We start from the raw sequence: 65650 nt of genomic DNA, 5'->3' as shown, positions 1-65650 counted from the left end.
ATAAATATATATACATATATATTTTATAATAGCGACTGCAACAAGGCTTGGTTTTTCCTTGTTGTGAAACTGACATCTCTGAAGACAACTTATTTTATAAAAGATCGACTATCCTGTTAAGAGCGTGTACAGTTTTTATGCTGTTTTATTTGATTTAAAGGCTGGAAGACAGAAACAAAGTGAGTTCAGGCAAATTCACTGTAGTGTAATTTATTTATAGTGCCTTTTTTCCTTGAAGGAAAATACCTACTTTAAGATGTATTTTAAGACTGAAATTTTGTTCTTCAGTATTTGTCATACAGTAGAATGGAACCATTGAGCTGGTTTTGTTTCTGATACCTGAAATGAAAATACTGTGTTCTAAAATTGTCACTTTTTTCAGCTTTATTATCTGTAGCTTATTATGTACATTGTATCCTTTAGCACTGTCTGTGTTATAGCAAAATATTATCACCTGCAATGTCTTTAACACTGATTAGAAGTGATGTTAAACATTGCAGAATTCATTTGCATGTTCTTACTGTGCACTAATAGATTGTTTTCATTTCAGTTGTGTCTAAAGTATCTTTATATTCTTAACTAGATTCTCAAAACGGAGGAAGGAAAAGGGTGACAGGTCTTTGTTTTGCTGTTTAATGAAAAGCGAGTTAAAAGAGCAATGTGAGCTACCTGTGTGGAAAGGCCACTAAAGGCATATGATCGTAATTTCTCAATTTTAAAAATTATGAGCTGATTCAGGAAATACATATGTGCTGATTGCAGAAAGCAGCTGCTTTGAGGAAGGGTGCTTAAACACGTGTTCATCCTGAAGGATGTATTTTGAGCTTACTGCATGCAAGTTCTGTTGAACAGTGCCACTTTCCAGGAGGAAGGTGTATAATTCTAGAAGATACAGCTCACTTGATTGCTAGTTGGACCAGCTACGAGTCAGTAAGAAATATTTTTACTTGAGACCATTTTAGTGAAACACTGTCACCCTAAATTCCCGAGAATGCCAGTTTTGTGTCCTTGCAACTTGCAAGTATGTAACAATACTTCTTTACTAAGCTACTATAATAGAGTGTCTCATATTTTTCTAATTATACGTTACCTACAAAGAGAGGTGCCCAACACAAGACTGATTCTGCAACTTGCTGGAATCTCCTAGAAGGAAGATCCCACTGTCTCTTCATTAAAATAAGGGTCGAATTGGTTCCAGATTTTTGTATGTCAGGAAATCAAAGCAGCAACAGCCAAAACCTGAATGGACTTATCAGAACCAACCAGAATATTTTCAAGTATTTTGTAAGTGTTCTTTGTGAGATTCAAGAACTTACACTCTCTACCTTGTCAAAGATCAGGAAAACCTGAAAGTGAAACTGAATTGCTTTTACTGATTTAAGCTGAGGAAAAAAGTAATGGGGAAAAAAGATGGTAAACCTAAATCATTAATCAATGAGGATGATTAACAAAGACCTTTAAGGTAGTATTCCCCATTTCCTAGTATGGCCTATATTCATTACAGGCATCAAGTGATTAGATCGTATAGCAATATATGTGAAATTAGAGTATATTTAGCATTTTTCAGGCTAACCATCCTCAAGTCTGTTTTTGCCAGTAAGCTTCAGTGGGTGTATATTGGGTTCCTTGGGCACAACTAGACATTCAGAAACTATGCAGATAAAAACCAAATCATGTAAGAAATTTATAGTGTTTGGCTAAAAGTCTAGGGACAGCAACCTTTTCAGTGCTCATTACTTGAAAAGAACAGTTGGTCAGAATTTCACATCTCATTTTCAGTGGAGGCCCCTACATAGTAGTGTTTATCAAAAGTTACCATGCAGGGACACTTGCAGAAGTAGTTGCTGTATACTGAGAACAGACACCATGTGTTCCTTTAGGGCGGTCAGATATTGGAAGAGGTTGCCCAGGGAGGTGGAGCTCTCTGTCCACGGAGGGGTTGAGGACTTCACTGGACACATGTCCTGGAGCATCCTGGTCACATTAGGCCCACTTTGAGCAAGGGTTAGGGCAAGGATCTCTCTCCCTTCCTAAATTAGTCTGTACCTGTATAATTGAGGGGCAGTATCTGGTGGCCTCTCTGGCAGGGGTTTCAGCAGGTGTGTTTAAATAGTGACCGCTGTGAGATGTTGTTGGTGTATCTCGTGGGTCTGTGATTCTGACTGCTGTAATGAGTTCTGTCTTGATGTGGTAATGAGTTATCATATTCAGTATTCATCTCTCTTGTTTTTGTCACAGTTCTGTATGATTGTGTCATTTTTGTATTATTTGAAAGTATTTCTTCTACAAAATAAAACAATTTGCCATAAGAGGAAATAGATTTTTGTTATCTGTCAAAGACATCTTTTGAATGGGTTATACTTGCCATATTCATGATGATGCTTTTGTAAAGAAATTTTGTATTTTGCATAATGCTGTCATGTAGGTTAATGTAATGAATTTTCAAATAAAAGAGAGGAAATAATGTGAAATCAGAGATCCTAGGCAGGCTACACTGAAGACCTGAAAGGAATGCAGAGAGTAAGGAATGGCAGGTATGTTCTCCCGCATGCTTATCGCTTGCGATAAACTGACAGCTGTATCAGAGGCTCAGAGTTGAATATTCCTGGAATTCACGGGTAGCTCCACTTACAACATGTTGAACTGCCTTTTTTACCTACCTGAAGTTTCTCGGTTTGTATTGGAAGTAAGTTGATGTTGTTGTTTCTGTAGTATCTTACCTACGACTAATTGCAAAGTGGAATCCACTCAGAAGAATACTCGTTAACTTTTTTAGGCTGAACTTTACTGCCACTGGAAACTTTAAACCTGCATAATTACAGAAAGGGCATTTCTCGGTTTCTCTGTGTGACCCTAAGCTGCAGGACCACAGGCAAAATTGCAGTACTGACATGTGACTCCTGCCTCTGCCCAGTATTTGCCTGGTGTTAAGGGTATGAGAGTTAAGGTTATTTTTAAATGGTCAGCTAGAAATAGTCGCTTGGAATACCAGGCCGTCCCTGTCTCGCTACCATCAGGATCAACAACAAAAGCTATAATGGGTACGTCGGTGGGGGTTTTCTGTTATAAGAATGAAGCCTTACATGTGTTTCTTGATGCAGTTCTTGTAAGCACTTTGCAAGACTTAAAGGTAAGTGCTGTATAAAAGGAGTATTTTTTTTTCTTTTTTTAATTAGATGAACTATGTGTTTTGTTTTCATTGGAAGCAAAACTGAAGTTGGAATTTTCAGGGAAGAGGGCACTTCACAGCTCATTTTGACTCCAGTCTCCTTTTTAATTATAGTCATACATCTTTGAGAGGAGGAAAAATGTATTTACAAAGAGACTTGAGAAACTACAGGCTAGCAAAAGCAAGAACAATCTTTTCCAAAAGATCATGTGGAGAGTATTCTCTTTGTCCTGCGACTGTGCAGCTGACTGAGTATCATTGGAAGAAAATACCAAATAGCAAAGTTGATATGGTTTGGAATCTCTGAATGTCAGTTAAGTGATTTGCTTGCACTTTGGAAAATTTCAGCATTCTTGGGATTCTTCATTCTTCTTAGGAGCTGTTTCTGGTTTCTTACGATTTCTAATAATGTCTTAGATTTTAACGTACATATCTAGGTTATAGAATTACATTTTCTGCAGAGAATTAGGTATTCTGTCCCTTTAGTTTGCAGTTAGACAGTCCAAGTGAAAATACACATTCAGCTGGAGACTGAATGAGGTCAGCCCTGGTAATAGACAAGGAAAAATTAGGAAATTAATTTAGGAAAGAGCAAGAGAAAAATGGAGGATCGAGACCCCTGCACTTTTTTGTTTACTGCACAAAATAGCTAGTCTGTGCCTGTGGCATGGTGTCTGTGTTAAATTGTGTGTCTTGTGGCACAGAAGTTCCAGGTTCAGGTGTTCATGTCTGACCAACTAAGTGCTGCTTGCTGTTTTCTGTATTTCCCTCTCGTAAAGTGATTAAGAAAAATTGCAGATACATTATCAAGAAAATAAAAACTAAGTAGTCAGTGGTGGTTTAACTTCTGTCCCAGAATTCAGTTGGCCTAATAATACTGATTTTAATGGGCATGAAGAACAGTCACTGGCAGGAAGTTAGGACTTCTCTCACTTTTCCACACTTCATGGTTATTATAATAGGCTGTTGGAGGTCCATGAGTGGTGAGGAACAGTCATCTCCAGATCAAACGTTTACTCTGAAAGCATGTTCCTCGCTCCAGAAAGGTGTGGGAACTCAGGTGAAGCAAGCTAAGTGTTCAGATGTCACAGTAAAATCCAATGTGTTGCTTCTGTACAGGGAGTCTTCAGCTTGTAGACTAGTTTTGGGCGAGCTGTGTAGCCCTTCTGAAAAAGGGTTCTGGACACCCTGAATCAACTGGTTTGCTTTGCTGGGCCAGGCTGCCTTCTTAGTGCATCCATAAATACCTGCTCAGACACACTTGGGCAAAAAGGTCTTCAGAACTGCATTCCTCAGCCTCTGAAGTGAGTGGAAGTCATGCGTGCACCTTCAGTCACCCAAGGATATCTTCATGGGTGCTTGTGCAAGGTCTCCCCCTGCCTAGCTATTGCATCTCCTTGGTAATACAAAGCACATCCCTGGATGCCCTTAAGGGTAAAACCAGACCACACAATATTCAAATATGGGAAAAATGAGCGGGAAGGTGAGTGTCCTGAAATAAAACACATTGCATAGGTATGAACATGTACATGATCTTCATAAAGAATAGTTACACCCTTTGCCTTGCGGAACACTATCCTAGTGGCTTGTACAAAATTTGTACATCAGAAGTTTAGAAATTAAGTTTCTTGTAGAACTCTGATACGTTGTAGAGTATAAAAAAATTCTTAACAAAACTGAAAACCTGCAAAATCCTCCAAAAATATGGTTCTGAGATGTAATATTCAGTTAACCGAAACAGGAAAGTCAGGGTAACTACCTTTTTTAAATTATTACAATATTTATTATTTTTTTTTTTATTTTAAAACATTTTGGGATGTTCTAGTTTTGAAATATTCGATGGGAAAACTGAAGCAGAAGTTTTGAAAAGGAAAAGTAGGCTGGCATACAGGAGAGGCTCTTTTAAGCAGTGACAGCTGTGTTGAAGAAAAGGCAGAAGGCTGCAAGTGGAGTGAGGGATGGACGGTGGAGTAAAAGAAGTGAAGGTAACAGGGATGAAACCTTTGAGGTAAGCTTGCAAAGCTTGACTCTGACACAGAAGATGGAGGGAAGTCAGTCTGGATAAGCTTGAAATGAAGCACCGGGAGAAGGAAAAACGCAAGGGATGGTGAAGTCATGGTTTGTATTGTTTCCAAGCTGCTGTGATTACATATTTCATAGAGCTGAAAGACAATCTGACGCCCGGGTGTTGCTGCAGTCAACAGGATAATTCGTGGACTGCACACTGCATACTTACTGTGCTTTATCCTTGTGAAAAACGTGATCGTTGTTGCCGTAGCAGAACAATCCACAAACCCTTTTAAAAATAACAAGCTCAGGTTAGGGGCGGAGGGGGAAAGCAGCCCGTGTTCTGGGGGTGACCGAATAGGGAGGGCAGGGTAAAGAGGCTTGCAGCTTAATCCTGCAGGATTACACACTGCCCCGGCTGCCTCTGGCCGCGTCTCCTATCAGATACCCTATAGAGGGAGGATGCAGTCACATGATGGTTACTGCTTCCTCCCCATGACATCACCGCTTCTGCAGCCATACCACCCAAGAAAGGATGCTATTAGAATCTTGGGGACTGGGCTAAATGATGTTGCATCGCAGGTAAGCGACACAATGCTGCGGAAAGCCTGATTTGCTGGTTGCTTTTCTCGTGCTGCCATCCTGGAGCCCCAGCTCCGTCGGGCAGGGTTTCTGCTGGAAGGAAACAGAGCAGCTCCCCTGCAAGCAGAGGGCTTGCAGGTGCAGGCACTGCTGCTGGGTCTGTGCTGAGCTCCCAGCTCACATCTCCAGCAGAAATGCTGCCAGATGGAGCTTTAAAGATGAAGAAGGCCCTTTGTCGCTGTTACTTTGCTATGGCCCCTTCGGGTGTCTGCCGAATTCTCGGATGTCAGCAGCCATCATCAGCCGGTCGTGCAGAGAGAGCGCAGCAATACTGTTCTGCTTGCATTCCCTGCCTTTTCTTTTTCCTGGATGCCTGAAGGAAGTTGTTATACAGATAGATGTGTCTAAACTCATAAAGGAATGAGGATTAACTTGTATTTGGGGAAAGAGGCTTTTCCTCCATTGTTAATTTTTGCTGACGCGGTTTGAAAGTACCTAGTCCGGCAGGTTTCCCGCATAATTTGCTGTAGTGAAAGGTACGTTTTGTTTGTTGTCCAATATAAGCATGAAATATTCTTTTCCAAAAGGAACATGCGAGATGAGAAGCACATTTTTACTTCTTACACAAAATGCCAGCTGCCAAAAGGCTGAAAATCCCAGGCTGAACTGCGTTTTTGAACTGTTGGTATTTATATAAGCAAAGGCCAGAGTCTCATCTCTTTTTCTGGTGTGGGTGTTTAATTATGTACTCTATACACATATATGAAGACATATATATTTGTGCAGAAAAAAATGGTGAATCTTCTGTGGTGGGTTTTTTTTTTTTCTGTATTTCTTTTTAAATGTATTTTACTACTTTTAAATTATTCTAATTACAAATATTAGATTATGTTGTGGTTTAACCCACGACAGAAGACAAGAAGCCAGATCAATTTTTGAGCTTATACTAGTCAGAAAAATAAAATAGTACCTTTTTTCCCTTCATTTTTAAGAATTCTGGTAAATAATTCTGTGCCTTTGCTACGGAACAGAGGATGACTCAGCTGCAGCTGCATCAGGCAGAGTCAGGTGACTTTTCACACCTAGCCTGCAGGAAGTTGGTTTTATTCTTGAAAATCCCATTCTTTGTTCAAATAAATTGTTCCCACTCTTGGAAAAATCTGTAAATTCGTCAGATCTAGGGTCATATTGAGCTCACCCATGCACTTGTGGGGGCAGATTTTGGATCTCCTGTGCTGAAGTAGGTTGTACATCCTAGTGAGAGATGAACTGACAGGCTGAGAGAGTTGGACTTGTTCAACCTGGAGAGGAGAAGGCTCCAGGGAGGCCTTACAGCAGCTTTCCATTACCTAAAGGGGCCTACAAGAAATCTGGAGAGGGACTTTCGACAAGGGCAAAGGGGAATGGCTTTAAACTGACAGAGGGGAGGTTTAGGTTAGATATTAAGAAGAAACTCTTTACTGTGAGGGTGCGGAGACACTGCCACAGGCTGCCCAGAGAAGCTGTGGCTGCCCCATCCCTGGCAGTGCTCAAGGCCAGGTTGGACACAGGGGCTTGGAGCAACCTGGTCTAGTGGAAGGTGTCCCTGCCTGTGGCAGGGGGTTGGAACTGGATGATCTTTAAGTCTCTCTTAACCCAAACCACTCTGATTCTGTGATATGAATTCCAGTTTCTAGAGTCAGGTATGCAGTAATGTCAGAACATAAGAGTGGGGGGAAAAAAAAGTATAATGAATTACTGAAATGAAGTAAGAAAGGACATCAGTTCTTCAAAACTGAAAAGAAAAAAAAATTTCTATTTTATTTTTCTCCAACAGAACCTCTGGGTGGTTGGTTTTTTGGGTTGTTTTTTTTTTGGGGCGGGGGGGGGGTGGGTTGTTTCCCATAAGTCTGAGCCTCAAAAGCGGTAGAAATACAAATGTATGAGATGTCAGGGGAGTTGCATCCTGATGGTGCCCATGCTGGGGTGTGTTCTCCTGACTCCCGCTGAAGTCACGGCTGGGTCAATTCTCTTCAGCACAGGGTGTGAGTAGAGCTGTCCTCTGGCTCACCAGGCACATGAGGCTTGGCTCCTTGCCCATGCAAAGCACACAGCAGGCATGCCACACGTGAGTTGACAGGCGCAATGTGCTTCCCCCTCCTCCAATCCCAGATCATATTTGAATGCCTTATGGAAATAAGTGCTGGGTGGGGGTTCTCCTGGTCTTCTGATTTGAGCCAGGCCTCTTTATGGAACAAAAGATATGGTGCAAGCCCAAAATGTATGCTGGGGCAATCAGAAATTAAGGACTAATGTCCTTTAAGCATTCTTTAGTATATTTAGTACTATTTATAAATTATATATTTAGTATTATTTAGAACCTGGAAACATCCCCAGCTGGAGGGCTCATTGCCCAGCAGCACTGGGGTGCCATGCCCTGGATCCAGTGTGTGGCCACCTGGGTGCTCAGCCCCTGTGCACACTGGGGTCTGCCTTGTAATGGTAGAACCATTTCAAAGGTAGTAGCTGGTGGCTTTTAAACGAGGGCTGGAAAGAGACAAGGGGATGGTGTTGGGGGAGAGCGTTTGCCCGGGGGTTGGGTCCTTCCCATCTTCCTGGAACAAATAGGGCTCTCTGGAGTGCTGTAACCTCCTAGGTCTGGGAGATGCTTCATTGTGAAGCCATTGTTGACTGGGCTGGAAGGAAAGGTGAGTGGGATCATGACTACAGGCCAGTGCTTGTGCAGGGGGCCATCAGGGCCATCTTGTGTGTATTGGTGGTCAGTGCTGCGTTGCATGAGCCTCCCTCAGGTCTGCTCTGAGCTCAGCATGGAGCACAACCCTCAAACAGCACATAGTGCGTATCGGTACCTGTCCTTTTCCAGTTTGCTTTTGGCATCAGGCTGCAGCTTGCAGAGTGCCCAAGAGGGAGGTGTGAGTGCATTTATTTTTCCATATAGTCAAATGGGATCAGGTTGTGGAGCAGGAGTCTAGATTGTGTGTGCATACATATACACCAGCCATCGGGGTTTCTCAGATTTCTTCATCTGTAGTCCAGCAGAACCAAAAAACCCCGCACACAATCATTAATGCCGAAAGAGAAGCTCTGTCAGGGTTACGGAGAGCTGCTGTTCCTAAACCGCTTTTAACATGTTGCTCACAAGCATCACCCTATGGAAAACGTTTCCCCATCCTGCAGGTGGGAGAGCTTCCTCTCAGTGGTATCAAGTAACTCCTCTGTAACTGCACAGCCCACCGGCATCAAATGCAGCGGTGAAAACCAGTGCCCTGTGAACTGGAAAACATCACCCTCCATCACTTCACACACTTCCATGTGTGAAAATGGCTTAATGTCTCCACTCAGATCATGAGAAGTGACATGGTAGAACAGATTAATGGCTTTTCTGCTACAGGTTTATCACCATGATTTCAAGCTGAAGGCTTAAAAAGGTTTTCAGCAAGAGGTGTGTTTAATGCCATTGAGCACCCCATTTAAGGGGAGAACTTTTTAGAGGTAACTGTATACCAGCCTGTTTCCCTTCTGACAGTGCAAGTCTGCTGTCTCTAGAGGTATTTGCCTTTTTTTGGAGTCCAAAAACTGTTTTTCCTGCTCTGTAACCCTATCATTTTCTGAGTGAGGAGACAAAAGAGCAGCACTGGAAACCCAAACCTGGTGCTGCAAAGCTCAGCTGTGTGTGGCATGAGGAGGAAAACTGTACAGCACCCCTGACCCTTCCTCCCTGGCTTGAACCTCTGTGGCAGTAAATCCAGCTGCTCCTGGAGAAATATGCCCTCTGTTTTTTTGTGCGGAAGGGGACTAGAGGGAAATCAAGAATAGAAACTGTGTGCTGCTACACTGGTACCATGATATCCAGTCTGTCCTGTCTTCTGAAGTTTAGTTTCTTACCCCAGATGCTGAGGGCTTTCTGAATTTCATCTAATCAAATCTTGTTTCATTCAAGAAGCAAGGGTGTGTGGGGTTGATGCAGGCCCAGGGGGCTCATCTGCCCAAGCTGGTGGGCTGTTAGCAGAGGGGCATCCTTTAACAGAGATGTTTCAGCTCAGTTGGAAAAACACACATGGAATGTGCCAGAGCCAGCAATGCTTCCCTCCTGCTTTTTCCATAGCCCCAACATCTACACTAACAACTAGATTTATTGGAGGGACCTTTAAGACTCACTGGAAACAGAGATGTGAATTTAACATTTTTTTATAAAGAGCCAATTTCGAGTTATGTGAGTGCAAAAATTCCACTTGGAGCTCGTGGGGAAGGAGCTCTGTTATTTTCCCCCCCCCTTCCCTTTCTGACATAAGTCAGCAGCTGAACTAATTTTGCTCAGACTTTCCAAGAAAACTCGAGCAGAGATCAGACACATGATATTTCATACCAAAAGAAATTGGTTTCTAAAGAGAGTCATCCTGGGAAGGAGCAGGGAACAGAATACCAGGGTGAGGGAGGAAGAGAAGTGTGGTGATCCAGGGGCTTCCCAGGAGAGAAGGAGACGAGGGAGTCAGGCTGTAGCCAAAGGGTTGGGAAGACCTGATGACAGGTTATCTGCTCCCAGGGCGCACTGGTGCTCTCCGTATCCCCCGTGCATGCTTGAGCTCCTGGCCAGCCCTGTTATCTCCTCTGTGCTTGCCCCACGAGCACATCTGGTGGTTGAGGAGGGCAGTTGAAGGCTGTGGTTTGGTCTGGAGGAGCCTTTTGTGCCTCAGTTTTCTGCCATTTATCCTGAATGTTCCCTCCCGCCTTCCTCCTCTCTCCCAGGCCCTCTCCCCTGTGATCTGTTGCCCTGTGATCTTGAGCTCTGTTGTGGCTTCATAATTTTTTCCATAGAGGTTACTGAGGGTAAGGCTGCACATCAAAGATGTGACTGTGTTTAGTTTGCCTGCACTATCAGGGCAGGAGACTCCTTAATGTGTAGCGGTGGGGCCATACAGTAAAATGCTGCAGTATTTTGCAGTAATGTTTCCGATACCTGCACTCGTGTGGCGGGAGGCTAAGGGTTTGCAGTGCTATGTCCTTGTGTATGGAGGCTGCGCAATTCATCCCCAAGCTGTAGGAAAGGCATTTGCCAATTTTAATGTCCCACCTTCCCCCTGTATTTTCCCAATTTAACTGTTCTTCACTTTTTATGTGCCTTAATATGTTTCCAAAAAAGGCCTGTAACTAGGTTCAGCATTTTCTTATTTTTATGGACTCTGAACCTTGTTCTGAACCGAGACCATTTTAACTCTTTTTTTTTTTTTTTTTTTAAGACAGAAGGTCAATAAATCAATCTGCTTTTTCAGACTGAGGCTTCTACGGTGAACAGTCTTAAATTGCCCACAGATGATTTTCACCCTGCAGAAAACTGTGCATTTAACTTGCTGGTGATTCCACCTGCTTGCTTTTGCTGAAGATACCTTCCTTGTAAAAGTATCACCCAACAGCATCTTACTTCTTGTTTAGAAGAATGCTTCATAGCCATTTACCTGCCTCCTCTATCCTGTAGGGCACAATGTCACATCACTGTTTCTACATCATCTTCTACGTTGCCACAGGTGGTGGAAGGGGAATTGCATCCACCCAACTCAGCCCTCCTGGCTTCAAGCTAAACAGACCTTGTTCTCCAACCCGTCCTCAAAACACATAGACCCCTAATCATCTCCCTGTAATTTTCAAACATATCTTTCAAGGTCACCCCATTAATAATCTTGCTTGCTGACGTCCTGATTTGTGAGGCCCATTTTCTCCAGCTGGGTGGTACTGAGGACCTGTGGCGTGACCATGCTCAGCTCTAAGAACTTTCTCCCTCAGCCTTATCCTCTTATGGCTCTTTCTGAACACTGACTTCTTCAGCTCACTGACCTCTTAATTGGCTGGATTTGAGGCTTGGGTAGGTCTAAATCCCTTTGGATCGGGGGTAGATGGATGCTGGCAGAGCACCCAGCTTTCAAGAGACGGTGCCTTTGCTCAACAGATCACGCTGTGCAGATAATGGCCATGAGGCTACAGCACCATGCGTGGCTGTTTTAAAAACACAATACTAGGAATGGTCAATACAAGTATTAAGGGCATAGAGAGTGGTCTTGTGATGATCATCAGTTGTAATGTAAACCAGCAAGATTGCATTGTTAATTAATGGGTACTATATGGAAAATAAATCCCAGGGATTTGTACAGGCCCCATGCTCCTGAGTTTGTGTAGTACCTGCTGTCATGTCGTGCCATATGAGCACAGCTAACCCGACCAACCATCCAGATCAGTGCCATGCTCAACGCTGATGGAGTCAGGATTGAAATGACCATGAATCACTTGAAAAGCATTGCTCTGTACTAGGATCTCCCTGTTTTATCACTGTATATATATTGGTACCAGAGCATAGAAAAGCCCCGAGATGCACTGTATTCTGCTTTTGTGTGTTGGCTACCTCACACCACATATGGAAGAGATGGAACAACTGATACTTTGGATGCCATGGAAAAGTCAGTCCAAACAAATGTGAATTGCAATTGACTTTTATGCTTCTGCTTTCTTTCTCCAGTCTCTTGCCAGGTTCACTACTTATGCTACAGCAGAAGGGTCAGTGCAGAGAGGTATGCTTTGCTGCCTTCAACCAGTATGTTTCACAGAGCAATCCCCTCCCTCCCCATATTCAAGGAAAGCAGCGTACACATGAAAGCATGTAGGTGAACGTTCATCTGCTAGAAGCATTGGAAGTGTTGAGGTAATTCAGTAACTGATCTGTTGAAAGAAACCTGAAACTTGCTGGAATTGTGTTAAAAACTCTACTGCCTGCCTTGGTGCAATGTGTCCAATTAAAACAGAAAACAGGATGAGGAGCGCATAGCATGGAACTAGCATGTCTAGTAGCAACAGACCAGGGCCAAAACTTTTCCTTTGATGACTGTTCAGCTAGTTGTTTCCCATCTGTATACTTTTCAGCTTCTTTGAACCAGGGGATGTTTTGGTCTGTGCTTGCCATGTCAAACACGTCAGATCCGATCAGTCAGTCAACATAATACCTAGAATGTCAGTTCACCAGCAGAGCTCTTCGAGCTGTGGCTTTTGCATTTGCTCATGCTGTAACAGTGCTGTAAAGCTGAGAGGTTGTCAGTATTTCCATTGTAAATGTAATTTATTGCTCTTCTATAAAACCTCGCTCCGAGCTGCAGTGTATCATACAGCTGGTCCCAATCACATGTTGAATTTACTCACTGTGAGACCTGCAGAAAAAACATATCCTTAAATATGAAGAACCTCTTGGTTCTTTAAAAAATAACACAAAGTGAGTAAATGTAACAGACCTGCAGTCCATGCAGTGCCTGCTGTGCTTGCTGGCATGCACCAGCCTGCCGGGCAGCTCACTGTGTTCACACCTCATTTTCTGTAGTTTATTTGCACTAACCTCTTCTTCACTTTCCGTACATAGGAGGCTTCAGTGATTACTTAATTAAAAATTATCTGGCTTTATACACTCATCAAGCTTCATGGGCTATAGACTGGCTCTTTTGACCCTTGCCTCCACCGAGCGCTGAGCATGGCTAGCTGGGAGATCAGGGACTGAACGTCAGGTTGACCTGAAACCTAAGGTTTCTGGATGATGTCTGAGGGTTATGTGTCATCCAGGGGAGTCTATCAAGAGGCACAATTGGCAGTCTGGTGCTGTGACCTGTCTCAGTTTGTAAATTGATCCTGGCCAAGACCTTGCTCCATCTACAGGCCTGGAGTAGTCTGGCGTAGGCCTAAATCCAGGGGAATCTGCTAGCCAGAACCCTCTGAATTGAGGACATAACAATAGTTCAGTCATATTTCTCTGTTTCCTGGTTCAGTTTCCAGCAAGAACCTGTTTACAATTGTTAAAGCAGAGTGTTGACAAAAATGTTCGGTTGTAGTTACGCTAGGCTAGTCAGTAAAAATGAGATCTCACTGTTAAGAGCTGAGGAAGGCTCTCTACTGTATTGCAGGGAATAAAATGGCAGATGTAGTTCAAAGTCTTTAAAGCAATGGGGAAAATGTCCCTAAGAGACCACAGAGTGATGGGCTCCAAACTGGCTGTTTCCTCTTACGGAGCATAGCCTGGAGTCACAGGAGACTGCTCAGTGGAAATGTTGGATGTCTGCCCAAGGAAAAGCTGATGGAATGCCAGGAATTATTAGGAAAAGAATAGGGGACTAAGCAGGAAATGTTTGCCCTTGCACAAACTGTGTTGCATCAGCATCTGGAAAAGTAGTGGAAAGGGCAGCAAGAACATCTAAGACATAGAGCAACGAGGGGACAAAATATGTATGTTAAGTGCTTACTCAGCAAGATTCAACACCCTTCTGTGTATATAAGGTCTGTCAATATCCAAATCTATTAGATATTCAGGTGTTAGGAGTAGCTATGAGTTGCATTTGTTACTTGTTCTGCATGTATTGCAATGTTTTCTTTCGAATTGGTAGTGTTGAACTCATTTGATGAGATGTGGATGTCTAACTCTGATACCTCTTTGTAATCAGTAAGCAGAAATTAGCACTTGTGGGAAACAACCTCTCATTCTAATGTAAATATCTAAAATACATCAGATAAATTCAATCTGAAGAAAGCTTATTTCCCCTCATCTGCTATGAAAGGAATCTAGATTTTAGCATCCAGTCAGATTTCTGAGGGTAGATGAGACAGTTTGCACCACAAATGCTCATACTTTTGGCACCATTGGAGTGGGTTGCTGAAGTACACCTGTTTGGATGAGATTAATTTGCCCTTAACCTATGTGTACTAAATTAAAGTATCTGCAATTGAGTTATTTGTGTAAAGGCTTCAGTTCTGCTGGCAGAACTGGAAACACCTCTGCAAGCATCTCTAAGAGGTCAAGTCAGTTTATCCTGAAATGAACTCGAGATTATTTCAGATGCTGAAGTAAGGGGAGATAAATGCAAAATAGAAAGAAAGTGATTTTTAAAGTACTTAGTGCTAGGATGTAGATAGGAACTCTGCAGTACTCAGTTCAAAAGTGCTGTACCTAGGTTTTGTTTACTGAAATTGTTTTTTGCATAATCTGATATCACATCAGTGCTTTCAGAAGCGTGGTACCTGAAGTAAACTTCAAGGCTGATAACCATCCAGCTAGCTGCAGTTTCCATGTATTGGTGTGCTACCTAGAGTTCAAAGTGTGTTTGTTTTCTCAGTCTTCCATGGCCCTGTGGTCTCTAGCACGTTTTTCTCTCCCTGGACATGTTGTATAGCACGTATTTTTGGGGTAGATTCAAGCTGAGATTATAATTACCCTACGTACTTGTGGTCTGGCCTGGTATTATCCATCACAATACTGTCATGTGCTGGGCATCGACAACATACTTAAAAAGCTATTTTTTATGTGATATAACTCGCATGTTGGGTAATTTTCTTGTACTATTAAGGAAAACTTGCCAACACTTTCAGTGCAAGAGTTCCCAGAGGTTTGTTTCTGTAGCAGGAGGACTGCATGGTGCAGGCAAGCAGTCTGAACTGCGTGTTCTTTAGAGGTCCTTCTTTGCTGCATAGCGGTATGAAGTAAATGATCTGCAAAATGTCACAGTGTTACAAAATAATAGCATGGTCTAATCCTTTCACCTCATTTCAGCTTCCCATTCCAGTCCCTGGTCATGGTTTATGAGACGCCAAACTCAAAGTCCACTTGCAACTTCAGCTCCCTAGTGTCAGCCACAGCATCCCACCTTCAGACTTCCATTTCCCTTAGCACATGTAGGAGCCTGCTCTCCTGTTTGCTCAAGTGCTCCTATTCTCAATTGTCACTCTTCTAAACTGCTACTTTTTGAACTGCCTCAATCCTGTGGCAGCTTATTTGTGCTCAGCAGAGCTGCATGGGACACCTGCTCTGCATTTGGTTTCCTTCCCCAGGCTGCAACTCCTTTGCTTGATTTTCTTTGAGACAAACACACCACTGAGCTTTGAGATTACTTGATTTCCTCACTTAAAAGGGCTTCTACAGCATTAGAATGGTGACCTGCTGGTTGCCTGTAAGATAATGCTTTTCTCAGCTGCTTATGCAAGCACATTGTCTGTGTTGTCCAAAAAGTCCTAGTTGGTGGAGTGCAAAGAGCAGGCACTGACAAAGCTGAGTATTCACACTTGTTATGTCCCTAAAATCCCCACCAGGGAAAAAAGTTAAATGGAAAGAATTCAAGTAAAGCAGTTGAAAATGGATTGGGGGAGGGGGGAGGAGGGGAAAATGGCAATAAATAAAGGGGGACAAGCAGAGCAGCAGGGTGTGTATGGACAGTGGATTAAAAGCTTATCTGCCACAGTTTTGCCTGTTCCAACTGCAGAATCGGGAAATTTCCTCACAGATTCAAAGATCCAAATTCTTTACGCATGAATTCCCTGTTTCCATACCTGTGGTAGTCATTAGTACCATGCTAGCCTCATCAGTGACCTGCAAAAGTTATCTTGTGTCTGTCAAGGACTTACAGGTTCTGCAGGGCCAGTTCTGCAAAACCCCTGAAGCCTGTACCCGTCCCCATTTTTTCTTACGTGTTTTCATGTGTTTTCTTTTTTGGTTCTCCCCGCCCCCTTGTAATCCTCTGTTAGCTGGGGTTTTTTTTGCTTGCCATTTCAGGTTACAAACCTAGGTACTCTCTGGAAGACTCAGTTTCCCACCCTCCTATTTTACGATGGATGGTATTAATCACGCTTTAGAGCAACACTTTGTTAAGTGATGTAGAAGCACACAGCTGCCTCCTCCAGCTGCCCCAGCCCAGGACCCTCCTGTCCCTGTCCAGAGCCTGTCTACACCATGGACCTGGCGTCTCTGCCCACAGTGAGGGTCACAGCTGCCACTTTCTTATGTGCAGGTTCAACCAGTAGCAAACCTGAGTGTGCATCCCAGAGGCAGACACACCATTGTGTGTGACTGACCGGGTTTGGTTCCCATTTCCACCTCCCTTACTATTTGTGTCAGATTTGTGTCCCTGTATGTTCTTATTCAGGCTTCCACATTTGCTTAATATCCCTTGCTACACCGAAAAAGGTCCTTGACCTTACCTTTTAAGGAGCAGGCACTCTCCTGCCACACATTCTTACATACATCTTTGTCTCTAGAGGCAGCCTAGGTAGTTCTTACAGTCCAAATACCAAATGTTCAGATGGCCAGAGTTCAGTTAGATGAATCCAAGCCTGTCTGCCTTAACTACTTCATCTAATAGCTTGTCATGCTGCTAAGGGCTCTTCTCATTGGGAATGATGTCAGCTGTTTCTGGAGCTTGTCATATTAGTGACTACTTTGGGACCTGACATTTAAAGGAGATAACAGTAATTTTTGCACCTAGCCAGATGTTGCTGAGCTTACTGTGGGAAAGAAAGGTACGATAGTTATGAATTAACTTCTTCATACTTTGCTTACGTGGACCACATAAACAAGGTATAGTTTCCAGGGCTGCAGAGCAATGGGCATCTATGTTTCTCTGTTTTAATATCTTATTGTATGTATTATTAATAAATTGAGCTTTGTCTTCTGAGCAGTTAAAGAAAAGTGGATCAGTGCAGGGAGCTTCGAGTATGTAAAACTACACAGCACTGCAGTGTTATGATGAATGTCGCTGTGTAAAATCTGCAGTTCATGATGAATGGTAAATTCTACTGTATTTGTTTTCTGAGCTAGTGAGCTTGCCTACTTGGTGATCTCCCTGCAGGGATGAGGATGCAGAAACAGCTCAGAACCACCCTGGGGTTTGGGGCTCTGTTTTCAGGAAAGCTGGTCTTCCTGCACATGGATCCTGTGTTTTTTGTGTATGCTTTTGAGGGTTTGCTCAGCTATTGAAGTAGTCTTCAGCAAAACACTTTTTCTAATGGCAATGCATAGATTTCAGTAAGTGCCCACCAGGACTTCTGACTCAGGTGCTCTTGACTCTGTGGTTTGTGGAGGTATTTTGGAAAACTTGATTCTTAAAGGTCTGGCAAAGCTGCATGAATTTATTGATGTACTTGTTTTTCTCTCTACGTACAGACCCTAATATGGTCAATGCAGGAGACATGAATGGTTCTGGCAACCTGATGGATTTTCTGGATGAGCCTTTCCCCGATGTTGGAACTTACGAAGATTTCCACACCATTGACTGGCTGCGGGAGAAATCACGCGACACCGACCGCCACAGAAAGGTAAAGGTGTCAGGTCTTGACACATCACAGCCATCCTGCTGGCAAGAAAAACAAGCAGTTCTCCAAAGTTACTGCTTTCTACCTTGTTGTATGACTTGAGGAGCACTTCTAAAAGTATGGATGTGGCATGTCTTCAGTTTGTAAATAGGAAAGGGCTTCTGGCAACTTAATCAGGAGAGCATCTCTGAAAAATGATTGAGTAGAGAGTAATTGTGTGCACCTTCAAGGAGGCTGAATATTTTTTGTTTTAAACATTATACACTAAAGCTTTGTTAGCCTGTATCTATGTCTGTATTTTCTTTTCAGATTACAAGCAAAAGTAAGGAATCCATATGGGAGTTCATCAAGAGTTTGCTGGATGCTTGGTCAGGATGGGTTGTAATGCTTCTCATAGGACTTCTGGCAGGTATGTGTGTGTTAGCATTACAGTTATGCCCAGAACCATCTCACCCAAGTTTGCCATCTTCTTCTCTTTTTACTTCTGTGTCTCTCCACTGATGTTTCAAGCTAAAAAGACAGCTATGCACCCATGCAGTTGTAATCCTTAATAAAAATACCCACTTGCCAAGTATTCTGAGGAGTGCTGACCCAGAAAAAATGTTATGCACCAGTAAAGGGATTTTTCTATTGCTTTTGGAAACATGCATCTGATTGCTTTATACTCAATGGGCTGTTTAGACTTCCTGAATCTTAGATTCACCAAAGTCGATTTTCTTGTCTTCACTTACTTTAATTCTGCAAGTAGATATTATGATGTGGGGAAAATGTTGGTTGTAGGCACTCAAAGGGGAGTTTTGTAAATTGCAATATCCACTGGGTTATCTTCTTTATATATGAATGAAGGAAAAATACAGTTTCAGTCTCAGTTTCAGATCTGCTTCCAGGACAGACAGACATTACATATTTAACAGCCTGCTCAAACTCAGATGGCAAATTCATTAATTTCCCAAATTGCTCCTGTCTTCTGCTCAGTTTAGCACATCTTCCAACTTGGAAAGCTGCACTTCTCCTCCCAAGCTGAAACAGCTGCCATTTCTTACGCTTTTTCAGCGATGTCAGAGTGCTCTAGTATCATGCTGCTTGGTAAAAGTATGATGTGAAGTATCAGCATTTCCACATGGTGTGAATCTCCTGCTTACCAACTGTCAAGTTACTGTGTTTATTACAGTTGATCAGCAGCCTCAGAAGTACTGGGGAAGTTCTTGAGAAAACCTTGCTGAAGTGACATTTTTGACAAATTATGTTATTTTTTAGAGATAGATATATTTGTTTCCACAAAAGCTTTGACAGGGGAGTGAGATTGGAAGAGAATCTGATAGACTGTGACTACCAGGACTGCTGAATCCTGCCTGAAGGCCAGGATTAGCTTTGTCTGGGATGGAGAATTGTGTGCTTGAAATAAAGTTAGAGCAAGCCCTTGAGGGCTTCAGTCACCTCTTGCAAGCTTGTCAGTAATCCCCTCACTCTCGTAAAGGGAAGTTGGTGTACACTCACACACTCCCATTTAGTAAAAATACCCCGGAGGGTTTGTCTCAGTTCCAGTTTGCAATGACACCTCATGCTGAAATCCTCAAGGTTGTTGAAAGCCAGAGTTGATGACTTTTGATAAGCCCTAATGCTGTCCTAAAATATGTCCAGCTTGGGAATGGAGGTCGAAGGTAAACTGCAGCTAAGATACATTAGCTTTTGCAACCTTTTCAATGGCAAGGGTGCAGAGCAACGTGGTTTGCCTCAAAGGGTAAAGTCTATTTAGTCTGTTTTTAGATTAGGACAAGAACTTGTGTATTAGCTAAAGAACAAAAATTATCTGCATGCTCATGATCTGGGCTGAGCCCTGTAGACTTTCTCTGTTTACCATTGAAGTGACATGTGCTCTGTGCTTTCAGTGTTTCTGGGGCAGGGCAAAGATGGAGAGTCCCCATCCCAGCTGTTTCAGAGCCATGTACCCACAGGGCTTTGAACCCTCAGGTGCTACATGGAGGGAGAAGATGGTGTATGACACTGTCAAGTGGCTGGAAATGCACTAAGGAGCTTCTGGAAATGAGGTCGTGGGAGCCAGAGCTTGCTCATTTCAGGAAGGGGGAAAGAGCAATAATGCTCACGAATGCTGTTTGGTGTGGAGATCATACGAAAACTGCTCATACTATGTGCCAGAAAAAGATGCTGGCCATTACTTGGACCTGTCTCTATCAGAAAGTTTACACACTTTCTTGAGAAATACAAAGCAACATATGGGGAAATGCACCTAAAAATTTTAGGTGTCAAATTTTTAAGCACTCATCTGTAAGGAATTCTGAGTTTCTACTGTGGCCATCCTGCCAGCAGACTAGTGGGCATTCCTCAACCTAACTTACTAGCCAACTGAAGATATTTGCTATTTACAGATCACCAAAAGAGTCTATGTTTTCTAAATGACATGACATAAAGTACTATCATACTACTATCATACAATAAAAGTATAGTACTATCATACTATATTACCATACTAATGCTGAAATGCTCTGGAGCTGGGGTGCAAAAATCCCCTTTGCAGTTCAGTGCTGTGCTACTTGGGTGATGCTGTTTTCTCACACAGGTGCATCAGGAAAACTATGTTTTCAAAACAAAGGTTTAACATTCTTATCAGAGCATTGTAAAGGATACGTATTGGCCATCACCAGCCAAAGGAAAAGGAGAAATGCAAAAGGCTTATATCTAAAATGAAGTTCAACGTTTCCTGACTTTGGAGTGCTTTGTTTTTCATTCTGGCCAGGTTACATAGAAGGGAGAACAAGTTCAATTTCTTTGATGGGAGAAATAGGGAGACAAACTTATGCTTTATTAAGGTGTAGACAGTCACAGTAAGCACGAGGAAAGCTTGACTTTTTGAGGTGCTGAACAGCCTGCAAGTCCCATTAATTCCGCTTAAAGTTGCAGTGATTCAGAACTTTGAAAACTTCTAGTCCTGGTCATGTGTCTTGTGAAGGGTTCACTACTGCACTATTATCTTGTAAATGCTGGCTCTCCCCTCTCATTTTCTTTGTAAAGCGTATGTAGTAAATTGCATGTTGCATTTTCCTCCTTATGAGGATCCCAAAGCATTTGGCAAAAGGGATTAGATCAGCTGTAAAATTAAGCATATTTTCCTAGAGGTACTGGGGTCCATGTGAGCTTGTTACATTAGAGAACTGAATTCTTGTTCCTCACTCTGTTTATTAACTTCATTGGGGAAAATATTAACCTTATTGGCGAAAAACATTCAAAAGCCTGCCTGCCTTTGTACCTTCTTTGCACTCTATGTAGCATTAATACTTAGTTGCTTGGTTAAGTGTGATGTGAGCTTTGAAGATTGGGTCAACTACAGAGGATGATAAAGGTCCATCGAGAGACGCAAGAGGCGCAGCATTTGGTGTTCATATCCAAGGGATGAGGATTCACTGTACAATTTCCTGAAACTTTCTGAAAACTGGAGGAGAATGTAGAGCTTACTGCAAGGCTCAGTAAGCTGTGCACGCTGACATTGCCAGAAACACAGTGATTTATCGTCATCTAAGAATATGGTTCTTTGTTTCCATAGAGACCTGCGAAAATGAAATCGAGTAAGCAAGAGAAAGGCAAGGTCTTCATGAAAGCAAATCATTGGTATAGACACCATTAGTCCCTTCTGCAGCCTTTTTTGGTGATCTTGTCTAGTGTATATCTTAATTCTTCAGATTATTCCCATACAACAAAAAGACTTCACTGTTACCCTAGTCACGTTGCTGGTCAGTGTGGGGACAAGGATCTTTCTTAAGGGAGTGAGAATATTTACTTATATGTAGGCCTTTGCAAACACTGGTGGGTTTTTTCTGTCTATGGAATAACAGACAGGTTACATGTGCCTGAATTATTTGAAATGGCTTTCTTTTCCTCTTCCACAGAAATGAAACCCAGAAAACTAGTTCCAGGTCAAATAAACTGGCTCTTGAACCCACCTGTGTGCCCCAGCTGCTAGGAAAAAGAGGAGCAACCTCCTCCAATGCTTCATGTAATTGCGTTCTTAGCAGGAGCCACAAAGCTAGAAGTTTTGGAAACATTAAACCATTTTGCATTTGCCAAAGCATTGTTTTTCAGTGGTTTAGCCCCAGTAAATTCTTTTCAAATCCATTACTGGTTCCCTGAAATTGTATTACAGATGACTTGCAAAAATAATGATGACTTCTACTTTCCCCTGAATATGAGAGGGGTTTGGAAAACACTAAAGGACTCTTCAATCAGTTGGTGGCTTAATGCTTTCAGAACGCCTGGACATGGGGGCTAAATACAGGTCTGACGTTCTGTGTTCTGGCTGCTCCCAGCCTCCCACCCCCGTTCCTGCTGGTGCTGGGTTCGGGAGGACACGTGTGATCCCGGGGGCTGGGAGTTACCGCTGGTGAGCAAATGCCCTAGAAAACCAGGATTTTCTTTTCTTGTGTCTGGCCCCAGCAAGTTTTCCCGTGTCTGTGTCCGGTGGCCACCGGGTGTCACTGTAGCTCTGTATATACTGCGAAAAATCTGAAAGGAGGGTTAGTTAGCTACAGAGAGGATTTGAAGGGTAATTTTATTCTGCATTCTCGGATGGCTAATGAATGTACACATCGGGAGCCCGATTCCGTTAAGTTCATAAGTCAGAATTTGACATCCATATTGTTTCTGTAGTGAAATCATCCTTCTAAAATGTTGCTGTAAGGCTAGAGGAAAACATGTATTCTTCTCCTCCCTTATCCCTGAAATATACAATGTGGTTTGAGACCTGCAGCTCAGGATGTATATAGAGATGCTGCATGAAGTCTTCCTTATCTCAGCCAAACGGTACCCCTGCCTGGGACAGGCTGCATGATCCCTACACCAGTTATGCCTCTCTACTTGGCAATCAGTCAATATGAAAATGGTAACATTTAAAATAAAAGCTGAAGAGAGAGTATTGAAGGTCAGACAACAAGCTGGCTGGTTTTTTGCGCACATGTTATTGCCCTCCCTTCTTTGGTGTATTCATGTTTACATTACAGCTGCTTCCCCAAATCATGGGGTTTTTTGCTGTTGTTATAATTAGATTTATTTTCCTTGCAACTTGGTATTTTTTAATGCCGTGGTTTCTTTTTCTGCTTTTCTTTTCCCAGGCACATTAGCTGGAGTGATAGATTTAGCTGTGGATTGGATGACAGACCTGAAAGAGGGTGTCTGCCTGTCTGCCTTCTGGTACAGCCATGAGCAGTGCTGCTGGACGTCTAATGAAACTACATTTGATGACAGGGACAAATGTCCCCAGTGGCAGAAATGGTCTGAACTTCTTGTAAGCCAGTCTGAGGTATGGGAGACCTGATTAGGTTGTGGTCACAGCAGGCCAGGCAATGCCTTTTTTCCTACTTGCTCATGTTCTCTCCAGAGAGTTGCTCTGAAGGAGAAAGTAATGAACTGAGCACGCTGCAAAAAAAGACATTTCCACAACCATTATCTGCTTAACTTGGAAGAGGTCATATTGTTCCAGTGTCGTGCATGATGGAAAACTGCGAGATCGCTCTCTCTTTTTATCAGTATTGAACCAAAAGTGTTTCATAACACTCATAGTCACCAGGGGACCTGAGCTGCTATCCAATTTTTGTCTTTTAAGTACAATTTTATGGGACAAACCCGATCATCCCTGACAAATACATTTAAGAGGAAATGTTTGGGATTGCAGATGGTTTTTATGTATTCAAATGCTGTGAATAGTAGCGGGACCTGCGTAAGATCTGCATGACAAAAATTGAATATGACATGAAGGTGGGATGAATGTGGCTTTGAAGAGAACTGGCCTAAGTATGTAACGTGGCTTTTAAAACAATACGTGGTAATGCAGTTCGGTCAATAATAGGAGAAAAAAATATATACTTCTGTGGTATAAATAATCTCCAGCCAGGCAATTAGAAAATAGGTGACTTGCAGAGGTTATCTCGGTTCTTCCCCTAGTGTGGAGGTAGTCTGGTCCTGCAGAATGAGGCCCCTTCATCACCATACAAGTTTGTCATTCACATTTCCTTCAGTGCTGCTTTAGGTTTACAGTACAAGCAGTGTCTGTGAATATGTATAGCCAAATTTCCATAGTTCTGAAAAGCCATAGTGAAAGTAGTGGGGTGCCGACTTTTCCTGAATATTCCCACCATTTAATCACAGGCAAAAATCTCTCTGCACAGTTGCCAGTCCACACCACTGAGCTTCCCTTTGCCAGAGGTTTGCTAGGTTCACACTAGTCTTCATCAGCAGATGGTTTGGGTGGTTGTATTTGTAGCAGTGAAGAAATACTACCCTGGTATAAAGTTGCAGGGCTGGGGACGATGTTGTAATTTAAGAGGACAAAAATATGTGGGAAGAGGAAAAAGAAGAGACTGTTAAAATTGTTATGGGATTTGGAAATCCTGTGCATATGTTTGACATGCTGTTACTCCGAAAGGCTGGAATACAAAAACGGAGTGTATCTTTCAGAAAATGTATTGCTTTTGGCTGCTACTAAAAATCAGCAGTCATGACTGTTGTATGCTGTGGCCTATAGGGAAGGTATCACCTAAGAGGGCACTGTGACACTTTACTGTGTTCACACTGAGCTTCTCATGCCCTAGTCATGGTGAAAAAAAAAGGTTCATCTTGGCTTAGTTTTAGGCTCTTTCTCAAAATAAATGGGCCTCTAAGATCTGGCTGCCATGGCCCAATGAATGCTATAAATATTAATAATACAGCTGTCTATTGCTGTTACATTGAAATCACAGGCAAAGCCCAACAAAAATGTAAATAGGGAAAGTAAAACCACTGTTTGGTAGCAAAAGTCTTACGATTTGGAGTTTTGCATGGTTCTTGTAGCTGTAAAGGACTCGAGGAGGGATCAAAATACACTGAATTTGACTGAGTTTCAGGATAATTTTTCCATTTTTGCGTTTTGTGGGGTTTTTTTTGGTTTTTTTTTTTTTGTTTGTTGGTTTTTTGGGTTTTTTTTTGGTGTATATTGCTTCACTTTGTGCCCAACATTTGCATATCAGCCCTTATAAAACAGCAGTGGACAGAAAGACTAATTTGGAGCAGATTTTAGAAAAAAGCTCTTTGGAACAGTTTCCCTAAAGGTACTTTGGTAGAAATGTCTTCTTTTTTTATGCATGGCTGGCTTTTTCTCATCATAACCAACTAAATCGACATTCTGAGAACTAAGATTTAGATCAGTTCATCCTTGTGGTGTTGCTGACTTATGGCTGTGATAAACCATGCACATATGTTCTGACTGAGAACTGTGACATTTGCTATGGCACCTCTTGAAAAATGTTTTCATTCTAGTCCTATAAAATGAGCCCAAAGCAGTCTTTTGATGTAAATTATTATGGAAAACGTAATAGCACATCAGACACATACCAGGCTAAGTTTTTTTCCTGAATCACTATTTGTAGGTGAATGATATCCTTCATCCCTCTGGTCCTGAACTGCTTTCAGTTCAGTTTCAGCAGGTCAAGTGGGGTTTTTTGATGCAAAAGAGTTTCAAACCTTCATATTCACCAGAAGAGTGATTGTGTTAAAGCACATGAAATGCCACCCACTTCAGCTAGATCTGTAGCAAATATCTGGTGACCTGGACCTTTACCTGTTCTGCAGATTCAGCTAGGTCCCAACCTCGACTTCACTAGAATTGAGAACCACATTTCTGGCACCTTACAGCTATCCAGGGTAAAGGAAAGGACTCCAAGTCTTCCATGTTTTGCCATGCTGGATGCAGCAATGGACCGGATTCCCATCCCAGGGCTTCTGGATCTTCTGTCATGAAGCTGAGACTTGCAAGTCAAGGAAGCCCCTTTATACCTGGAACCCATTTCCCAGTTTTGCAGCCTTTAATTTCTCGGTCTTACTGGCCTTGAGGAGACACATTGCTGTAACGTCCACAGGAGGGAGTCTGCAAACTGTGAGATTCCCCAGCCGAGTTACAGTAGAGCTTTGGGTCTCTGGAGAAAACAAACATTAGGTGGCATCCTGAGGGATGTGGTTTATTTCAGCACTCTGAGTTTGTGAGGGTAGTTTTCAACTGTGTTCCATTTGTACCTAAACTGGACTGACACCAGATCTATAATACTGCTTTGGTCTTGCAAACGAAAATACAACATTTTTTTCAGTTCCCATACTTGCTTTATTACTGTTGTTGCCAGGGTGAGTCCTTCGAGCCACTAGTAGAATACAAAAGGTCTTGGCAGGATCGTCTTTACTGATGAGCTTTTTTGGTCTCCAATTCCAGTGTACATGCCTAAGACTTTTACTGATTCAGGGCCTTTGCAATGAATGGCATATAGTGAATGAGAAATGAACCGTTTGCTATACTGAGTTACTACTACTTCACTTCCCAAAGGTTTTTTTATTATTATTATTAAACATTACAAACTGCTGCAGTTGGACCTGCAGAATGCCAGATATCTGGAAAAAGTAACAATGAGAGTTGTCCCAATGGATAAGACTGAACTCACCATATAAACTCTTATGGGGTCCTGCCACAGTGCTCTAGGTGTATGTGTGATTGCAGTAATACGTTGATGCAGTTTTCATCAGATGTGAAAGAAGAAGTAGTAAAAAGAAACAAAGTTAATTTGACTCCAGTAAATTTAGAAGCAAAACTACAGCTTTCACTCAACATTGTAAGACCAAATTGTTGTAATGGCATTGGTCGTCTTTGGAGTTACTCCAGGTTCACACTGACAAGAGAATTTTGCCTGGGGCAACATGTCCAGGGTTTTCTCTAGAGGAAGAGTAAATATTGTCGTAGCTGTTTGTAATTGTAAGGAGAAGACATTCATGAACACAAGACTGTCTTCAGCTGTAGCAACAGAGATCCATGGTTGCTACAGACAGACATCAATCACTGTAAGTGTGGGATCCATAACTGCTCAGTCTCAGGGCACTTGAGGGTGGCATTATATTGCTGCTGTTATTCTGCTGTTATCAGCAAAGCCTGCTGCTAACTTCAGCAAGCACAAGAGGACCTTCACAAATTGCCCTTCTTCCAAATAAATCCACCAGGATAAGTGGTTCCTTTACTGTTTTTTCACTTGGACAGAGACCTGGAAAATGAGGCTAGCAAGCATCCATGCTGTTAAAAGGTGATTCCTTACAGGTTTGCAAAGAAGGAGGCTTCTCAGGTCTAGATTTTTTATGACTAGGAACTGGGCTTGGCCAGCTCTGTTAACTGGAGACATGATACAACTGATTAATGCCTGTTTTCCTGCTTGATTTATCATAACGTTGATATCCAGGCTGCTGTCCTGCAGAGCAAAGACAGGGGCCTCCATGTTCTTGAGCAGCTGGGATTGTATCTGGTAGGAAGAGTTCACTTAAAGGTGAAGGATTCATACCAATTCATGCACTGAAGTTCATCTTGGTTTCTATTCTGTAGTGTCATGTTGCTAGAGGAGATTGTTTGAAGGCTTAATCTCCTTAAAAAGGCTTAATGTGTATCAGTTTGATGCCTCTGACTAGATTCTATTTTGTCTCTGTAGGTAGAGTGTTTGAGATTAATCTAAAACATTATGCTTGTGAAGAAGGAGGGGTTCTAAGGCAGATTTTAACAATGGTTTTGACTTGACCACTGGAGACAGGTAGAGAAAGCTTGAAGGTCACTATTGACTATCCCTTCACTATGGCACTGCACGGTCAACTGTTGCTAATGATCACTGGCATTTCCATTCTGTCAGTGAAGTAAAGCTATTCAGTTTGAAGATAGGTTTTATTATTGACTAGAATGCTTTTAAAATATCAGGGCAAAAATGACTGAGATGTGTCTGAATGGGATCTGCCAAGCTATTGTGTTTTTAAATGTTTTTCAACCCTATCATGGATAGCATCATTAGAAGGAAAGGATTTATTTATGGTTTTACCCTTCCCATTTGTGAACTGAACTGGCTACTGATATACACAGGGGTGTCGTTTTAAAGGATCAGCATCTTCATGGAGAGCTGACCTTTGAATACCAGCCCTCAGAAAAAGATATATCAGGGTCTCATCCCTCTCACCCACCTTGGGATGAACACAGCAGATTCCATCATTAGGTGCTTTTTTATCACCAATTATTTTTGCCCTCAAGACAGATTTGTTTGACATTTTACAACTTTTGGTGGTTGGCTTAATTTTTAAATCCTTGAAAGAGATTCTGTTTAAGGTGTTTGGGTCCCTTGCAAACAGACTGTATGGACCGGCCAAGGTATATATTAGAATGCTGCTTCTTTCCATGAGCAATAAAATTGTTGGACTGTATGAAGTCATTTGTCCTTTCTGAGGAAAAGCAGCAGCTATCATGTAAATGAAAAGACCAGATTCCATGCCATCATAATCCCTAGTAGAAGTGTGAGTTTTACCAACCAATGTTTGTCTAACAATGTTTGTTACTGTTATTTTTCTAGGGTGCAAGTGCTTACATTCTAAACTATTTTCTATACATTATGTGGGCTCTATGTTTTGCTTTCCTGGCAGTCTCCCTGGTCAGAGTGTTTGCTCCCTATGCCTGTGGCTCTGGAATCCCAGAGGTGAGTTTCTCTTCATGGGTGGATATTCAACTACCAAACAAAACAAAGAAATAATAATTTGCCACCTTTTCCCATTCCCGAACTGTCCTGTGAGATAGTATAGGAACAAAAAGATTGTCTTTCTATCTCATCTGCCTCCATTCTTCTAAGATGCCTTTATTGTGCTTATCGAAATTCTTCATAGTAGAAAGTGTTCGAATGCCACTGTGGCAGATTAATGCACATCATACTTCATTGCCAGAGCTTGAATTAAAAATTGCTTTATGGACTCCAAATTTCTGTGGCTGAGACACATACTCACTATAAGATTCTACAGAATTTTCCTTGGATTAAATTACTTGGGCCAGTTACAAACCCAGTCATTTTCTAGGCTAGGCTTTAAACAAAACCAAAATAAAATGAAGAGGGAGCCTACAAAGCTAAGGTTTCGTAAGCTGCTGAAGATGTAAGATGCCAATCATTTGGGATGCCTGAAGAGTGTCTGGCTTTCATCTTCTGCAAATTTTGTCCTTGTAGACAATGTTATGCTGTCATGCCAGCATTATGGCAGCCAAAAATCTTACTTGCTTTTCAATATTTTACATATTGAGTGTCAGCCCTTATTTAAGCTGTAAAAATGAGGAATCCTGTAATTCAAGCGGCATAACTACTCAAGATTTCTTAAATCAGAGCAGTCTTCTGTTAAAAGTGCTATAGGATCACTGGGATTATTAGGAATCTGGCAGACAGAATCAACAGCCCAGATTTTAGAAATATTGGCATACTGTTTTTTCATTTCTAGGAGAAGCATCCGAATATTTCAGTCAATTAGGACACCCCCTCCCCAATAATTTGAAATATTTAAATAATTTCCATGTTTCAAGTTTGTCATGTGTGTGTTTGTTACACGCTAGATATATCGTAAGTGTTTTTAAGAAGTTTTCATAGTTAACTGTAAGTCTAGTTTCCGAGTGATAAATATCTCTTGTGAGGTGATGCTCAGTTCCAGCCTGTTTCCAGGGCTGCAGTCCAAACCCAAATCCTACCCTGGAGCATGTGTCTCATGCATGTACACTGTGGTCTATTCTATCCACTCACATGCCAAATTAAGAGGAAATGTGTAAAAATAAGATCTCTTGGACTTTCCTATTTCATAACACTTGCATGCTTTTATGGAATGGCCATTCCAAATAATGAGAACTTTTTTTTCTCTCTTGTTTTAACTGGGAAAAGTCTGTGGTTGTTTATTTGCTTTTTTTTTCTGCTTTGTTAAAATTGAGTCTAGTTTAACTCTGATCTGTAAGCCAAGGAGATATGTAAGAGTTTCATGTTTCTATTGATCTCCGTGAGACTCCTTACCAAAGCGCGGGACCACCCATAACAAGGGTAAAAGTGTGGTCTGCTTAACCCCTGCTCAGATATCGCTGTGGGAAAGTTGCCCTACCTACGGTTACTTTTTCTCCCTCAATGTCTCTTTTCAAGCAGTTTGCCATTTCTTTATTTTTAACTCCACTGGAATTTTAACTCCATTTGCAAGTTCAGAGTAGAAGAGGTTTCTTAAGCTCTTCAACATGTTCTTCCTGCTTTCCAGATAAAAACCATCTTGAGTGGGTTCATTATTAGGGGCTACCTGGGAAAGTGGACACTTTTAATCAAAACAGTCACCTTGGTTCTGGTGGTATCTTCAGGCCTCAGCCTTGGGAAAGAGGGGCCGTTAGTCCATGTGGCCTGTTGTTGTGGAAACTTCTTCAGCAGCCTTTTCTCAAAGTACAGCAAGAATGAAGGAAAGAGAAGAGAGGTGAGGTTGGCTCCCATCATCTCTAATTTCCCTCTCCCAATACTTGGTATTTCAAAGGACTCATACCTTGTATGTAAACATTTGCCTTTTAGGTGCTTTCAGCTGCAGCTGCCGCAGGAGTTTCTGTTGCCTTTGGTGCTCCAATTGGAGGTGTGCTTTTTAGTCTGGAAGAGGTAAGACCTGGGAGTTTGATTGTTTCAATAAATATATTTCATTTGATACCTTTTTCTAAGACTCCTCTTTATTGTTCAAATACTTACGTGCTTATTTTTCTCCTGAAGCAAAATTATCTTTGATTTGTAGTAATAAGAAATAACCAGGTATTTTAGCCTAATGTGAGTAGAGCAGCAGCACTCATTTTCTGGAAACAAATGAAATGAATCAATTTGGAAATGTATCCCTGTGCTGAGGTTTCTTCAGCTGCCACATGGGCTGAGCTGTCGAGCATCCTTCTTATCATCTGTAGCTAGCAACTTTGGATTTAGATTTATCGATTTTTAACTGGTTGCTGCTCCCTGTCTGAAATCTGAAAATGCCTTTTCTCATACCTTTGTGAAAACGTTCTGGCTGTGGTAAGGATTAGTGCTCCCAGTAAAGTCAGATGTAGAGTCTACATGTGTGTAGAAACACATGGTGATGGTAATTAAAGCAAACATCCTCTGTCACACTCATGAAGTGTTTACGGTCTCTGCTTGGTTTTAGGTCAGTTACTACTTTCCTCTGAAAACTCTCTGGAGATCATTTTTTGCTGCTCTTGTGGCTGCCTTTACACTGAGGTCCATCAATCCTTTTGGAAACAGCCGGCTGGTCTTGTTCTACGTGGAGTACCACACACCCTGGTACATGGCCGAGCTCTTCCCCTTCATCTTGCTCGGTGTCTTTGGCGGCCTCTGGGGGACCCTCTTTATCCGATGCAACATTGCCTGGTGCAGGAGGCGAAAGACCACCAGACTTGGGAAATACCCAGTCCTGGAGGTCATAGTGATAACAGCTATCACCGCCATCATCGCCTATCCCAACCCCTACACCCGGAGGAGCACTAGTGAGCTGATCTCGGAGCTCTTCAATGACTGCGGTGCACTGGAGTCCTCTCAGCTCTGCGACTACATCAATGACCCAAACATGACCCGGCCAGTGGATGACATTCCTGACAGACCTGCTGGCCCTGGAGTCTACACTGCCATGTGGCAGCTTGCCTTGGCTTTGGTGTTTAAAATTGTCATCACAATATTCACTTTCGGCATGAAGGTAAACTGGGGACAGGCGCAGAAGCTGTTATGAGCACAGGGCACAGATTGGTTGCCTTCAGCAAATGTGGTCTATATGGCAGGGCTTGTGTGCCTCTGACCTACACATGGCCATGCAGGTGTCAATGAGATGCCTGATGGTTCACCTGCCTGCCAGTACCTTGCTCTATGGGCCCGTGTCACAGCAGAGGGATGAGCTCTGCTTTTTCGCTTTCTAGTCATCTGCAGTTTTATTAAGTGAACAAAAAAAAACCTGGGTGGGAATTTAAATCCATTGCTGCCAATAAGCAAATTCAAGATGATTCCCACTGCAGTAGTCTTTCAGTTCTCTTGGGGATATGAACCATTTACATTGCTGTTTGTCTTGTTGAATTAATGTGTTAATGTGCCTTAAGGTAACTATGGTCAGGGAAGTGAAAGCTTTAAATTTACTGATTTACACATTTAAAATCTCAGAAAATGTAAAAGTAGCTGAAAAGTTCTATTTCTGAATCTTTTTAAACACCGTAGCTTGGAAAGAAGAGGGAATGAGTGGGAGGACTGATGGATGTATGATTTGATTATTCTGGGTTTGCAACCTCTTGCTTCTCCTCCTTCTCCCCATAAATGGGTGATGAAAGATCCAAGAACAATTTATCCAAGCTTTCAGTATATACAAAACTGTTAGTGGTGAGTTTTATATGTCTGATTGCTAGAGCCCATATAAAATAAGTATCTGTCTCTCTACGGTTTCCATTATCTGAGCATTTAGTTTTTGATCTGATTGCAGCAGAGAATGCGAAGTTTTTCTAAGTTGTACACTGTATTTTATATCACACTCAAAGCTAAGCATCTCATCTTTCTTTTAAATATTGCCCTTGAACTGAGGATCCATCTTTTAGAAGGTCTTTTACTTGAAATATAGTGGGAAGTTGTTGGAGTTCTGCTTTTCTTTCGTGTTTTGTTTCATCTGAGGACAAGAACTACTGAATGGTAGAAAGTCAGTCAGGACTCTAGTGAGTAAGTCCTGCTGATTTCCTGAGCAGGGAGAAGAAGTGGGAGTTTAAGAGCACTTGGATATTACAGGTGTAAGATATTTCTGGAGGAGGTCTTGGAATGAGACGCCCTTCACTGCAGAAGCTGATTTATGGCTGGCAGTCAGTTGTTCTGCTTGTTCATTTGTTTAAAAATGTTTGATTTTGGTTCTTTATTTGATATGTGGTTCTTTATTTACTGTATACATTTAAAATTTGTTAGAAGCAATTGACAGTTTCAATTATTCTGCAAAAGAACAGACTAAGTATCTTTACCCACCAAATCCAGAAGACTCAATCCAGTGGTATCAGCAAAATTAACACTATATGGTGGGGGAGATAGTGCTTGCTGTTATCAGCCCTAAGGCCTCTCGGCCTTGCTGAGTTTGTTTGTTTAATTCTCTAGGAACCTCCAGGTGTATTTTCAGAATTAAAAAGATATAACCACCTTTCAACTCTAAAAACAATAAAAACTCCAAGCCAGCCCTTGCCACAGCAAGGTAATGATTCATAGAGCTTTCTGGAAAATATATAAAAAGCTGAGATGAAGAAATAGCTGCCTCTGGGCGGTCAGCATCCTTTCTCTGAATTTTTATTCTCTATTTGCCATTTAATTTAAAATCTGGTCTGATTTAGCCTGAAAGAGTAGTAATAAAACTATAAAGTACTCCATGTGGTAGAGGGGGTGAAATCAAGATGTTATTTTCAGTTAAGCTAATTCTCAAGTCCATGACAGAACCATCAGCATCCTGCTGAGAAAGCAATACAGGCAAAGCCAAGAGCATCTTGACTTCAAAAGCATACTATCATTCAGAAGCACCATTTAGCTATCAAATTCAATGTGATGCAGCAGGTAGAATTCAAAATTACATAAAGCATTATCATTTTATAAAGCTCTTAATACACATGTAGCCACGCAAACCCATCATGCAGAAACCTGTCTCGGACCACAGAGAACGTCACTGTAGGCTGCTATAAGGCTATGGCCTTCTGAGCTGACAATTAATAAGGAAACGGGGTTTTCTTACCACTAATAATTAATTGTTTGATCAATAAGTTAATTACTAGTCATTTTTATCAAGGTGCTTATGTGTCTGTATTTTGTTCAAGATCCCTTCAGGCCTTTTCATTCCCAGCATGGCTGTTGGAGCCATGGCTGGCAGGATGGTTGGGATTGGAGTAGAGCAGCTGGCATATCACCATCATGACTGGATCATCTTCAGGAACTGGTGCAGACCTGGGGCAGACTGCGTCACACCAGGACTTTATGCTATGGTGGGAGCAGCAGCTTGCTTGGGTACAGTACCTGCTGATCATTGGTTTGTGCATGAGTAACACTGACGTTTGGGGACCTACAAATTGTTTATGAGGGCTTTGTGTCTGTGTTAGGTGCTAAGTTGGCATTTCTGCACATAATAGGGGTTGAAATCAAGATGTGATTGGCTAAAGCATGGGCAACTTCCTCTGATGGCCTCTCTAGTGATTGCCAGGTAGTTAACAACAGAGAGGCTTGTCACCAATGCCTACCCCTTGTGTAACCTGCCAAAACCCATGTAGAAAGAAAGAAAAATTGAAGTTAGGCTACAGGTTTTCAAGGAGGAGTGTTTTTGCTTTTTTGTTTGGTTTGGGTTGGGTTTTTTGTGTTCTTCCCCTTTTGATGTAGTGAAATCCACTGTATCTGGACTAAAGCTACTTCACTGTTTAGACTATGCTCTCTCTCAGTGCAAGGAACAAAATTCCCAGTTCTGGCCAAATTGTAAGCTACACAGAGGTAAAAATTATGGGTCTTATTTTGGCTGTGTGTCACATATGGCCAACTGGGCTGTATCCTGGTTTAGTTTTGACCATAGGCCAATATCTGATTACATTCAATCAATGGGATTTATTGAATTTAACAGGAATGATCTGTTAACTATTAAAGCAAGATCATTGAATAATACCTGACATATCAAATTTCTAGTCATAGATGCAACAGGAATGTTACAAGCATATCATCTGAACATGTTTTTGCCTGATCATACTTTTCTCCTTCTGTACTTGTATGTTCTACCTCCTTTTGTTGTTGCTGTTGATACCATCATTAGATGATGAAATAATAGTGGGAAAGCATAAGACGTGATTAATATTATTGGGTAGATTTGAAATGCAAGATATGTTCAGGGAAATGCTAGAAGAATTTCAGTCTTGGAGTCTCATATGGGAAAAGCAGGATCACTTGTGCAGTCAGTTATAGAGGAAAGAAGGAAAGGCGGAATTTGCTTGTCTAAATTTAATGTCTGTAATGTAGACATCAGCATCTGAGCTAGCTGTGTTGATACCCTTCACAGACAAAACAAAAAAATAAGATACTGGAAAGATCAGTCTCATCTGGCAACAGACATCTAAAACCATCTAAAAAATTAGCAGATGAATTTGGCCTCAAAAATGCCTGTTTTCCTCCAGAGATTATAAAGCCAACCTGGATCACCCCTTTCCATGTGAACGCCTAAAGCAGTGTAGGCACATTAAATAGCTAGGATGAATCTTACTGTCAAAACCAGTAAAACACTTCCTCTTATCCATAAATGACCTTAATGTTCATAAAACAAAAATTTTGGTCTGATATTACATTTGATCTTCTAGTCAGCAATCACTTACTCTTAAAAGTTCCAAATCGAGGTGCAGTGTCTTTGATAGTATGGTGAGACATACAGCAGAATGGTCACTGCTCATTCTTAAGCTCAAGACCTGTCTTGCTTAAAGTAAGAGACACAGAGTAAGTGTTACTAAATGCTTCTTTCTCTAGTATCTGCTCTCAGCTTTTCAGAGTCGGAAGTTTAAATTCTTTCAGCAGATGAAAGTCATATCCGGATCATCACGTTAAATAATCAACAATTTAATTTTCCTGTATGCTGCTAGATTAAAAGCATCTTTTAATGACCTGTTTCTGATTTCTCTCATCTAAAATGGTGCTGTATTTTGAGGCCTAAAAATAGTAGATTTATTACATTTACCTTTTGAACAGAGGCAAAGAGATGTTACCTAATAATTCAGTGGTATGTACATACTTGTCTGCAGTTCCGTGATTATTTTTATCCTTTAATGTAAACTGAAGGAGTAAAGAGCTTGGTTATGAAATTAATACATAAAGACTAGGTTGAAAAATACAGCTACAAGTCTGTTTACAGCTGCATGCCTATGTGGCCTCAAACCAAGTTGTATGCAGTTCAAACTTTATGTTACACTGGTATCAAAAGCTAGGGTTTAAGCTGTAACATAGATCTTGCAGTGGCCCTAAACTCTCCTTGCATAGGATTTTGTAACTGTGTCATGCCCAAAGATAGTGCTTAGCTTTGTCTCCAGTATGAATGCGATAGGTTAACCAATATGAAGGCCAGTTCCCAATGCTCCTACCTCACCCGCTCAGGGTCCTCAGCTGATTGTTCGAGTAATTTCAGAGGGCTAATGGCAGGATTCAGTTTTAGTTTCTCAAGTATCCAACATAGCTGATTTTTTTTAACATGCTTTCTAGTTTGATAGCTCAGTCTTTTAGGATTCATTGTTTGCTTTTCAGTGTTATCATCTTTGGCTTGAGCAAGTTCACTCAATCTTTTTGATGAAAATTGCAGTAGATGATTAAAAATCTCTTTCTTCAGTGAAATAAGCCCAAAAATACTTCACTAAGTGTAAGGGCAAAGTACTCAGCATGAATAATCTCGTGCCTTTGTGAGTGTAAGACTCAAAAATGTAAATGAGTTGCTTAGTATATATACTTCAAGAGCACTGAGGGAAACTTGACTGCTCTCCTTGTTGGCAGGTGGTGTTACTCGAATGACGGTCTCTCTGGTGGTGATTATGTTTGAGTTAACTGGAGGCCTGGAGTACATCGTACCTCTTATGGCTGCAGCTGTCACAAGCAAGTGGGTGGCAGATGCCTTTGGGAAAGAAGGGATCTATGAAGCTCACATTCATCTGAATGGCTACCCATTTCTGGATGTGAAGGATGAATTCACTCACCGAACCCTGGCAACTGATGTCATGAGACCAAGGCGTGGTGAAGCTCCTCTCTCTGTTCTGACACAGGACAGCATGACGGTGGAGGATGTTGAGACACTAATCAAGGAGACTGACTACAATGGCTTTCCAGTAGTGGTTTCGAAAGACTCAGAGAGACTTATTGGATTTGCACAGAGACGAGAGCTGATTCTTGCAATAAGTGAGTAGAGTATGAGTGTACTGTATGTTGGTGGGAAAAATGCATGGAGTGAAGATGCAGAGCCCTCACTTTAAAAGCGGAAAGATCAGATGCTGTCTGAAGCAAGTCAGAGAAGTTTGAGCAACAGAATCTTTTGATTCAGGTCATAGATGGCAAGATGGCTGAATGGGCTTGCTAGGAGATGTGTGAAAATGTCCAGCTGTGTACTGATAACAAAGAAATCAGTTAAAAATAAACTCAGCAAATATTTTAGATAAAAATGCTTTCCTGTTCTTTCACATCCACATTTTCCAGAGGAAAAGGTAGTTTCCTGATCAGCTCTAATTAAGAACAATCGTAAGATCTAAGGCAGAACTGCAATTTAAAATCAAAACCTTCTCTGCATGCATTAGTTTTCCTAAAATCCCCAGCTGTCAGGGACCTTTGGTGACCCTTCTCTTTGGTTGAGTATGACAGCTCCTGATGTCATACTGTGCTGACTCTGTGATAAACGGTTAATCTTTCCAGTATGGTTTGTGTCTTTGTGATTTAAAAGCTGGATTTGGTTTCATTTTTCCAAAAGACATAGTACATGGCTTCAGTACAGGGCAGGGCAAATACTGGTTTTGTACCATGTTAGCAACTTTTTGATTGCTAATCCTCTCTCACTGAAGGCCAAAGTTGCTTTGCATTTATTGCAGAAGTCATCACTGCTCATTACCATAGAGTAGCTATTGTGTTGCAAAGCTTCCCCTCAGCTTGATTCATAGTTATGTTCATGCAGCCATACACTAGGTCTTCATAAAATATAAAACTACTTACCAAGAGGTAAACATCACATGTGGTGAAGCATCTTTTATTCTCCTGTTCAGGTTCTTTTCTCCTACTCAGCCTGACAGCATCCAGAGATATTGGAGGGATGTCTGTGAACAGTAGGAGACCCACTTGTGCAGCACTGTAGCCAGGGAATGAGATTGTCTGAAAAGCCCACACCAGTATCTCTTCTTTCAGTGGATTATGCCCTGCAAAATGCCTCCTCAGTTTGAACTAGTATGACAACACATGGCACTACATGGAGAAGTGCTTTCAACCAAGAAGCTTCAGCTTCCCCCTCTGGCCAATACATTGTGCATCAGCAGTGCGGTGGCCCAAAGAGTACTCTGCGGAAGTACTCCGCTTCCTTCACACAACCGACTTCTTGGATGAAGGCAACAGCTATTGAATCCTACATCAAATACCGCTCTGCCGCATGATTTACCCCTGTATAATTTCTTTCTTATTGGGTGGAGGGCTAAGCATGGCCTAGATATGCATCTGGTCCCTGTAAAGTGAATGGCAATGCCGCTTCTGATTGCTCAAAAGCATCTTCAGGAGGACTGCGTCCTTCCACTGGTCCTTGTTGAGGACGTGTGCAGGTCAGGTGGCCAGAGTCACCCTCTGAGAATAGGTGTCTACATTTTAGATGGCACCTAGTTTACAGTCCTACGGAGGTGCGTATTTGGCCCTGTAAAGCGTCTCTTAAATTTGGCCAGCTTCAGAGGCATTGTACAAAAGGCAGAGTCTTGGACACAAGCCAGGTGGCCTGTATAATGTACATTTCCCAATGTGGAGTTGAGAGAGCAATGTAGTTAATATAGGCTGTGAACTGTGAACTCCTGAGTATGAGAGGCCGTTTTGCATTTGGGAGAACTAATTCACTCTCTAGCTACGACAAAAGCCTTCTGCATAGATTACTTTGTAAAAACAGACACCATCCACTCTTTTCTCTTTCTGTTAAGCTATGTCTGTTTTTCTTGCCTGCTGACTGCAAAAATGATCTGTTCCTCCCTTTTACCTTTACTCTAACTCTCCCATCCTGTGAGACTGCATACAAAGTCCCCCATTTTTCTGATGCCACAGAATTTGCTCAATAGTACTACATCATTCAAATTTCTCCAGAGAGATGTTTGCCTTTGAAGAGTGAAGTCATGGCTTTGGCTAATCACTGTTGTCCAAGGTCATTGCTGCCTTGGGAACAGCAATGTGGTAACTGAAATGCTTGGGCCTATTGCTTTGGGTGCAGCTTTGGGAAGGAAATACCTAGCTGTCAAGGCTTTTTATCAAAGAGTGGGAGTTACCTTCAGTTTGATTAATGTTACCTCTTAGCGCAGATCATATATCAAAGAGCTATGCAGGCATATTCACACTTGAAATTAGATGTATGAATCAAAACAAGATGAGACAAAGTTAGCATCATTCCTATAAATTGCAATAGGCCTTGTAAGATGTGGGGTGAGAAGGTTGAAAATCGTATACTCTACTGATATTAGGTTTGAGCCAGCACTGCTCCAGTTCCAGAAATATTACAAGACAATGATCATTAAAGGGAAAAAAATGCAGCTGGAACATGTTGGAAACCATTACTGTCTACACATTACAAGTCACAGGAGCAGGTTTCTGCACTTTGATTGATGGCAGTGAGCTCCGAGAAATGTATACACACGGTTTGAGTACGTCTGATTTGCTGTACCTCTCAAGAACAGGAGCAACCTATATTAATCAAAGATAATTCTTCTAACCATTTCCAAGAATTTATACAAAAAAAAAAAAAAAGAAAAAGAAAAGGCAGAGTTAAACCCTCAGAGCCAAACACGATACGCTTATTCTGGGAACAGAGAAGTTGTCTATCATTTGGAAACCCATCTCATATATTTTCATGCCCTATAGTGTAGAGTAGAGATCAGGTAAACACTACAAAGAAAATAAACTCTTTCAATGCTAAGAATTCTTCTTGGAGCATACTTTAAAGTAATAGGCTTATATTATTCATGTAAAATCCAGATGTAGTGTGAATTTCACTTCATAGCTTGATCAGAGTATGAATGATAGCTTTTGAACTTTTGAAAGTGGTCAAATATGTACCATTGAGGAAAAAATGTATGACTTATTTATTGCTATATGTTGTTCCTCTCTTTACTGTTTTCCTTCAAGTAAGATGCTATTTTTTTTCTGCCCTATTAAAATCTAGATATGCAAACTCTATTTAAGGAATTAAATGCAAACCCATAAAATTCACCTGGCACGCCAGAGAGATTTGCTGGTCTAGAACAACACCCACACCAACACACATCTCTGGGATGTGAATTGGTCTTTCCCTTGCTTTGTGTTCATAAATCCATTCACCATGCCCAGATTTTCCCAACTCCACTGAGAATGTCTGGGAACAAACATAATACTCTGAGCCAGCTGGGACCATACACAGCTGTTGACTCCATTCCTTCGGGCATATAATAGAAGCTTCCGTTGTGATTTTAACAATGGAGGAAATGACATATAATCATTTGAGTTTGACAGAAACTAGATTAGTGATGTTTGTGAATGCAATGAACTGCATATTTATTCAGAAAAATATTATCCTAACCAAGCAAAAGTATGTGTTTGTAAAAATATCGCTCACAATTGCTTTAAGGGAACAATGTCTTAAGGAAATTCAAGTTTGCTGAGTAACTCGAACTTCTGGCATCTTGATACATTAAAGACAAAAGGCATCTACCACCTTTGCTTTCCAAAGGAGGGTATTTTTTTATTTAATCAAACCTAACTCACTCTCTACCTTGAACTTTCTGTTGGATAGAGAATGCAAGACAGCGTCAGGATGGGGTGGTGAGCAACTCCATTGTGTACTTCACTGAAGACCCCCCTGAACTGCCACCCAACAGTCCCCATCCACTGAAGCTGCGGCGTATTCTCAACCTGAGTCCTTTCACTGTCACTGACCACACACCAATGGAGACTGTGGTAGATATTTTCCGGAAACTAGGACTCCGGCAGTGTCTTGTCACTCGCAGTGGGTGAGTAGATGCTGAGTCAAACATGTTTAGAGAATCTGAGATTTTCTTCAGCACAAGTCATGAGAAACAGCTGAGGGAATTGGGGTTTTTTAGTCTGGAGAAGAGAAGGCTCAGGGGGGACCTTGTTGCTCTCTACAGCTACCTGAAAGAAGGATGGAGCGAGGAGCGGGCTGATCTCTTCTCCCAAGTTATGAGTAGTAGGACAAGAGGAAACAGCCTCAGGCTGTGCCAGGGGAGGTTTAGATTAGATATTAGGAAAACTTCCTTCACCGAAAAGGTCATCAGGTATTGGAACAGGCTGCCCAGGGAAGTGGTGGAATCGCTGTTCCTGGAAGTGTTCAAAAAACATGTAGATGACGCCCTTAGTGACATGGTTTAGTGGTGGACTTGGCAGTCCTGGGGTAAAGGTTGGACTTGGTGATCTTAAAGGTCTTTTCCAGCCTAGTTGGTTCTATGATTCTAAATCCACTGTTTTTCCTGTTTAAAGCCAAGTATAGACAGTAGCTAATTAATCAGCACTTTTCAGATAGTTAAGTGACTATTTTGATTTTGTCTGTTTCGGGACTAGAAGAATAAGGGAAGCCCACCCAGTGTCTTTCCAGGGCAGCAAAAGAAATCAGACTCAGAAGCAAAATAGCACTTGCTGGGTGTTATGTTTCATTATGATTATTTCTCCGAAATCCTTAGTGTATTGTCTTTCAGATAAGGTAAAGATAAATACAAAATAAACTGTCCTGGCTCCTGCTATCATTCAGTTTTCAACAGAGGCAGATCTGGCAAGTAGTATTGTTTGCAAAGAATGTGCCTGTTTCTAAACATGCATTTCTAGATCAGATGCTTTTGAAGACTGTGAAAACATGTCAGTGAAAGACATATTCAGCTTTCTTTAATGGAAACCGGAAAGGCATATAAACTGAAAGTCCACAAAAACCAGTTGAAGAAGTGAGGGCAAACGTGAAATTAGGAGAGTAAAAAGTTGCACTATGAGCACCAGAAATAACACCCCATAATTCCAATGGGATTTGAGCTATTTTGGGATCGTTGCTCATCCCAGGATCTCATAGTAAGAAGAAACTTTACAAGAGGATAGCAAAAACAGAGCCATAATTTTTAAATGCAGAACACTAAAATCCAGTCTCCTGCAAAAAGCGTTTTTTTTTTTTTACTCAAGAATATAGCTTATCATAGAATCATAGAATAGTTAGGGTTGGAAAGGACCTTAAGATCATCTAGTTCCAACCCCCCTGCCATGAGCAGGGACACCACACACTAAACTATGTCACCCAAGGCTCTGTCCAACCTGGCCTTGAACACCTCCAGGGTTGGAGTATTCACAACTTCCTTGGGCAACCTATTCCAGTGCCTCACCACCCTCTGTTACTGTCAATGCGGTGTCCTCAGTATTAAGAAGATAGGTGCCATTATCAGGGAGCAGGTTGGTGCTGATTTCAGGTGCCTGGATTCGGGAATTTTGATCTTGAGTTCTAGCACTTTCATGAAATGAAAGGCGGAAAAACTGTAAACGTTACGAAGCTTCAGATTTCAGTGCCTTGTGGCCTTCAAGGGCTGGAAATGAAAGCTCTTGAATGCTGAGGCTTAGGAAATTTTTGACTCTTGGGGCTAGACATCCCACAGGCCTTATCTTTCTTGACAGATATGTGTATATATATGTATAATTCATTTAGGTTCACATAAGTGAGAAATTATCACTCAGCTTTGAAGGAACTATGCTGTTGAACAGAGAGAGTTTATGAAAGTAAGTCTGTGCTTTAGCTTAGCTCATGTGTTACTAAACCCCATGCCCTAGCTCAGGGCACTGATGCCTTGGTTTTGTGCTGTTAGTCCTCTGCAGCCTTTGCCTAAAGAAACTCATTATTTTGTTGTACAAAGCGTCAGTAGTTGTAGCTCCTCACTCAGTCATGTTCCCAATAAGAAAAAGATGACAGCCTGAAGTATTTCACTTAATGATCGTGACTGAAATACGTGAGGTGTAAAAATATATGAGGTGAGAATGCCTTTTATAGAAGATAATCACTGGGGAATGGATGAGATGGACAGTGCTATATGGAAGCACTTAGAAAATGTCCCTGCAGTTGAGCAGGGAAAAATAAAATAATAAAAGGATGATATATGAGATGATTGTTGACCTTTCCTTTCCTTTTCTCCTCTAGGAGGCTGCTGGGTATCATAACTAAAAAGGATGTATTAAGACATATGGCTCAAATGGCAAACCAGGACCCTGAATCTATCATGTTTAACTAGACTGGTAAAGGAAGAAGAAAGTAACCCCAAAGGAATCCCTTCTAGATTAACACAAAGGCTATGTTTGGTGTTTTATTTTGTTTGAAAAGAAAATGTAATGTGTATGAAGAATGGCCCAATATGTCTCTGACAGAGGGAGTGGATGCAGGATGGCACTTATTTAATGAGGAAGGCAGTTTAGAAACTCTGAACAGCTGCAGACGTCAAGCTGTGTTTCCTTAATGAGATTCCCAACAGCTCAATTGGAGCGTTGGTGGGTGTAAGTGATGTGGTGCTTAGAGACAAAGAGCCAGGAGCACCAGTGGGATGCATCAGTGTTCACAGTAACTCCAGGCAGGTGTGAAGACTTGCAAGACATTGTCTATGTATAAGCTATTAAGAGATATAAAGATCTGTGTTCCAGACTAAAGAGTGTGTATGAGTAATCTCAGTTGTTTTTGTTACTGAAGTCATGGTATTTATATGCTACTGAATTATACCATTTTCATGAGGGAAAAAATGGTCATATTTGAAATGAAAGATTTTGTCATCTTCATTTATTTTTGTAAAAGTGAAGCAAGACTAGAGGTAAAGGAGCAAGAGCACACTTCAATTCACTTTAAAATGTAGTGTCCCCTGCTCCCTGCTTTAGTCCATTGAAGTTTATACAGTTTAGCATTTCTGCCAATCAACCTCCCTTTATTAATGTTGAAATGTGACTTATTTGTAAGGATTTATTATTTCTCTATGCAATTTTGCATACAGGTACTGTAACATTTAGTATTATGTGGTTTGCTGTGGAAACAGGAAAAACCATAGACACCCATGGAGGAACTTTCAAAGGCACTAAAGGGAGACTGGTATCCATCTCTCATCAATGTTAATGACAAGACATGAGATCTCCCACCTGTCTCCCCTTGCGTACATCATCATTTTTCACAAACTAATGAAGTTCTGCATTGATTTCTCATTCTCCATTTATTCTCTTTTCGTCACCACTATTTCTTGGCATTTGTCTGCACCCGTCAAGAGATTGCTGAAGTTAATTTAAGAGTCATAGACATTTATTCTGTAGTAGATCTACTTTTTATGCATCTGCCAGTCACAGGACTATGGAAGTCCTCCCCACAACACTAAGGCTGGATAAGATCAAAGGGCCTGAGAATGCAAACGGCAATAGCAAAGCTTTAACTACTGATCTGTTTGCACCAAGAACAAGATTTAACAGCCCCTGGTAGGGACCGCCAAGTCACTCAGGTAAAAATGTTAAATTTTCCTAAACCCTTGTTCTGGTTCTAAGTGAGATGCACAGAAGCAGCGTTGTCTGTGTTAATATAGTAGCACTTTGGTCAATACTGCTATCAGTAACAATACTAATACTGTCAGTAACACATAATCCACACTGCCCAGTATTTGCTTTGTAACTATAAGCTTAAATCTTGGAGAGAGGTTGCATCTTAATTTAGGTGCCCTGAATCATCTTCAGACCCTCTGAGAGTCTGGTTCCTTCATTTAGGCATCTAAGACTCCTGTTATTTTTATTCAAATCCATACAGATACTGGTAGCTCACATCCATTGCATCCAAATGGTCTTCATGGAAAGAGATGATTGGAGACCTCTCATGCCAGAAGAGCCTGTTTCTTACTTCAGACAAAAGCCAGACTGTTGGTCCAACTTGTAGGCAATGTACATGATAATTGTGTGCCTGAACTGAGACAACTAGCCAGGTGTACCCTAAATTAGATGCCTGAAGATACACGTCACAGATTCCGCCTCTTATCTCCAGTAGCCCTGCTTCCTTCTGGCATGTCCCACTGCATTCACACAAAATATGGCCCAAATTGTTTAAGTAAAAGAAACGGAAGTAAAGGAATAATTTTAATCTGGTAAGTACTCCATTTAACAATAGTGTTTGCAACAGACTGACATAAATATACATAGCTCCGGCCAAGGCCCATAAATATTTCAGTGTATACTTTTTGTTAACTGAACATCTGCAGTACAATGTATTATTAAAGGGATATTGTTAAAACTATGTAAAATATAGAACTAAGCAACCCTTTCCCTCTGAAAATAGGAAATACAACAAAATGTTGTTGTTTCTTATATTTTTCTGTGAAGCTGTCATCAGCCAAACTTATAAAGAAACCAACCAAGTCAACAACCAAGCTCATAAACATTGGATTTCCTCATTTGAACAGAGATGCCATCATAAAATAAAATCAGTTCATTTCCACATCTAAACCCAAGTAGGGCTTATTACAAATGTCAGATTCTACCCAAACCCACTATAATCTAAGGCATTTGGGCTGAGATAAATAGCAATCTTTAGATTGCTATAAATAACAGTCTTTGAGAGCAATCTTGTTCTGAAATTAAAACGTAAACTGTGTTCTACATTTTGCTTTTCTAGCTCTTGATGTTGACATACGTGTTTGATGAACACTTCTCCATCTTCCTTTATGTTTACATAGGAAACAAGAGGGTGTACTCTCCCCACTTGAACACTTCTAAACACCTCTTTTGCTCATAAGCCAAGAGAAGTAAGTTGGGAAGTGAATTAATCTGCTATTTGAAGTCAAACTCAAGGCTTCATATATGTCAGGAGAAAGGAGAGGTCTAAAGCCTTCTCCGTTAGTGAAGAAAATTTCAGTCCATGTGGCATTATAACATAGTCCATAGCAGAGCTACTTCTGAAGAGCATTCACAGTACTGAGGGCAATGTTTGCTAACAGGAACTAGGATGCTATATCAACTCTGAAAAACATTGTCATTTCCAGAGAAAAAGACCTGGAGTCACTTAACAGAGGTTAAACGGGCCCTGAATACAAACTCACTTGGGCATTGACTTGGGTTATCAGTTTAAGCTCAGCCTGTGGCTCTGCGTAGGCATAAACTTGTGTGGCTAATTCCCATTAACAGTCAGACATGCAATCCACTAAAACCAACTGTGATAGCCTGTTGCCTTGTCTCATTAGACTGTATATGAGGAGCCCTCAGGACATAAGAACAGGATCCATAAACCCAGCATAGTGGTTTGTAAGAAATAACAGAAGGAATTGAGATTTATGCACTTACTGTGGGTGCAGTGCGACCCTTGGACTAGCACCCAAGCAGAAGGCAGGTAAATGGGTGTACAGCTCTTTTCTATCAATCAATTGCATTCCTCTTTAGATGGGATGGTTTAAATATCTAAGGGGTCTAGGAAAACAGCTTTGGATGTGTAACTGTGTACTGCTGCTCCTTGTTCCAGTGTCTGTTCGAAATATATTAGACCCCTTTAGAGCAGGGACTGACATTTAGCTTTCCAGAAATGGCATAGTCATAGCTAACTTCAGCTGCTCAGCATTACCAAGGCTGAGGTGATGCTAGAATGACTTTGGAGGGCTTTGAAACTGGACAGATTTTGCTAATTAGAAAGCTTCCTCCATGCTACAGTCTTCATTGCTCTTACTATGACTATCTAGGGAACACTCCTAATACAAATTAATAACATGCTTTTCTAAAAAAATACAGTTATGATGTAATGATTCAATGTATTTCCACATAATAAGCCCATTATCAGTCACTGTTTTCCATCTGTATTCCCAAATATGTCTCAGAAGTTACTGACTAGACTCCAAGAGGCATAGATCTCAGCCTTAAGCATTTATTTGAGTTTGTAGAGCTCAAGATAGTCACGTACCCTGATCAATCTTAGAGTTACATAAGTACTTCAGTATATAGTGCTCACTTTATGCAGCCTCAGCTCTATCCTCATGTTCAAGCAGCTGGACTTCAAAGACGTCAGGCTAAACAAGAGAATAAAGATCTTTGAACGATGCAAGTTCAGTATTGTACCTTTGTTTTGCATGAACTGTGTTCTGTTACATTCAGCTTCTGATGTGTACTTGAAGCAATCTGTACCAGAAAGTTTATTGTAAAAGTACAGAATATGGATATTAGCCAGACCCTTTGGCTGTCACAGTAATACTAATTATAAATTCTTATGCTTTGATGAAGCAGCAAAAAAATGTTTAAGGATTACAGGAGACCCACTGATTCCGTGTTGGAATGACACTATAATTATGAATACAGTTTTGCTCTGTTTTCAGTTGGCTTTTTTGTTTTTTATTGTAGAAAACAGTATATATGTTGCACCTTATTGAAAAAACAATGTTTGGACTCTATTTTTTAAATAAAACTGACTTACAGGACTGGAAACATTTCTTGAACATCTTATTAATTGGAGAAGTATTTACTTAATGTCTCTGTATGAATTTGAGGCTTCCTTTTCCCAGCTATAGGGACAACTCAAGCCTGATGAATGTTTTAGGATATCTAATTCAGTTATAGGTTAGCTAATACTAAGTAGGGAGTTAGTAAAATTTATGCAGTGGACTTCAAAGAATCAGTCTTGACAGTTGGCTGTTTTATTTTCAGAGAGAAATGTTGGGGGTTTTTTTGCCCCCCGTGTCCATTTTTTTTATTCAGCATCATAAATCCTTTATTAAAGAAAGAAAGAAAAAAATATTTCTCCTACTGGGTTGTTCTGTTTAATGAAACTTCTTTAAAGCTAGATGTTGCAACACCCTGATGATTTCAGGTTTTGTATATATTTTTAGTTGCACTTTAGTTCAGAGCTAAGCTCAAAAACTGAAAATGGCAAGTTCAATTATGTCCCTTTAACTGGATGAAACATCCCTTAAATCTGTGTCAGAGGCTAACTTTTAGGTACTAGCAAAGAATATGGGCTTAATCCTGGTTAATGTACTAACCAAGCAAGTAGAAAGACACTATAGCTTTGTGCAAATGAGACATTAATCAATGGTTTATCCTAAAGAAGCATTACAGGTTTCAAGACATGCTACAGAGAACAAGTTTGATAAAATTGGTACATCAGCAATACCCTAGTTTAATTACTCATTTCAAAGCTGGTACTGGAATCATCAGGCCTCCAGCTTCTTCCATGGATTACTGTGGCCCTAACACTGCCCAGCGCTCCCACTGAAAAGCCAGGAGGCATCAGGCATGCAGAAAATTAAGTAGTAATAGTTCCTGCAGTTTGTTTTTGGTTACAAGGGACTGAGCCTTAGACCTGCCTGTCACCACTTGTGACCAACTGGGAAATGGAAATAAAAATGTTCAGATAATTCAACTGTGCACCATGTATCCTGACCTAGGTACTCATTTCATTTAAACCAAACAGCCCACTGCCATCCATGTACCTTTTTGCTCCTTTAGGAAGGCCTTCCTCCCCATATATTTCCTACAAGTGACATTATTCGCCTGTGCTATCCTGCTTCTCTTACTCCAAATGTGATCTTGCTTCCAGCTCCTCTCCAGTGTGGTAGCCTGGATGCCCAACAAACACAGTCTTACAGACAATGTATCCCACACAAGAAAGGTGGTGGATGAGCTCCTCTCGTGACGTATGGGATTTTTTATTGCTGGCTGTTGGAGGACACAGCAAACACAGTGTTACTAGCACTTGTACGCTACATTGAGTTTTTGGATTGTTTTTTGACTTGCTATCTTAATGCAATACTAAAAAGATGGACTTTTCAGAAAAATAGCTGCTACGTTTGCACAGATCAATCTATATATGTTCACCATCTCAACCAGTAACTGGTGACTTCACAGTGAAGGCAATCAGGAAGAGGGACATGACTGAGAAATGTACCCTGAAGCAGTTACGAGCTCTTAAGCAGAATGAGACAGGAATTGCTGATCTGTAGCTGAAGCATTTTGGTCATGTCTGCATCCCCCCTTTAATCTTTCTTGCATTCTGAACATAATTAATATGCTCAGTTTGAGCACATTATAAGCACAGTTTGAACACAGTTAATGATTTCAACCCTTGCTATCCCCAGAATTATCTCATATACTCAGGGTCAAAACAATCCGAGTGTTCCTACAGATACAGTGCTTTCCCCAGTCACAGCAGTTAAGTGGTTAGGAAGACACTACCATATGTAACAGCCAGATTGGGGAGAGTCGGTATTTGGCACTTCAGCTGTGTTTCATTTGAGAAATGATGTTGCAGCTTGAACAATCAGTGCAGGGCTCTTTGTGGGGATTTGCAAAGCCCCTGCGGTCCATTCCTGGCTTGCACAGCATTCAGAGCAATGTCTGTGTGGGCCAGCTGTGATTATAGAGCACATACCCTACAGATTAACCAGATTCAGTAAAGGGCACGGAAAAAATGTGCAGATTGCTTAGGAAACTAGACAGTTGACTATATTAGCTAGGGAGAGTTGCTTTGTCTCCTCAAGGTTACATCCACCGGGGCATCTAACTCTCAGGAAAACCATCCCCTGTGAGGAGTTCGCTAACTAGTTTCATCACTAGGAGGGAGTAATGCCTAAAGTAAAGCTAAAATCGTATCTACCAAGTACAACCAATGTGACTGTTTTCTAAAAGGCAACTTTTTCCCCCTCTGAAAGTAAGCTCTTCCAACAGTTTCTGGTGAGAGCTGGTCTGTGACTGTGCTGCACACAATTTGAGTGCTGCAGGGCAAGTGCATCAAATGCTAGCTGAGAGTTTATCCTTTGATAAATGCAGAAGTGGGTGGCTGCAATAATTGTGCCATGGGAAAGGACCATTCAAAATAATTAAAAAGTGAGATGAAATCTAGCTGTCTACTTCCACCAGGTAACGTGAAAAGTTAGTTCCCTGTTATGAAGCCTTATGATTTATGAAGTATGCTTAGATCATTACCAAAGTTACGTTTTGCCTGGAGACAGATTTTACTCACCTCTCAGATTAGATTACCATTAGGCACCAGAATTTCTACATGAATTAAAGGGGGCAAGCAGACCCTCGAAGTCCCCAAGCCTAGGAAGAGAGACACATAAACTTTGTTGCAATTCATGGTTGAAGGGGAGGACGCAAACTATGAAAGGCTCCAAAATGTCTCTGGTCTGCACTGAATTCCAGGGAAGAAAAAAACAAAGCAGAAGAAATACCATCACCAGCCCTTTTCTTTATAACAGTAGCCTCATGGTTAGGGGCTGTCGGGATCTGGTAGGGATGGGATCCAGTTACAGCATTATGTAAATGCCCTAATCCTCCTAATACAGGTCTTTGAGGTGTTGAGTGGGCACCTGACCTCCTGATGTAAGTGCAGCTCACTTACCCCAGTGCAGCTCCTTCTTTGCTAAGTGCTGTTGTGTTTGGCTTCCAGGCAAGCCAGGAGTGTTGTCCTATGAGCATTTGTAGACTTCTGTTTAGAAATGTCTCAGCTGGCTATTCTGAGTGTTGGGATGCAGACTCTTTATCTTGATTTTTATACGGAATTTAGGCTCCTGCTTATACTCTCATAATTACCATACTCTGTGTGTGTGTGTGTGTGTTCATCACATTTTTAAGGCTCACTGTAGCCTGAACACTGGACTTGGTTTCACATAAGTACAGTTACAAGAACAGAATGGACAAAGTCTGAGTTTGCCTCTGTAAAATTCCTCTCTTTTGAAAATCCTGGTTTCCAGACTGCTAAACAGTTGGTTCACAGTTTCTGATACCTTAAGATATTTCACTAGCACGGAATATTCAAATGGTCAAATGGCTGAAAAACCCAACAAAGCAAGCCGAAGGACAGAACATCTAACATCCATTTGTCATTGACCAGAATATTTAATCTCCTATGCAGTCACTGCTTGAGACCAATCGTCATTTGGATTATGGTAGTAATTAAGGATTTTTAATCTCTGTCCTACATTTAAACACCTGTTTCATCATATTATTCATTTACTCAATTAACTAACTCAAGTGGTAATTTAATCAGAGGTAGAACAAAGGTGGCCAGCCTCTCACGGACTAGTATGGGACCTGCTTTTCTGTGGATCACACGATACGGCTCTGCAGAAAAGCAAGCCCTTTCTTCCAGCTCCTTAAAGAGGGTTACTCTTTCTTAAACAGAGAATTGTAACTCACCATTGACGCAAGGTAAGGAACAAGAAGCAATCAGTTGCCCCTTTCCACTCCTGCCCCTGTCAGGGTAATGCCTTCATGCTGTATACTCCTCAGCAATACATTAATGTGTTCATTCCTGTGGTTCCCAGCACTAAGACCCTCCAGCAAAGCCCAGTCTGCACCATTCCTTTCCCTCAAACCACCAGCACACCAAATCCCATACACAGAAACACCAGGTACTCTTCTCTACCTTGAGTGACATGCAAAGAGCAGTTACAACGGCAGGACAGACACCTCTGCCTCAGCACAGCTGGAGGATGCCACTGCCACCACCTCCTCCCATCTCCATTGTCCTGGCACTGTAGGGCTCTGGGAACAGGAACGTACGAAAAAAGAGGAAAAAAGTGAAGAACTGTGATACTTGGCTGAGGAACCTCTCTATTGCGGCTGACTTTTCACCTGGTCCTCAGAAGGTCTGGCTGGTCATTTTCTTCCCACTGCACCTTCCTACACAAGCTCACAGCTTGTCAGGGAAGGAATATTCAGTGACTAACTGCATCACACTACACAACCATACCAAGAATTGCAGTTAGCTTATTTTCTTACAGATGCACATAGTCTGCCTTTCTCAGATCAATGGAAAACCAAATCCATCATTACATCTACCACAGCTCCATCTGCACTGGGACAGAGGTGTCTGCAGTGCCAAAAGGGCCCCACAATTGTTGTTGCATATAAGCTTCAGAGAGGCGATCTTATCAAATGTAAGGGTATTAAAGTACCAGAGGACACTTGAAAGAGGCCTAGGTCCTTGTGTGCATGAGGATAACTAACCAGCAGTGGGGCACGGGCGCTCTGTGCTGCCCCTGGACCAGCAGATGAAATTTCAGGCACCCCTGCAACACATTGGAGCAAAACATTCTGTCATCTGCTTCTGCTGCTGCATCGACTGCTCGGCATATTTTGTGATCCACTGCTCCAGGCTCTGTGTTTGGCAATATTTGTTAATCAGCGTCAGGATACTGAGCAGTGATTTAATTTAATGGCTCCTGTGGGCTCAGGCTGGGAAGCCTGCTAGGCGGCCTGCAGCAGCATTGGTGCCACGAGCCAGGCACAGAGACTGACAGAGGCCGTAGGGGTGTCCGTGCTGCCCACTGGCTTCTGATTCATGCAGAATCACAGTTGTTTAATTGTTTACTCTAAATGCATAGTTTTTCCTCATGAATTTTCTTAGATATGCCAATTAAAAGCTATTTTTTAATTTATTTTTTTTTCCCCCCAGTTTGATATACTGATACTCTGGAGGGAAAGTGAAAGGAGAGAAAGAAACCTTTTTCTTTGTTTGGACTGTTTGGCACGGCTAAAGCATGACTGTCTGCTTCGGCTTCCTAAACCACATATCACATCTGTAAAAACATAGTGGCAAAAGGAGGAAAAAATAATCTGCAGTGCTTTCCTGGTGGTTTCTGTTGGGCTTTCATGTAACCAATACATTTTCATCAATTATGCATTTAGGTCACGGGAAGAGTTGGAAGAAGGAATTCTTTAGCCATTTCAAAGTGGCTGTCAGGAAGAAAAAATAGCCAAGCTGATGGGGCTAGAAGAAATGCAGTTTTGTTCTGTCCTGATATTTTTCTTTTCCACTTTCTTTACCATCATTCCTTGTTGCATAAGCATTTACCCCAGCATAGCAAAATTTGTAGGGAATGCACAGAAGCCCTTAGAGCATGGAAATCTCTTACTTTGTAATGGCAATTCTAAAGCATATGTAAACAGCATTACAGAATAGAGTAAAAGGCCTGCCCTGTAAAGCATTTGGTCAGATCTAGAAAGCAGAATATACTCCTTGGTAGGCAGAATTACCATATGTAACCTTTAGGCTTCTGTGCAATTTACAACCCCAAGTTAGGTGCTTAAATACCCTTTTAAAAGTATAATAAGAATTAAGTGCTAAGGAACAGGCTTCATTGTAGCTGCCACACAAAGAAGGCAAAAACTGATGTTAGCTACTGAAAAACACAAGAGAAGACCTTGAAATCTCATCTATTCCCTGTACTGGAGATCACAGATGTCTCCTGTCCCTCAGGATCATATACATGAGCAAAGTCTCAAAGAACTTCCTTACTTTTTCTTAGGAAAAATGTCTGAGAACTTGTGGAAATCCTTCTGGTGCCGTGTCCCACATCTTACATGTGCTTAAAGCATTGAGCAGGAAGCAGAAAATGAGGGCTCAGGGCTTTCCAGCCTCAGATTTTCTGAAACCTCATTTGAAGCTGTAGGGACCAAAACTGCATATTACAGTACAGGTACTCTTAAAGCCATGGGCTGATACTCTGCTAAGAGGGAAATACAGAGTATGCCTCTTTAATCCAGAGCAATTTGATTTCATTTTGATTTCAGCTGATTTTGTTTTGGAATTGAAAGAGCTAACAGCTACTTCAAAGGTTAAATTTAGCATATTTGTATTATATATACACAATCATTTAGGATATTTAATTTGATTCTTAAAATGGGTTCCCCAGTAAGCAGAAAAATCTTCTAAGTGGCTTAAAAGAAAAAAAAATATCTTAAATTCCGTTATAATTAAGGTTACACATGCAAAGGTTAGCAGTTTGCTTATGTTCATGAAACAAATCTGTCCTGTGAGACAGGGCATCTGGAGGCAGGGCTCTTTCATGCCTTCCTCTTGGAGATGTCCTACTTTCCACAAATACCAAACATGCATTTCACAGGAGTAGAGTGACTTTCTGGAATAACCTCTAGGACTTTTACCTAAGGCCTGTGGTTCTACTGCTCCCCAGCTTTCACCAGTAAATTGTTAATTACTTGTTCAATGTTAACCAGTAAGGATAGAAAAAAATATAATTCTCTCTGATATTATCTGCTAGTCCTGGTATTCTCCCGAGGGTGACTCCTAAATCACTAGGCTGCTGACTAGCATTAAAAAGCAAAAATGGCATTTCCGAGAGTAAAAGTCTTCATTTCCTTTACTTTTTGTCCAAACACAATGAAGTGAATCATGCTGAATGAAAGAAAAATCTTTTCTGTGACATTTTTGTGAGGAAAAAGCACTCAAAAATATTGCAGTCTCCCCCTACTCAAGAATTCAGTTTTATTGCTTAGGTAAAAACATCAGTCATTTCTACAGCCCCTTTTAACTCCTTGCAGGCACTTTAGAGTCAGATCTTACCATTTCTTCTAAGGCTGTATCTTACTAAATTGGGGGAATAAAATCTTGCCCTTTGTTAGAGTAAGTACTAAACCATCTCTTTACTTTGCGGGACTTACTTAAGATTTACAGCCTGCTTGTGAAAGATAAGCAAAATCAGGCTTTGAAATGCCTGCTGACAAATTTTGCAGCAGTGGAAGTCTGAGCTCTGCTCTTCTAGTCAATTCCTGGTTTGAATTGTTAATAGTTGGAAGTAAACCCCGCTTACTTTCTGTTTTCCAGCATTGCTAGAATTACCTTTAGCCCTAGAACTTCTTAATATTTCTGTGCAATAGTATATATTAGAGTGTTAAGTGCTTTTAAGCCATAGATTGGCAGGTGTTATATAAATATTTATCTTTGTTATGATTGCTTAAAGCAGAAGGCTCAGAGGTATATAAAAGAAAAAATTTAAGTAGTCCCACCTTTTGCCTTTGGTTTTCACATCTATTTCATAATCAATTCAGTGAGAGAAATGCCTCATAGAAAGAAAACAAACTGCCTTGCAGCACAAAACAAGGATAATTTTAATTCATGTTAAATTCCCAGATTTACAGTCACAGTTGATTCAGTTTTGAATTGACCTTTAAAACCATTTATCCTAAATAAATGTAACTGAAGGGTTTCATAATAAAACTGCCTTTTATAGCCTCTTAGAATCATAGAATCATAGAATAGTTAGGGTTGGAAAGGACCTTAAGATCATCTAGTTCCAACCCCCCTGCCATGAGCAAGGACACCACACACTAAACTATGTCACCCAAGGCTCTGTCCAACCTGGCCTTGAACACTGCCAGGGATGGAGCATTCACAACTTCCTTGGGCAACCCATTCCAGTGCCTCACCACCCTCACTGTGAAGAACTTCTTCCTTATATCTAACCTAAACTTCCCCTGTTTAAAGCCATTGCCCCTTGTCCTACCACTAGAGTCCCTAATGAAGAGTCCCTCCCCAGCATCCTTGTAGGCCCCCTTCAGATACTGGAAGGCTGCTATGCGGTCTCCACGCAGCCTTCTCTTCTCCAGGCTGAACAGCCCCAACTTTCTCAGCCTGTCTTCCTATGGGAGGTGCTCCAGCCCTCTTATCATCCTCGTGGCCCTCCTCTGGACTTGCTCCAACAGCTCCATGTCCTTTTTCTGTTGAGGACACCAGAACTGGACACAATTCTCCAAGTGAGGTCTCACGAGAGCAGAGTAGAGGGGCAGGATCACCTCCTTTGACCTCCCGGTCACGCTTCTTTTGATACAGCCCAGGATACGGTTGGCTTGCTGGGCTGCAAGCGCCCACTGCCTGCTCATGTCGAGTTTCTCATCAACCACCACCCCTCTTCTTTGCAATTAATCCAGATTCTTTTTTGCTATTGCTGAAGTGGTGTTTATTCAGAATATTCTGGCTAGCAGGGATGATGGAAATGGGAAGGATGTGTGTCTCTGGGGAAAAAGACTATGTGGCACTCAGCAGAATGTGTGTTTTCTGGACCATTCTCATGCTATTGTTGCAGGACCACTAAGGTTTGCTTAAAACCCCAAAGTTTCAGAGAGACCAGGTGCCTTATATTGTAAGTTTGAATGTTCCTTCCTGATCGAGTTGCTTTTCCCATTATTATTTTTTGTCCCGTTCCCATCTGAGGTTTCTTTCCTGCTCCTTTTCATTTCACCTTAGCTTTTCAAGCAATGACATCCAAATAGAAAGAGACTGTCCTTGCCACAGTTTTCACTCTAAACCTGAACTTCCTGGCTTTTACAGTGTATAATCAATCCCATCATGTCCTGTGATTTCTATTTATGAGTGGCAAGAAGTAAAAGGGAGTTTATTTTGCCTGTATGCAGACAGGCCAACTTTCACACATTAGGAGCAGCAACTAATCATCCACAACATTTCCTAAAGTTTATGGTACTGGCAGACAGCTGTTTTCATTCTGATATGATGGTTTCTTTGCAGACTCCTGCTGCCAGCAGTGTCTCAACCACTTTACTAGCACTCCATGCTCCACACATCCTGAGCTACTGGCTTTAAAGCTCCTTTCTACTCTATACACACAAAAGCAAACTAGACTGCCAATAAATACTAAGGAGACAGACATTTGTTACTACAGCCATCTGCTGTACCAAGGGAAAATTTCAGTTATCAACACCTAGAACTAAATGCAGAAAATGACAATATGTAGGCACGCATCCCAGGTCCTTCAATAAAAGCTTTTAAATTTACTTTTTGGTTTTCTTTTTTTCCTTCTTCCCCTTTTAAATCTTGGCCCTCGAAGGTGTAAAATGCATTAAACTCTACTGTTTATGATACAGGAGTTAAAGAAAAAAAAGTTACCTATATTCTCTGAAAGTTAACCAATGTTACCATAACTACATGTATCCCACATATGCTATAAATGAATAGAAGCTTGGGCCTTGCCTAAGTAATCATCAATAACAATATTAACAGCTCTTTAATATTTGACTTGATTAATGTGGAGCTTAGGAGACTGGATTTCATCTCTGCAATGCTGGCTACACAGCTTTGTCTGTAATCTCATATCTGCAAACTTGTTTAAATGCTTCTTGTCTTCAAAGACTTCAGAAGAATGTCCTTGAAGCAGAGAGTATACCCCACCGTCAGCCAACAGTCCAAGTGTCTGTCTTTGAACAAAACTGGTGTTGGAAGACAGCATCTTATGCCATGGATAGCATGAGGCTGTGTACACAAATACTGGTGTGAGGCACCCAGAAATGTTCCCTTTAGCCAGTTCAGCCTGAAGATAAAATTTTCTAGAAATGAAACATGGGGAAACCTCAACAAATCCTGCAATTCTCTGAACTGCTGTCAATTGTTGAACATGGGAGATGAAAAAACTGGATTGGGGGAAGGGGAAGAGTTCCGTTTCATCCATCCCTTATATAAATATTTATGATCTTCAAGTAATGAGGTATTGAAATCAGAACATTTGATCTATATTCACTTTCTTTCACTCCCACTGATACAAACATATTTGTAATCATGCATATTTGTTCAGTCCAGTCGTGCTGTCTTTAACTTCCATCTAATTATTCTTTATATGATTATAGTTCCTAAGAGCCCAGTCACAGACTAGAAGGCTACTGTGCTAAGTGTAGAAAGCATGAAAAAAATGTCTTGAACCCCCAAAATTATGGAAATCCACCCATTAAATTCAATGTTGTTTTCCCAGTTGGTTTTATCATGCTTCTAATTAATCTTCTACACAAAAAGACAGTAGAAAGCATAATTTACTAAAAATCAACATAAAGAACAGATCTTAAACATGGCACGATTTGCCAAAACATTTAAATCTCTATACTGCTCTGGCAGTATAATGAATGTTACATTTTAGAATTCTTTAAAAAGCTTTAAGTATTCCATTAAAAACCTTACCAACATAGATTCAATAAGTAATAAGTGAAGGCATTATTTAATTTGTCTTTTATGTGAGTAATTGTGCTTATATGAAAAAAAGAGCAAGTCCCTAATGCAGGAATTAGAGTGAAATTTTGTGGGGTCTCCATTATACAAAAGCTTAAACTTGTTAGATGTGATGGCCCTATCCTGTATTACGTCTGAGGTATGTAGATTTAAAGAAGATGAAATAGATGATTAATAAATAATGCTTCTTCTTGCAAGCATCTGATGCACAAAAGAAAACATTTTCCCAAAAGACACCAAAGAGCCCTTTTGTCAAGCAGCAAAGAACTGCTTGGCTCTTGCAGAGCTGCTGGGAAGGGTTGTCAGAGTCTGCTTAACTGGATGTCAGGGGATGTCCCCTTTTTAGGTGACTTCTCCAATGACTCAAAGGCACTGCCATAGCTTTTGTCACGCTCCTTTCCATGATAACGATGGAGTTGTTGTGTTTGGTCAATTTCCCCTGTCTCAGCAGGAGAACATCTCAGCAACGTCTAGCGCAATATAATGTTATAGTGATGAAGGGTTTGATAATCAGGTAGAATGGAGGAAAAGAGATAGATCATAGCCATGTTTTAACTGCTAATTGCAGGGTACCCATACTTTTAGGTGCAAGGCTGCTAAGTACAGACAGGCACTGGAAACCAATTTGCTATCAAGCTAGATTCCTGTTAAATGAATTAAGTGTATTCACATTGGGAACCTGTGGCTTGTTTTAGGACTCAGGCTGCATTAGGCAGGGCTTCACTCCAGCCCCCAGAGAGATGCAAGCCCAGCAAATGCAGCAACCCTAACAGCGGATCTGTTGAGTGTGATCCATCCCTGCTCCCCTGTTGCACTTCACTTTCAGCCAGTGGGCAGATTTCCCCGCTGTTCCAAGGAAGACAAATATCTCTAACAGTTCCTTCTGAAATCTCAGGGGTCCCCTGCTGTTAGCTTTCTGCCTGAGGAGGCTTGCTGCGGTCAGTGCTCCAGCAGTAGAAACATGGGCTCGGAATTAAGGCAAGAAGCAGTCACAGCCGAGGCCCTCTTATGGGGCCATGTAACAGCATGTGTCCTACCCATCAGCACAAAGCAAGAAAGATAACCCTTGAGAGGCAAGTATTCACATCCTTCATGTCAGGCACCTAGCCTGGGCACCTGCACTCCTGGAACCCTCTTACAGTCCAAGAGACTGTAAGCCTCTCGTCTGAACTGTGTGCTGGATGTACGTGAAATTTCTGCACTGGCGATCTAGGAGCCAGCATTCCTCATCTGGAAACATAAAGGTCTTAAATGCCTTAAGTAGATTGTGTGAGCAACTCCCTCCTCTTCTCCACCTCCTCAGTGGGTTGGCAGTTGGTGGCAATGCACACAGGTGAGAGGAGAACAAAGGAAAGTACCTTTATTTCTGGAAGAAGAAAAAAAATGTTCTATTTTTCTTTTAAAGTACGCAGGATTACCAATTCATTTATTCATAGTACTTGGTTTTTAATCTGTCAGGGAATAATGACCCATTATTTTATACTTATGGGAAATGACACTTTCTAGTACCCGGTATTTGCAGCTGTCAAATTATATATGTCAGCATCTGTCACTCAGCAGTGGTGCTTAACGAACAAGTTTTGCATATCCCAATGAGCTTCTACTAGAACAGAGGAAAATATTAACACCTTTTCTGGCAACTGTAGGGCTGACTACATTTTTGGCATATTCATTTCTGCTCCATTATAGCCTTACCATATACAGCCTGGACTGCACAGCCTCAATGGTTGTAACAGGCTGATTAAATACACCAACATACAGATTTCTGCCTGTAAACTGCAGAATAGAATATCTTCTTTTCCTAATTCAAATGACTTAATGAAAAATGAAAATAACAGCATTACAATGAAAGTATGAAATCTCTAACAGCATGAGCTGTCAATAAAGATTTAAAACCTTTAGGGCTTTGTCCAGTTTGGAGTAATGACAGTCCTCTAGGTCCTCAGGCTCTCCATGAAGTTATCTTGTCCAACTTGCACCCAAAACTTTCCAGAGGAAAAAGCAGTAAGTCACTCATCATGTCACAAAAATGAGGGGGAAAGCAGCAGATGATCACATATTTATATTTTTAATTTTGCATAAGAATTTAATTTTTCCTAGGAAACTAGGAAATTATTAAAGAAAGCACCAAAATCCTATCCCAGTTCAGTGTGTCAATGCAATTATTACAGCATCAAACATCTCTACAGATTTCTTCATGTCTCTAACTCTGACCAGCTTCAACAATTTTAAGGATATTGTGTCCAGCTTATAGCTGATCCATACTCAGAAACAAGACCCTTCATTGGTATATATTTACACAAGCTCACAAAAAGAACCTTTTTCATTTTTTGTCACATATTCTTCTATTTCTACATTGCAAACTGATACATATTTTACAACAAATTATCTGCTGCAAAATACGACAGTTTGCCTAGACATTATCTAATAGTGTGAAGTGGGCAAGCACATCATTAGCACACAGGAACAACTTTGCCTATAAGACTCATTGCATCACTACGATTTATGCAGAGCAAAAAGGACAGAAGCCAGATGAATCAGACAGCAAGGAATACGCGATGCTGTTCTGGGGAGAAAGTTCCCCCACTCAAAGGCATATTAGTCTTTTTTGTTTTCTTTTTCTTAAAAAAAAAAAAAAAAAAGAGGCTCCCATGGCAACTTCTATGCTTCACTAATGAGCTTTCCAGGATTGCCTAAGCCTTCTGGCTCTTCATGCAATCCATGGGCAGGACCCTGGGTCCGTCTTAGAGACACTAAGCCATCCTCAGTCTAGAAACTTTGAAAGCAAAGTGGAAGGTGTCCCTGCCCATGGCAAGGGTGTTAGAACTAGATGATCTTTAAGGTCCTTTCCAACCTAAACTACCCTATGATTCTACGAAAAAGGCAACATATGGGACTTTGGTCTAGGCCCTTCATTGCAGGATGGGCTATAACCTGACACCTTGATTTTAGGGAGGACAACTATGGCATATTAAAGCAGAAGTATTTTTCAATATTGGGTTCTGTGTGTCCTAACATGGTACATTAACTTTTCTCACTGGAAAATCATTGGGGGAGAACTGTTATTTCCTCAAGTGGGTCATGAAGAGGAAAATTCATACTGAACTTGTATGACCAGACACAGCTGCTCCTCATATCAGATATAAAAATTAAGTATTTCAGAATCAGAGTCTTAATATTTTAAAGAAGATCCTGTTCACTGTGATTGTCTACCTTGGATGCATGGCAGTTGCCAAATCCCTGTGCACTGCAGGTACTTAAAAAGTCTGTGGGCCTACACGTTTTCCATGGCTGAATGAGGAGTTAGCAAGAAGTCAGAACAATCTGCCAGAAGCCTATTTCCATCTTGTTTCCTGCTTAGGCATACTTTTCTGTAGCTCGAATAGGCACCACAAAGGAATACAAGTTACTGAATCTTTGCTTAAACTGAACAGCAACTGGTATCGACACAGTTGAGTCCTGGAGATTGCACAGAGCTATGTACAGACAGCTGGGAGCTGAAGGGCAAGGCCAGCAAGATTCATCATCCTGCATAAAGTCATAGAAACTAAAGCTGACTCCTAGGTCCAACTTACTTATACCCACAAATATCTGTTGTTACACAATACATTTAATCACAGAAATAATTTAAGTTGTTCACTTGTTCATACCTTTTTAATAGCTTAACAGAAAATCAGCCCAAATATCTTTCTTTCCCCATAGAATTACGTATGAAACAATATATGTCAATGAGCTAATCGCCAAAGTGGAAAGCCAAGCTGAAGATACAGTGATACTGCAAAGGAAAATAAATCAGTGATGTCATGAGTTCACCAAACATAGTCGTTAAAAAAGAAGAATTATCTGAAATTCTTCTTACGTAGTTCCTTTAGCCAAAATTTGTTATCAATCAGATTCAAACTGGTTCTATGAAATTAGTTGATTCCATCAAAGTCAAGTTTTCAGTAAAATTGCTATTCTTTAATAGCACTTCTTGGGCTACTTAAAGCTTCCTAGAATTGTCTGATGCTATTAGTGGAATTCACTAATAGCAGTGATTCCAGTCATTTGTTTTGGAGATGGATTTACAAAACCTTTTATCCCAAGCCCTTCATTTATGCTTGTATTAACAATAAAAAGTACCAGTATTCACTGTGATTGGAATAGATCTTAGCAATATTTCAGATATTAGCCATGCTATTAATCTGACTAAACAGACTAAACAGAGGTTTTCTACATCTGAACTAATGACTTTTGGCTTCCTCTATATGGAAAAGAATAGAGGCATTACAGCACAACCCACCTCATCCTAAAGTCAACATCTAAAATGCATATCCAGTGAATCTCACCACATAGCTAATTCTCTCTGTTAATGAAGGAAGAAAACATGTAGTGAGATGGGCTGCAAGCCTCTATGGGACAAAAATCTAAAGTAAAGCAAGAGGAGTTCCATCACCAGGAAATATTAAGATGAACATGAATCAGGTTGCATTCAGATTTATAGTGATCTGCTCAATCCTTACATAGAAACCGGTGTCATTGTTGCTCCTTTCTATTGAATACTGTATGTAGCAGGGACTATTTGAGCTGAATATTCTATTGACATAAACAGAGTTTTCTAGATCAATGAATATAAGTAAAAAGAAAGCTCAACAACAAAAATGAGCGGGTGGAAAATTGAGTGCATTTGGCAAAGGCTCAAATTAAAGCCCTTCAGTGAAATCACAATACTAACCCATGAAATTAAAGCCACTGATCTGAAGCACAGGCTAGACTTAGTGTCACAACATTTTTACCCTTCTAAAATGCTTAAAGACAGTCTTTTCTGTTTTAACTATTCAAACATTAATTCACCTTATTTTAGTACACTTACAAAACCTTATTCAATTGGGCAAATCACCAAAGTAGAATAGAAAACAGCAGTGAACTAATGCAGTTTGTGTGGCATTAAAGAATATGCATGATAAATTTCGGGTTTTAAATACAATAAATCAGTCATTTAAATTTAATATAAGTGGCATAATTTCATTCTGCTTCATTAGCCTATATAAACACAATAAAATCTGTCAAATGCAAACAAAGGGCCTCCTAGAGGTGATATTTTAATTGTAATAAAACTGTCATCTAGATTAAGAGGCCAGCTGAACAATTCATTTCTTCACAGAACTTAATGCTGTTCTAGAAAATGAGTGTTAGGTTTAATTTTTCCTGATGTGCTTGTGCACAACAACAACAACAACTTTGCTTCTGCTCTTTAATGCAAACAATCTTCTCGATGGGTCAAGCATCACGTCAGAAGAAAGGCAGGGCAAAAAAAACCAGGGTGGGTTGCAGCATGAAGCTCTGCTTCTGCTGCCTCCTTTGGATTATTGCCTTTAACATCAGTGAGAGTTTATCTTAGAGATGGGATTCAGGGGAAGGACTTATAAGCTAGCCAAACTTTCTCCAACATGCTTTAGTCAGGTGGGAAGAGGGAGTTTTCCCTGATGCCCCCGCACAGACCAGAGCACCTCCCCTTGCATATCACCTTTGACAGGAGTCCCTGAGTCATTCCCCTAACCAGGGTTGGGAATTACCACTCAGCAACACATGCTTGCTGATAAAATTGTACCTGCATTTCCTTCCTGATGCCAGTAGGAAGAAGTATCTTGTTTTTCTTTTTTACCCCCTAAAATGTTAATACAACTCATTTTTAGGTAGCTGAGAAGCAAAACACTCAGGTCTTCCACTGACTGGCTTTAATTGCTTGACTAGATATCTTTCAGCTGATAACTGTGAAATATTCACAAGTGGCATAATCTAATTCCAGCTGGGACAGTTGACTATCAGAAGCTAACTTTGCTGGCTTTACTTCCCCCTTCCCTCTCTCCTCTGTATACGCTCATGCTGCTCTTCTGTATTTTATTACTTCAGCTAAGACCCTGTGAAGCCTATACAGGTTAAAAAAGGCAGCGAGGGCCTCTTTTCTCTGCCTGTTGTGAAAGCAGTAACCTGCACTGAAGGGAAAAATCATCTTTTGCGGTAAAGAATTATGTGAAATTGTTTACCTTATCATTTGAGTTTTAATCCATAAAACTATTTCCTCCCTAAAAATAGAGCTGCATACTTTCTAAGCCATTTAGCAACCAGACAGAAAAGCCACCAGCGTGCTTTTGACTGTGATTTCTTAATGCCACATTTTAAAAAGAAACATCTCAGCAGCCTTTCTGAGTAAGAAACAGTATAAAGCTTTAACAGGGGACAAGCGGCATCTTAATTTCTTCACTGAAGAAGAGAATCTGCTGGGGATTTTATGGATGTATTTATATTTCTTCAAAACTACTTCTTCAAACTGTGTCAAGTCCCTCAGATTTATTCATGCCTGCTCTAGGTATATGCTGTATGCAGCAGGTGAGTGGCCACTCTTTTACTTGACTAATTGGGCAGCTGCTTCTGCCAAAGCCATTAGCTGAAGCTTTCATGGCTAGGAGGGAACAGTTACAGCTTTAATTTCTGAAGGCTGCAATTATTAGCACTGAAGCAGTCCCAGCATTTTGGAGGAGACCTCCAGAGATTGTACATTTGCTCCATGGCTGCAGCGGTCTCGGGACAGAAAAACTTGCCACGGGACCCTCAGCTGCCCTGGAGCCAGCGCTGCTCCCTGTGTCTGGGGAGCTGGGAGGGGTATTTGCAGAATTGCCCTTGGAATGGGTTAGACACAGCCTGATGTGTCTAATGTCTCACAACATTTTCCCTTCCTCCCTCACACAACAAAGAGCGGTCCCCGCCAGGTGTTGAGTCTTGGGGCAGAGAGGTCCTCCATCCGCCTAAGACTCAGCTGGACATTTTTAACAGGAGAAATGTCTCAGATCAAATTAAGTTCCAGAATACAACATGCCGTGTTGGCCTTACTAGAAAAACTAGTGAAGAAGACTTTCGCACATGTAAAGTATTTCATGAATCCAAACCAAAACATTTCCACGTCCCTTTGAATTTCTCTCTTAAGGTTTTCTTGTCCCCCAGGGCTCTCTAAATGTTCAGAAGTGAAAGGCCAGTGTATTAAAATAAATATCTCGGGGGGTTACCAGATTGCTGGATACCACCCTTGTTTTGTAGATGAAGGGAGGGTAAACACAGTTTGTTTGTGCAAAGAAAAAGAACTGTATGAGACAAGGACAATTTTAATGAGTTCAAGATGATGCATCTCTGTTCCTGAGGAGCACAGCCAGGCAACTGGTGTGCACAGTGTGCGGAAAGGAGGGAAGCTCCCCACCGCAGCGTGCCATCATGCTGCCCCAATGTACCTCCCTGGGGTCACCTCCTGATAAGTCCTCTGTGCTCATTTCTTTGCTCAGCACCAGCTGAGCACCTGCTGGGCTGGAAGGATGGAGCAGGAGGCTCGGGCATCCCTCATGCCCGCGTGCCCCACTCTACCAGCATGCACCAGAGCCACTCCAGAACCACTGCTTCCAAGGCCCCGACCAGTCCCAAATGTGTTTACATGTATGCCTGGATTTCAGCCTCCAGTAAAAACATAAAGGCTACCTCTATACTGGCAGCACTCCAGTTCCAGATGGGAATGGGGCACAGCAGCACACAGCAGCCCATGCCCCTTCCTACTGTAGCCTGTCTGTCTGCCTGCAGACACAAAACCTGACACACAGCTGAGATACACAGAATTACAAAATGGTGAAGGTCATCTAGACCAACCTCCTTGCCCAAGCAGGGTCACCTAGAACATATTTCTCAGGATTGTGTCCAGAGATGCCTCCAAAGAGGTCCCTTTGCAGCCCTGAGGTGCATCTGCACAGAGAAGCATGGCAAGCGTGACACCCCTGTTTTGAGGCAGTTGGTCCCTTGAAACCAACTTGGATCCAAAAAACCTTTGCCTGATGTAGTTCACTTAGCATCTTCCCACACTGACGTGATTGTGTAGCTTTTGTAAGGGAGTTTGGTTTTAGTTAGCCACTTCAGACAGAAACCTGTATAAACACAGCCCTGTGCATATATATATAGCCTGTGCAAATATTAGGATATTACGCATGCAAACAACCATATCATTTAGTTCTCTGCAAAGTCAAAGGTCCCCAGAGCAAACATCGATAATTGCCTATGTGAGAGCATGATGTGATTTTTCCAGTTGAATTTAAAGGCAGTAATGAGCAGCAGTAAATCTTAGCTTCCAAAGATTTGGTTTCAAAATGTATCATCGCAGAAATGGTCAAAATGTGGTCATTTTCTGTGGAGTTGGTAGTGGTTTACTACAATAGAATAGAGATCAATACAATCATCTAATGTCTTTGGACTTTATGAGGGTACTATCAGCTTAAATAGGTTGTTTTAAGTCACTCATGAAAAGACTATGATTGGAAAATGTTTTTCCCTTTCTTTGTGCTACCTTTTATTTTCCTGGAGTTTAAAATTACCCTGTTTGCATCAGCCGTTCATCTAGCAAGAGAGAGATGAAATAATTTCTGCACCTTTTTATAGCAGAAGGTAGTACTGCAAATA

The 65650-nt window shown here is 41.2% G+C and overlaps 1 protein-coding gene across 1 annotated transcript; it reads left to right on the top strand.

Moving 5' to 3' along the window:
* Positions 1–5682: 5682 nt before the first annotated feature.
* On the top strand, positions 5683–42674 carry CLCN4 (chloride channel, voltage-sensitive 4). The gene is made up of 12 exons (XM_010012958.1): positions 5683–5758; positions 17706–17857; positions 18164–18263; positions 22975–23162; positions 28249–28371; positions 29942–30148; positions 30241–30321; positions 30851–31396; positions 33519–33705; positions 36205–36603; positions 40196–40412; positions 42584–42674. Exons 2-12 carry the CDS (start codon positions 17714–17716, stop codon positions 42672–42674), a joined length of 2283 nt encoding a protein of 760 aa, XP_010011260.1. The 5' UTR covers positions 5683–5758; positions 17706–17713.
* The last annotated feature ends 22976 nt before the right edge of the window (positions 42675–65650 follow it).

The sequence above is a fragment of the Nestor notabilis genome, unplaced genomic scaffold, assembly GCF_000696875.1.
Source record: "Nestor notabilis isolate BGI_N333 unplaced genomic scaffold, ASM69687v1 scaffold5014, whole genome shotgun sequence".
NCBI classification, from domain to species: domain Eukaryota; kingdom Metazoa; phylum Chordata; class Aves; order Psittaciformes; family Psittacidae; genus Nestor; species Nestor notabilis.
The sequence above is the reverse complement of the archived record's forward strand: the minus strand, read 5'-3'. Positions and strand labels throughout refer to the sequence as shown.

Coding starts and splice junctions, on each gene's coding strand:
- CLCN4 (XM_010012958.1), top strand. CDS start 17,714: ATGGTCAATGCAGGAGACATGAATGGTTCTGGCAACCTGATGGATTTT. Junction 17,858..18,163: donor ACACCGACCGCCACAGAAAG/GTAAAGGTGTCA, acceptor TTTTCTTTTCAG/ATTACAAGCAAAAGTAAGGA. Junction 30,322..30,850: donor TGCTTTTTAGTCTGGAAGAG/GTAAGACCTGGG, acceptor GCTTGGTTTTAG/GTCAGTTACTACTTTCCTCT.